This window comes from Schistocerca serialis, chromosome 12, assembly GCF_023864345.2.
Source record: "Schistocerca serialis cubense isolate TAMUIC-IGC-003099 chromosome 12, iqSchSeri2.2, whole genome shotgun sequence".
Lineage (NCBI taxonomy): Eukaryota > Metazoa > Arthropoda > Insecta > Orthoptera > Acrididae > Schistocerca > Schistocerca serialis.
In genome coordinates this window covers 121,297,374-121,361,374 of record NC_064649.1, presented here as the reverse complement: position 1 = coordinate 121,361,374, position 64,001 = coordinate 121,297,374, and the positions used below count along the sequence as shown (strand labels likewise).

Genomic DNA, 64,001 nt, shown 5'->3' with positions numbered 1-64,001 from the left:
CAAATTTTGCAACCATGACTTGTGAAACTGCTGGTAACATTCACACTTGCCAACATCTGGCCTCTCTGGAATTCTTCAAGTCTCATGTACACTGTGCACAAAGTAGAACAGTTTTGCCATTACTGGCTGTTCCAAGGATCTTAATAATTCTGAGGGAATGTCACCCATTACAGATGCCGTGTTCTGACTTAGGTCTTTTAATACTCTGTCAAATTCTCCTCACACTGTTGTATCTTCTATCTCATATTCCCCTACTCTCTCTTCCATTTCTAGAATAGTGTTACACCTCTGATTCTTTGAAGAATCAAACTCCCATATGTAAAACAGCTTAAAATGTCTGATTGAATTATAAATGAGTTAATGTATTGAATGTTTGACATTAACCACATTAGTGATAAAAAGATTAGAAAAGTTTTGAAGTTATGCTTACAGTTTCTAAGGAAGTCAGTAAGTGCAATAATTATGAAACACAGAATGAACATAAAATAGGTAATTTGGGTTCCATTTCATGCATCTTAATGTTTATGACATATCTCCTGAACCGTTTTGTACAATAATACAATTTTACCGATAAATTAAGGGATATATGGAGACATTGTATGCAAAATGTATTGCAAATAGAGTTAGTACTAAAGAAGTAATAAAATGTCATACCTGATACTGCAATTTGACTGCATGAACAGTGAAAATACAGTAAGTGATACATGTTTTTTTTCCTTTGTGTGGAATGTCAGTGACAGAAAGTTTCATAAAGGTTTGAAATTACATGTAAAGTTTGTTGGAAGTTTCTAAGTGTTCACATTCTCAAATGCTGAACAAATAAACTCCAAGTATTTGCATGTCGCCAGTTACACTCCGTCAAGACAAACACCTCTTAATTAGTATATTATGACACTATTTTAAATTCAGACTATAACTATGCAAAATACTGAAAACCAAATTTGTATTGGTGCTAGAAGCCTGTAGATGGGCAACCAGCAGCTGGTATTAGGTGCCGTGATAGTCACTTCATAATGTATTCGGTCAGTGTAATAGTTCATAGCATTTTTCCATAAGTTTAATAAACACAATAGATACACGTAACAGAGACCTTAGTCATCAGTAATAAATTCTCCTTCACGATTTACAGCAGTCTGCCAATGCTGGGGTTACTTTCAATTCCATTACTGTAAAAATTACGTAGTTTTTGAGACGAAGAACTCGTCCAGCCATGTTTGGAGTACATTTTCATCTGGAAAGAAAGTTCCTTGAAGATTGTTTGACAGAGAATGGAAAAGGTGAAAATCTGAGGGCACAAGATGGGGTGAATTACTTGAGTGTGGAATAACTGGCCAACCCAACTCCTGTGTACTGTTTTCTTTTTGCCAGTGTAGCAGAATACACGTGGACATTATCGTGGAGTAGCATCATTTCAAGCAATCTTCCTGGTCATTGTTCTCCTGCGCCTGTAAGAAGTTTCAGTTGTTGACAGTAAATGTCAGCACTGCTGTTTACACCTCACTGAAGCAAGTTGTAGCACCCCACACCGTCACTGTTCCACCAGATCCATAACGTTATCTTTTGTAGGTGCATGCAGGTCTCTGTATGGGGAATTACTGCTTTGTTTGGGCTCAACCATTCCTTTCTTTTCCTTATGTTAGCATAAAGACACAATTTCCTATCACTAGTAACGATACAGGACAGGAATGATTGGTGGTGTTCATGAGCCAGTTTGTGATGAGAAAGCAGAGATGCACATATGGCCATCCATAGATTTCTGGGATTTTGCCTTAGAGCACGAAGTACCCATACACCTGATTTTTCAACCTTCCACATTACATACAAATGTCACACAATGGTGGAATGATCACAGTTCATTATACTTACCAGTTCTCGAATACACTGATGTGGATTAATATGTTTAAAAGATCATCAAACCTCGAAGGCCTTCCTGGACGTGGAGGGCCACTAACGACAAAATAATCTTTAAAATAACGCCGCCCGCGGTGACCGAGCGGTTCTAGGTGCTCCAGTCCAGAGCCACGCTGCTGCTACAATCGCAGGTTCGAATCCTGCTTCGGGCATGGGTGTCTGTAATGTCCCTAGGTTAGTTAGGTTTAAGTAGTTCTAAGTTCTAGGGGACTGATGATCTCAGATGTTAAGTCCCTTAGTGCTCAGAGCCATTTGAACCATTTTTTTAAAATGAGAAAACCATTTCTTGTTGTTCTCTGTCCAATGATATTATCCCCATAAACACAGAAATTGTTTCTGGCTGCCTCTGCTGCTGTCACCCCTCTATTGAACTCAAACAGAAGAATATGTCGATTTCTCCACTCCGCACACCATTTTATAATGTCCACACTCCACTCACTATGTCCAGATGACAACATGTGAACTCAAACAGTACAGTCAACTACAAATAAAAAATGACCCATAGCAGCCAGAATACCAACATGCAAAAGAAAAATGCTACGAACTTATGCACCAACTAAATACAAATTTCATGCATTATTCAAGGATTTCTACTAGGCCTTGTCTTGTTGCATTTTGATACTCTGCTGCCTTACTACACTACCGGCTATTAAAATTGCTACACCAAGAAGAAATACAGATGATAAACGGGTATCCATTGGAGAAAAATATTATACTAGAAATGACATGTGATTACATTTTCATGCAATTTGGGTGCATAGATACTGAGAAATCAGTACCCAGAACCACCACCTCTGGCCGTAATACCGGCCTTGATACACTTGGGCATTGAGTCAAACAGAGCTTGGATGGCGTGTACAGGTACAGTTGCCCATTCAGCTTCAACACGATACCACAGTTCATCAAGAGTAGTGACTGTCGTATTGTGACGAGCCAGTTGTTCGGTCATCATTGACCAGACGTTTTCAATTGGCGAGAGATTTGGAGAATGTGCTGGCCAGGGCAACGGTCGAACATTTTCTGTATCCAGAAAGGCCCGTACAGGACCTGCAACATGCGATCATGCATTATCCTACTGAAATGTAGGGTTTCACAGGGATCGAATGAAGGGTAGAGCCACGGGTCGTAACACATTTGAAATGTAACATCCATTGATCAAAGTGCCGTCAATACGAACAAGAGGTGACCGAGACGTGTAACCGATGGCACCCCATACCATCACGCCGGGTGATACGCCAGTATGGCGATGACGAATACACGCTTCCAATGTGCATTCACCGCGATGTCGCCCCAAACACGGATGCGACCATCATGATGCTGTAAACAGAACCTGGATTCATCCGAAAAAAAAAGACGTTTTGCTATTCGTGCACACAGGTTAGTCGTTGAGTACACCATCGCACGCAGTCCTGTCTGTGATGCCGCGTCAAGGGTAACCGCAGCCACGGTCTCTGAGCTGATAGTCTGTGCTGCTGCAAACGTTGTCGAACTGTTCTTGCAGATGGTTGTTGTCTTGCTAACGTCCCCATCTGTTGACCCAGGGATCGAGACGTGGCTGTATGATCCATTACAGCTATGCGGATAAGATGCCTGTCATCTCGACTGCTAGTGATACGAGGCCATTGGGATCAAGCACGGCGTTCCGTATTACCCTCCTGAACCCACCGATTCCATATTCTGATAACAGTCATTGGATCTCGACCAACGCGAGCAGCAATTTCGCGATACGATAAACCGCAATCGCGATAGGCTACAATCCGACCTTTATCAAAGTCGGAAATGTGATGGTCCGCATTTCTCCTCCTTACACGAGGCATCACAACAATGTTTCACCGGGCAATGCCGGTCAACTGCTGTTTGTGTATGAGAAATCGGTTGGAAACTTTCCTCATGTCGTAGGTGTCGCCACCGGCGCCAACTTTGTGTGAATGCTCTGAAAAGCTATTCATTTGCATATGACAGCATCTTCTTCCTGTCGGTTAAATTTCGAGTCTGTAGCACGTCATCTTCGTGGTGTAGCAATTTTAATGGCCAATAGTGGATATTACCTCTCAGTGGTACACACTCATCTTCTATTGTATTCCTTTCCTCTGTTTCAGTCAATCACTTCCTAATGCTTGAAACCCTCTACAATATCTAGCTCAGTTTATGTAATTCCCATCTCCTTAATTTCCTTCCCTTCTGCAAGTTCTTTGATTTCATTCTGCAGTTCAGAATCGATAACCGTCGAGTGTCCATGCTATGGTATAGCCACTGCCACAGTTAAAGCTGTTTTTCATCTCAAAATTAGAGAGAGTCTGTGTCCTGTAAAAGACAGCCTTAAGCTCAGTGTCCGTAGAATTCATAAACTTTGTTGTGAATATGGCAACAGTTACAGTGGTCAGTAATAGCAACAATTTCAGCACATCACATTAAATATCACGATTTCGACTAATCTGCTGTTGGCAAACCCAGTCTCATAAACAGACGTACGATGAAATTAAATGGAATGATCATTCCTATGCACACACATGCTCGATTCTGCCATCAAAGAAGCAGTTGAGATCAGCACCTATAATCTTGGTGCGTCGTAATGGGTGTTTCGTGCTGAAAGGCTACAGTAAAATAAGCAGAGTTACCAACTATGTAAGGGAATCAGAACCACTACCAGTGCTCTTCCATTAGAAATGTGGACATAATCTGTTGTAGCGTATGGAAATACTGTGATTGTGAATGTCTCCATGACATAATTCAGCCAACAAAATAAAGTATCACACCGCCTATAGATAATTCTTGACAACGGCAGTTGAGGAAGTTTTCAAAAATTTGAGATTACGTTCAGAGTTGGCACAGCAAGAAATCTCTGTGTAACATTTATTTAACAATACTAAGTGCTGTCTAAAATATCTGAGAATTTCGCTGTAAAAATCAGAAAACTATACTGATGTCCTAATATCCTCTGTCACCTTCAGAGTAGTCACCTCAGGCACATATGCAGTGATCCCAATGTTGTTCTCATTTTTGCAAGCACTGCTGGAAATCCACAGGTGACGGGTGTTCAGGACCAATTGTGATTCCACTTGAATGTCTTTAGTCGAGTGAAAACATCGCCCTTACAACAGGATTTTGATCTCTGATAACAGGTAGAAGTTGCACGGGGCTCGGTCTGGCAAATAGAGAGGGTGGGGGGGCTTTTGCCATGTTGTTCTCTGCCAGGAATTCCTTCGCAACAAGCGAGGTGTGTGCGGGTACAGTGTCATCGTGCACCTACTAGTCTCTCTTTTTCAACAACTCTGGCTGTTAGTGTCGAATGTTTTCCCTTAGTCACCTGAGAACTTCACAGTAAAACTGCCCGTTCACAATCTGGTCAGGTGGAACAAACTCCTCGTGCACTGTTCTCCGAATGTCGGAAAATGATCGGCACTGACTTCACGTTGCCGCGAACCTGTTGAGCTTTTTTTGCTCTTGGAAAAGATGGCGTTTGCGCTGAAAGTGGTAAGAGCGCACGAAATAGTACGCAGTTGTATCAACAGATGGAGTGTAGTCTCACAGTCGTTTCTGTGCCATATAGAACACCTTCCAGATGGTCAATCCCTCTCCATTGTAGCCATAGCTCATCAGTTGATCTTCGGCAGACAAATGGCACGAGGCACTGTTGGCAGTTACTGAAATAACTGCTAGTATCAGATGAGCGGTTATCACAGTAACTGCTACTTCTCAATAACTGGTTATTTGTATCAGTTACGTTATTTTTTGACACCTGTATTTATTGCCATCTGTAATTTACTTGAACGAACCTCGTCGATGCGTAAAATATTGGTTTCGTTCTTAACCTGTTCATGCGTAATATATGGCTGGAAAAGCTGGCACTACCATAGTTGCGAAAACTCCCAATACTGTGAGATAAATTGCAATAAAATGATTTTCCACTACATATATACAGCGAAACATTGACACAAACGTTGCCATCTTGCCAAACTTTCCGTGAATCAAAATTTCTCACAAACGCGATCTTTGCTTTACAAACACGTCATACAGCACCGTACGTGGTCAAATATTTGGCAGTCAGTTTGACAAAATGTTTGATAGTTTAGGGGGCCTTTACAATCAGGTTGTGAACAATCCATAGATATCATTTAACAGCAAAGCGACTGGTTAATTTCAACTATATTATGTATGTTACTCGATTAATCTTAAAGCAGAGCACTTATTAATTCTTTGTACACATGTATATATCAAAAGTAGGCTCACCTATAGCTTCTTGTTACATCAAATGACAGAACATTAGTCTAGGACAAAAGTCCACCCCACTTAAGTAGTTGGAGACGCTATAGGGTATTGCATTATTCTCCAAATACTTCTGCGGCCAGTGTACTTGTTGAGATTCCTGAATTGTGTTCAACTGTTTCCAGCACCACATTTTCAAACACGTGTAATGACTGCAGGCCTACCTGCTCCTGCAGCATGTCCACAGCTCCTAGTCTCTCGGAAGCGTTGTGCACAGTGCATACGTGTAAACGTTCAATTACCAGAGTGCCCCTCTGAGTCCTATCACACACAAAATGAATCGCCATGTATCCCTCATTACTGTATTCCCTGTTACCACCAACACTTGTACAATACAACTGATGCTCCACAAACAGCTAACATAGGTGCATTCTAACTGGCTACTGCACTGTTGTATGCATTCTGTTTGCAACTCCGTGCCTCGAAAATGGAAACACAGTCCACCATGCGGAGTCTCTAATGACCTCGTTGTCGACGGGACGTTAAACACAAACCACCACCACCACCACCACCACCACCACCACCATGCGGAATCATGTCAGTAGTGACCGGTAACCACAAGGTTAGAATTATCCAGAAAATGGTTCACTTGCAGACCTGTGTTTACTGGAACTGTTATGCTTCTAGTACCCCATGTACTTTCAGCTGTATGCATTTATACCTTCAATTGTGATAGACCCTGTATACGATTCCATATGAGCCCTAATTTCTCGTATCTTCCTTGTCCTTAGGTAAAATGTACATTGGTGGCAGTAGAATTATTCTGAATTAACTTCAAGTGTCTGTCCTTTAAATTTACTCAATACTGTTTCACAAGAAGTTCATCAGCTTACCTCCAGCAGTTCCTATTTGCGTTATAAGGCACCTCCATAATTCTTACATATTGGTTGAACCTAATGGTAATATGTCTAGCAAACCACCTATGTATTGCTTTGATGTCCCCAACGACGTGGGGATCCCAGACACTTGAGCAGTACACAAGAATGAGTTGTACTACAGTTCTATATGAAGTCTCCTAAAATTCTCCCAGTAACGAAAGTTGACCATTCATCTTCCCAAACACAATCATTACGTGCTCATTCCATTTTATGTTGCTTTGCAATGCTACACCTAGATATGTAACTGATATGACTGAAGCAGCATAGTGATTTAGAAAACTGCCTCTATCAGTGAATCACATCAAAAGACCCTGTATTTTTTGATCGCAGAATCCATTTCTTATCAAAAATGGGAAAAGACAGTAGGTGCAAAAGGACACTATTTTCAGTGTGTTATCTTAAATCATTCTATTAAAATAAACATGTGAGCTGTCTAGTATAAAACTAGCCACCAACCAATGGCTGCAGAATTTGGCGTTCATTGCAGATAGCTTGGTTTTTCACTATGCACTACATTCTTTTCGGCTCTGAAACATGGTCACTGAAAGCTGTTTCTTTAAATGTGTGTGTTTATGGTAGGCTTATTTATTGTTAAGTGGCTCTCTGTCTTGAGTGTGTCACAGTAAGTGTCAGTGGTTACATGATTGTAATTAAAGTTCAGAATGATTTTCTTATGGAAAATTAAAGATATTACTATAAAAGATTGTCATTCATTATTGTATTTTATACCTTATTCGGCTGTAACATCAGTTTCTTTACGTTTTGTAGATTTTAACTGTAACATCGAAATTGTACAAAATTAATAATGCTTTATTTTGGAAGTTATTGTTAAAATTCTATATAAAGCAATGCCCCCCCCCCATGAACCATGGACCTTGCCATTGGTGGGGAGGCTTGCGTGCCTCAGCGATACAGATAGCCGTACCGTAGGTACAACCACAACGGAGGGGTATCTGTTGAGAGGCCAGACAAACGTGTGGTTCCTGAAGAGGGGCAGCAGCCTTTTCAGTAGTTGCAAGGGCAACAGTCTGGATGATTGACTGATCTGGCCTTGTAACAATAACCAAAACGGCCTTGCTGTGCTGGTACTGCGAACGGCTGAAAGCAAGGGGAAACTACGGCCGTAATTTTTCCCGAGGGCATGCAGCTTTACTGTATGATTAAATGATGATGGCGTCCTCTTGGGTAAAATATTCCGGAGGTAAAATAGTCCCCCATTCGGATCTCCGGGCGGGGACTACTCAAGAGGATGTCGTTATCAGGAGAAAGAAAACTGGCGTTCTACGGATCGGAGTGTGGAATGTCAGATCCCTTAATCGGGCAGGTAGGTTAGAAAATTTAAAAAGGGAAATGGATAGGTTAAAGTTAGATATTGTGGGAATTAGTGAAGTTCGGTGGCAGAAGGAACAAGACTTCTGGTCAGGTGACTACAGGGTTATAAACACAAAGTCAAATAGGGGTAATGCAGGAGTAGGTTTAATAATGAATAGGAAAATAGGAATTCGGGTAAGCTACTACAAACAGCATAGTGAACGCATTATTGTGGCCGAGATAGATACGAAGCCCACACCTACTACAGTAGTACAAGTTTATATGCCAACTAGCTCTGCAGATGACGAAGAAATTGAAGAAATGTATGATGAAATAAAAGAAATTATTCAGATAGTGAAGGGAGACGAAAATTTAATAGTCATGGGTGACTGGAATTCGAGTGTAGGAAAAGGGAGAGAAGGAAACGTAGTAGGTGAATATGGATTGGGGGTAAAAAATGAAAGAGGAAGGCGCCTGGTAGAATTTTGCACAGAGCACAACATAATCATAGCTAACACTTGGTTTAAGAATCATGATAGAAGGTTGTATACATGGAAGAACCCTGGAGATACTAAAAGGTATCAGATAGATTATATAATGGTAAGACAGATTTAGGAACCAGGTTTTAAATTGTAAGACATTTCCAGGGGCAGATGTGGACTCTGAGCACAATCTATTGGTTATGACGTGTAGATTAAAACTGAAGAAACTGCAAAAAGGTGGGAATTTAAGGAGATGGGACCTGGATAAACTAAAAGAACCAGAGGTTGTACAGAGATTCAGGGAGAGCATAAGGGAGCAATTGACAGGAATGGGGGAAAGAAATACAGTAGAAGAAGAATGGGTAGCTCTGAGGGATGAAGTAGTGAAGGCAGCAGACGATCAAATAGGTAAAAAGAAGAGGGTTAGTAGAAATCCTTGGGTAACAGAAGAAATATTGAATTTAATTGATGAAAGGAGAAAATATAAAAATGCAGTAAATGAAGCAGGCAAAAAGGAATACAAACGTCTCAAAAATGAGATCGACAGGAAGTGCAAAATGGCTAAGCAGGGATGGCTAGAGGACAAACGTAAGGATGTAGAGGCTTGTCTCACTAGGGGTAAGATAGATACTGCCTACAGGAAAATTAAAGAGACCTTTGGAGATAAGAGAACCACATGTACGAATATCAAGAGCTCAGATGGAAACCCAGTTCTAAGCAAAGAAGGGAAAGCAGAAAGGTGGAAGGAGTATATAGAGGGTCTATACAAGGGCGATGCACTTGAGGACAATATTATGGAAATGGAAGAGGATGTAGATGAAGATGAAATGGGAGATACGATACTGCGTGAAGAGTTTGACAGAGCACTGAAGGACGTGAGTCGAAACAAGGCCTCCGGAGTAGACAACATTCCATTGGAACTACTGACGGCCTTGGGAGAGCCAGTCCTGACAAAACTCTACCATCTGGTGAGCAAGAAGTATGAAACAGGCGAAATACCCTCAGACTTCAAGAAGAATATAATAATTCCAATCCCAAAGAAAGCAGGTGTTGACAGATGTGAAAATTACCGAACAATCAGTTTAATAAGTCACAGCTGCAAAGTACTAACATGAATTCTTTACAAACGAATGGAAAAACTAGTAGAAGCTGACCTCGGGGAAGATCAGTTTGGATTCCGTAGAAATACTGGAACACGTGAGGCAATACTGACCTTACGACTTATCTTAGAAGAAAGATTAAGGAAAGGCAAACCTACGTTTCTAGCATTTGTAGACTTAGAGAAAGCTTTTGACAATGTTGACTGGAATACTCTCTTTCAAATTCTAAAGGTGGCAGCGGTAAAATACAGGGAGCGAAAGACTATTTACAACTTGTACAGAAACCAGATGGCAGTTATAAGTGTTGAGGGACATGAAAGGGAAGCAGTGGTTGGGAAGGGAGTAAGACAGGGTTGTAGCCTCTCCTCGATGTTATTCAATCTCTATATTGAGCAAGCAGTAAAGGAAACAAAAGAAAAATTCGGAGTAGGTATTAAAATCCATGGAGAAGAAATAAAAACTTTGAGGTTCGCCGATGACATTGTAATTCTGTCAGAGACAGCAAAGGACTTGGAAGAGCAGTTGAACGGAATGGATGGTGTCTTGAAGGGAGGATATAAGATGAACATCAACAAAAGCAAAACGAGGGTAATGGAATGTAGTCGAGTTAAGTCGGGTGATGCTGAGGGTATTAGATTAGGAAATGACACATTTGAAGTAGTAAAGGAGTTTTGCTATTTGGGGAGCAAAATAACTGATGATGGACGAAGTAGAGAGGATATAAAATGTAGACTGGCAATGGCAAGGAAAGCGTTTCTGAAGAAGAGAAATTTGTTAACATCGAGTATAGATTTAAGTGTCAGGAAGTTATTTCTGAAAGTATTTGTATGGAGTGTAGCCATGTATGGAAGTGAAACATGGACGGTAAATAGTTTGGACAAGAATAGAATAGCAGCTTTCGAAATATGGTGCTACAGAAGAATGCTGAAGATTAGATGGGTAGATCACATAACTAATGAGGAAGTATTGAATAGGATTGGGGAGAAGAGAAATTTGTGGCACAACTTGACCAGAAGAAGGGATCGGTTGGTAGGACATGTTCTGAGGCATCAAGGGATCACCAATTTAGTATTGGAGGGCAGCGTGGAGGGTAAAAATCATAGGGGGAGACCAAGAGATGAATACACTAAGCAGATTCAGAAGGATGTAGGTTGCAGTAGGTACTGGGAGATGAAGAAGCTTGCACACGATAGAGTAGCATGGAGAGCTGCATCAAACCAGTCTCAGGACTGAAGACCACAACATAAAGCGATGCTGCGGCAAGTCAGTTTTGAAGTTACTTTTGGAAGTCAAAGAGATCAGTGAAGTCTGTGAGTGATTTGTTTACATGACGAGTGTGCAGTTCTGATGTCAATGTGAATAAATTTTGTGAAGCACGAACATTTAGCATTCATTCATCAATGGACCAGGCAGAAGAAACTTGAGTAACATTCACATGACTTGTTACAAGCTGTAAATATCTACAGTTTCCTGTGGCAAAAAAGCTGAAGCAAATAATCTTCATTCGTGTGATAAAGTGACCTATTTTATTTGTTATAGTTAAAAATGAACCATCTGACTGGGCACTCCAAGAAACCACTGTTGTAGACAGATGATTGTTCTATCACCTGGTCACAACACTTACTTCTACCCGCATGGCCATTTTATTAAATATCACAAGCACCATTTTTTTTCTCCTTTCTGGGCATCGTGTGTTCAGTTCAGTTTTGTAACACTATTGGCTACAGAAATATATGACCTCCTGATAACAGTTGTTGAGTTTTTGTGAGCCATAGTTTGACCAACTGCTGGCTGATTCAGTGGCAGTGACCCCCTGCAGATGCTCTGTTGCTGGGCTGAGGGACTTATACTGTTTCCTGAAGGTGACATAAGGAAAAATGTGGGAAGTTAAACATCGTTGTAGTATCCCGTGATATGAGAGTTGAGACACATGTTACATGATATATCTTAACTGTAGCATTACAGCTGTGTTGGAACTGTAGAGTTTGAAGTTGTTTTTCCGATTCTCTAATTGAAAGTGAACTGATTATACAATTCCTGATGAGCACATAATAATATGAGAGTACTGGTGTGAAACCCATCTGCCACTGCAAGATCAGACATGAAGACACATTTTAACAGTGGAGCTTACTAGGTTGTAATTAGGGTATATTGCAGTTTAGTTTTTTTGATACAAGACCATGTGGGCTTGAATGAAATATTTTTCAATAATCAGATACTATTAAGAAATTTATTAGTAATGAAGTGTGTATTTTTCAGTTCTAGAGTCTTCCAGAGATAAGCTCAAAAAGGGACTTCAGACTTTTTCTCAAAAAGGTTTACTCCCGTTCCTTAAATTAGCTTACAGCTATCTTACCTTTATCTCAACTCTGCCATAATGTTCTGCGAGTACTTTCAGGTTTTACAAATACGAGTAGTTTGATAAGTCTGGAACCTTTTTTATGCCTTCATGATTACTAAGCTTGATTATTCCATGGATTGTATACAGAGTTTCAATAATATCCAGCATACAGTTTATTGTTGACAGCTGTCTGAATGGTCAATGTGTCAAATTTGATTGAAAATGGAGGAAACCAAGTTTCATGACGTTAATAAACATTTAAATTTGATGGGTGTGGACTGCCACACAAATCAAAACAGAATTGGATGAAGCTCACATGGACTCTGCACCATCATGGAAAACCATTTACTTTTCGATTAATGAATTTAAACAGGATCAGACAAGCATCGAAGATAAAGTACACTATGGCGTTCGATACAGTTCCGCACTGTCGCCTGATAAAGTAAGAGCCTGCGGAATTTCAGACCAGCTGTGTGGCTGGATTGAAGAGTTTTTAGCAAACAGAACACAGCATGTTGTTATCAATGGAGAGACATCTACAGACAAAGTAACCTCTGGCGTGCCACAGGGGAGTGTTATGGGACCATTGCTTTTCACAATATATATAAATGATCTAGTAGATAGTGTCGGAAGTTCCATGCGGCTTTCGCGGATGATGCTGTAGTATACAGAGAAGTTGCAGCATTAGAAAATTGTAGCGAAATGCAGGAAGATCTGCAGCAGATAGGCACTTCGTGCAGGGAGTGGCAACTGACCCTTAACATAGACAAATGTAATGTATTGCGAATACACAGAAAGAAGGATCCTTTATTGTACGATTATATGATAGCGGAACAAACACTGGTAGCAGTTACTTCTGTAAAATATCTGGCAGTGTGCGTGCGGAACGATTTGAAGTGGAATGATCATATAAAATTAATTGTTGGTAAGGCGGGTGCCAGGTTGAGATTCATTGGGAGAGTCCTTAGAAAATGTAGTCCATCAACAAAGGAGGTGGCTTACAAAACACTCGTTCGACCTATACTTGAGTATTGCTCATCAGTGTGGGATCCGTACCAGATCGGGTTGACGGAGGAGATAGAGAAGATCCAAAGAAGAGCGGCGCATTTCGTCACACGGTTATTTGGTAAGTGTGATAGCGTTACGGAGATGTTTAGCAAACTCAAGTGGCAGACTCTGCAAGAGAGGTGCTCTGCATCGCGATGTAGCTTGCTCGCCAGGTTTCGAGAGGGTGCGTTTCTGGATGAGGTATCGAGTATATTGTTTCCCCCTACTTACACCTCCCGAGGAGATCATGAATGTAAAATTAGAGAGACTCGAGCGCGCATGGAGGTTTTCAGACAGTCGTTCTTCCCGCGAACCATATGCGACTGGAACAGAAAAGGGAGGTAATGACACTGGCACGTAAAGTGCCCTCCGCCACACATCGTTGGGTGGCTTGCGGAGTTAAATGTAGATGTAGATATGGCCATTCAACTGAGGTCACCACAGAGGAAACTATCGATAAAATATATGAGATGTTAATGTAAGAGCGCCAAACAAAAATTCTTGAGATTTCTGAGACTGTAGTCAACTCAACTGAATGTGTGTGTCGGCTGAGAAGAAGTATTCATCAAATGAAGCAGTGATATTTGGAGTCAGTGAGTATTTTGTGGAGGCTGGCAGAACCTGCACTACTGGCCATTAAAATTGCTACACCAAGAAGAAATTCAGATGATAAACGGGTATTCATTGGACAAATATATTATACTAGAACTGATATGCGATTACATTTTCACGCAATTTGGGTGCATAGATACTGAGAAATCAGTACCCAGAACAACCACCTCAGGGGGTAATAATGGCCATGATACGCCTGGGCATTGAGTCAAACAGAGCTTGCATGGCGTGTACAGGTACAGCTGCCCATTCAGCTTCAACACAATACCACAGTTCATCAAGAGTAGTGACTGGCATATTGTGACGAGCCTGTTGTTCGGCCGCCATTGACTAGACGTTTTCAATTGGTGAGAGATCTGGAGAATGTGCTGGCTAGGGCAGCAGTCTAACATTTTCTGTATCCAGAAAGGCCCGTACAGGACCTGCAATATGCGGTCGTGCATTATACTGCTGAAATGTAGGGTTTCGCAGGGATCGAATGAAGGGTAGAGCCACAGGTCATAACACATCTGAAATGTAACGTCCACTGTTCAAAGCGCCGTCAATGCGCACAAGAGGTGACCGAGACGTGTAACCAATGGCACCCCATACCATCACACCAGGTGATACGCCAGTATGGCGATGACAAATACACGCTTCCAATGTGTGATCACTGCGATGTCGCCAAACACGGATGTGACCATCATGATGCTGTAAACAGAACCTGGTTTCATCTGAAAAAATGACGTTTTGCCATTCGTGCACCCAGGTTCGTTGACGAGTACACCCGCAGGTGCTCCTGTCTGTGAAGCAGCGTCAAGGGTAACCGCAGCCACAGTCCCCGAGCTGATAGTCTGTGCTGCTGCAAACATTGTTGAACTGTTCGTGCAGATGGTTGTTGTCTCGCAAACGTCCCCATCTGTTGACTCAGGGATCGAGACGTGGATGTACGATCCGTTACAGCCATCCGAATAAGATGCCCGTCATCTCGACTGCTAGTGATACGAGGCCGTTGGGATCCAGCACAGCGTTCCGTATTACCCTCCTGAACCCACCGATTCCATATTTTGCTAAGAGTCATTGGATGTCGACCAACGCGAGCAGCAACTTCGCGATACGATAAACCGCAATCGCGATAGGTTACAATCCGACCTTTATCAAAGTCAGAATCGTCATGGTACGCATTTCTCCTCCTTACACGAGGCATCACAACAACGTTTCACCAGGCAACGCCAGTCAACTGCTGTTTGTGTATGAGAAATCGGTTGGAAACTTTCCTCATGTCAGCACGTTGTAGGTGTCGCCACTGGTGCCAACCTTGTGTGAATGCTCTGAAAAGCTAATCATTTGTGTATCACAGCATCTTCTTCCTGTGAGTTGAATTTCGCGTCTGTAGCACGTCATCTTTGTGGTGTAGCAATTTGAATGGCCAGTAGTGTATTTTTCCAGTGGTATGAAAAAGCTGGAGGATTTGCAAGACCAAGTATACATCCCTCAAAGGAGACTATGCCGAGAAGTAAGGTGAGTTATTAATGAAACAAACATTTTTTCCTTTTTTTTACCAGACTTATTAAACCAACCTAATACAATGGGTACAAATGAAAGACTTTAGGAGTTTTGTATTGTTTATTTTAAAAGTATTAAAAAGATGGAGAAAGTGTTTCTCGTTTATTCCACAGAAGTTTACCAGACTGCACATTTCATGATAGTACTGCAATCATCAGCTGCCATCTGTCCTCATCTTGGGCCCTGTTAGAGGGGTCTCTCTCAAATCATTCCTGGCCATCTGTTGGCCCCTGCACCCACCAACACAGTAGCCAAGGTACACAAGCTCTGAGTGCCGCGCAGTGGAGCAGCGTTCTCCCCTCCACACGCCTGGTTTCGGTGTCAGCAGAGGATGCCAGCTGCAGTTGCACCAGTGCTGCGTGTTCACTCCTCACAGCAGTGTGCAGAGTATGCTGCTTGTCCCGGCATCCACCTCAGCTCCGCTCTCCACTGGTGACATTGCTGCGTTCACGTGTCCCTTCATTGCTACGTAGCACGGGGCAGTCCACCTGTCCTATCACGTCTGCACTCACTCACTATAAACAGTGTCCACAGTTTGCTGAGTCACTCCTTGCTGCCTGCATCAACTTCCTTCCATTCTCCTCTCCAGACAGCCTCCTGGAGAAAAGAGAGAAATTCTTATTCTTTACTACATACACATACACAAAAAAAATCAAAATTAAGGAAACCACCACATACACAGATCTGACCAGTTCTGAATAAGCATCTTTAATGAAAAAAAAAAAAGGATTATTCTAAAACTATCTCCATTTTTATTACAGTAATGTTGAAGCAGTTCTGTTATTCACTTCAAACACACTTTCTGCTATCTTCAACTTTTGTAGTCCTGTCTTCCTCAGTTGCGTGTATTATCACGGTATATTGATAATTTTTACTTATGGACGTAAAAAATATATATATATATATTGGTTGCGAAAGCATGAATTGTGTGTGTGTATGTTTGTGTTTGTTTGTGTGTCTATCAACATGCCAGCGCTTTCGTTTGGTAAGTTACATCATCTTTGCGATACTTCAATAATTACACTTGAAAGTTTGGCAATAACATTCAATCTTTGGCAAAAACATTTGACAGTCGGCAACAGAAACCAAAACATTGCATTAAAACAAGCGTTCAGTTCATAGTGCTGTGGAATGTGGGGAAAAAAACCGCAAATTGGCATTCATAAGAAGAACAACACCAAAAATGCAACAGGAGCGTAATATGTAAGAAATTGTCCACGCAACCTGTAAGTACAGTTCAAAACATTACTACTTAACAGGAAATACACCAGAAATGTTTATAACCTATAGGTACAGTGACAAAATGTAAATTAAATAGCTAACATATGTACATATTCCAGGCCACTGATGATGCCTTGCAGAAAATAAAGGCGAAATGTGATTTCCATTGAGTTCTTTCCACGTAGGGATTTGATTCTGATGGAGGAACACCGGTCACTGTGTGTAATCCAACTTAACTTTGTTTCAGCTTGCATTTTAAAACTGATTTACTCACAACACAGCCACTTGAACCAGCAAACACACAAAGTTTTGCTCACAATTGATATGAATTTCCACTTTACTACACCACTGCAGTGGACATACATGTGCCTTATGCAATACTTTTGAAACGACCCTAATTTATTCTGTTACATCACTAAATGGAGTAGCACTTTTTAACAATATCAGTGTCTTTGACAATGCCTTTTGGACTACAAATGTAGTTCCTTCTTTTGGTTCTACAGTTTCATCTATGAGCCTCTTTGTGCCAACTTGGTGTCCAGTCGGAAAAAGTGGCCAATGTGCTATTTGTCAGGAAAAGTGGCCAAGGTATTCAACCAAATACGAGTGAGTTGCTTGTTTTAATAAATTAATTTATATTGTTGAAAACTGTCTCTGTTCTGATATATTTGACGTGATATAAAAACCCGATTGAAAATCGTCTGCTGCAACCACCTGATATTTATACAGATACTATGGCACTAAGACGCCTAGAAAAGATGTCCAGCAAACAGAACACAAACATCTGATCTCATGATGGCACTCGCTACATTACCCCTTTAAGTAGGGAATAGTGGTCACTATGTTAAATCTATAGAAGAATGCATATAGGGCCACATTCCACATTAAGTGGAGTTTTAGAGATGGCAACCCCCACTCTAGATATGGCCTCCACTCTATCATTTCCACTTTTAGTAGATCCGAAGAAGTCTCCGATTTATATGTACAGTTTCCGCTCGATATCTCTTGGTTCCATTTCGACAACCAATTGTAGATTGGAGTTCTAAATTTGCATGCAGTGCCAATTTTTTGTAACTTTTACAAATGGTATTCTTCATATACTTCCGTACTTATTAAAAGAAATAGCAGAAAACTAATTGTGTGACAGAGCATACCTGCAATCGGTCATAAATCATAATTTTATGAATGGATTTAGCCAAGAATTGATAGTATGACACAGCCATGCTGCTGTCTTGTGTTTATAACAGCATCTGTCCTCCTCCATCAAGATATACGAGGTGTGATTTGAAAGTTTTACGAATGGGCTTGTAATTGTACAATGGTGGTACTTAGATGCTACTGTGACGTATATTCTTCAAAATAGTCCCCTTCTGACTGAACACACCAACTCCAACATTGTTTCCACTTTTGGAAACATTCCTGGAAATTTTTTTCCTGAAGAGCGTTAAGAACACTCTCCGTACTTGCCTAGATGTCTCCAATCGAGTCACATCGCTTCTCTTTCAGTGAAAATTTCAGTTTAGGAAACAGGTAGAAGTATGTATCTGCAAATTTGATGGAAACATTTTGAGTGTCAATGTTGGATATTTTTGGGAGATGTCTCAACTGTATGTCCATTAATTATAAGCATCACGAGCTACACAGTTTAATTTTTGACCCAGGCCTGCTTAGGGCTGCAAAACATTACTCAAAGTTATTACCTTTCACACACAGTGCACATACTTTAATGTGACATTAATGAGTAGAGAGATAGTAAAATCAGTGAAAATTGCTTTTATGCCGACAAAAATGCAATTACCTCTCATCACTGGAAAAATGTCTTTCCGCATTTGCTCCTAACTGATCAAGAATTGCAGACTGACGCATAAACCCCTTCTTCCCTCTATCCTATGCTAGGACACAAAATGAGGACTGAGGCAGGCACAACGAATCGTGACTGTCTGCAGGTCAGGATTTACAGTATGGCAACATCACAAATACGAAACTTCAAATACTTCTGGCACACAGTTTTAATCTGCCAGGAAGGTTCATATCAGCGCACACTCCTCTGCAGAGTGAAAAACTCATTCTGGAAACATCCCCCAGGCTGTGGCTAAGTCATGTCTCCGCAATATAGTTTCTTCCAGGAGTGCTAGTTCTGAAAGGTTCGCAGAAGAGCTTCTATGAAGTTTGGAAGGTAGGAGACGAGATACTGGCAGAATTGAAGCTGTGAAGATGGGTCACGAGTTGTGCTTGGGTAGCTCAGTTGGTAGAGCACTTGCCCGCGAAAGGCAAAGTTCCCAAGTTCGAGTCTCAGTCTGGCACACAGTTTTAATCTGCCAGATTTGAAGAGCCATTGTATAGAGCAACAAATTGAAGTATGTGGTGTTGAGATTACTGTAAATGACTTCACAGCTGTAGTGTTAGCACTGTATAGATCTCCCTCAGGGAATTTGAATGTATTTCTTAAGCACTTAGATTCTTTATTATCCATACTGTACTCAAAGTCCAAGAACTTGTTAATTACAGGTGACTTTAATGTTGATTTCCTAATGAGAGCAATAGTAAAGCTGATTTAGTACATTTAATGGAGTCTTATAATCTGAATGGCAATAGTTGATTTCCCAACTAGGGTTACTGTTAATAGTAAAAGTCTGATAGATAATATATTTATAGATAAGTCTAAATGGAATGAGATCACTGTACATCCAATCCTTGGCCTTTCTGATCATGGTGATCAATTGCTTAGGCTCAATTACATCAGTATGTGCAACAGTTCTGAGCATTCTTGGAAATCTTTTAGGATAATAAACGAACACGGCCTTAAAAAATTCAATGATAGCCTAAAAGAGATAGACTGGAGCCCAGTTTATAGGGGAACAGATGTAAACAAAAAGTACAATTCATTTTTAAATGAATTCATGTCTGTATTTGAGTCCATCTTTCCCAAAAAAAAGTAGTTAGAAATAGTCATATAGGCAATGTCAAGAAGTCTTGGATCACTACAGGGATAATCACATCTTTAGAACAAAGAGGATGTTATACAGTTCTCTCAGGACTTTTAATGATCCAAAGAAACGACAACACTACCAACTTTACTGTAGCGTTCTCAAGAAGGTTAGAAATAAATCTAAAAGTATGTGCATAAAATCAGAAATAGAAAGCTCAGAAAATAAAATTAAAACTATATGGAATGTAATAAAGAGGGAAACTGGCAGGACAACAGGGAACATGTCTCAGGAAGAGATTAAAACAGGGGACAGTATCATAAAGAAACCCGAGTTGGTTCCAAAAATATTTAATAACCACTTTGAGAGCAGCAGAGAAGACAGGCTGTAATGGTTCTATGGAAGAATCATTGTCCCCCCTACAGAAAGCTATTAGCAACAGAATCCCACAGTTATCTTTACCTCCAGTTACTGTAAGTGAAGTCATAAGAGTAATTAGATCATTAAAAAATAAAAATTCTGCTGGTGTGGACAATATTTCTAGTAAAATACTGAAACACTGTTATAAATTTGTTAGTCCAGTCTTACGCAACATATACAATACATCCCTGCAAGAAGGGATTGTCCCTGACAGACTAAAGTTGGCTGTAGTGATTCCTCTCTTTAAAAAAGGTGATAAAAGCATTGTTACAAACTATTTCCCAATATCCCTATTAACTACCTTCTCGAAAATTCTAGAAAAACTCATGCACAGGAGGATTGTAGACCATCTCAAGTTCCACAGTATCTTAAGCAAAAATCAGTTTGGTTTTCGTGCCGGTCTTTGTACTGAACAGGCAATATTCTCTTTCAGCAACCAAGTTTTGGAAGCCATTAACAAAAAAATGTCTCCAGTGGGTATTTTTTGTGATTTTACGAAAGCCTTTGACTGTGTAAACCACCAAATTCTTTTGAAAAAGGCAGAATACTATGGTTTAGGCGGTACTGTTTGCTTGTGGCTACAATCATATCTACAGGATCGGAAGCAGACTGTAATGCTAAATGGCTCTTCTGAAGGACCTGCCTCATCTGAGTGGGGCACGATAACGTGTGGTGTGCCTCAAGGCTCTGCTTTGGGCCCACTGCTTTTCCTCATCTTTATTAATGATCTTCCTCTTTGTTCTGAGACAAACAGTAAATTTACCCTGTTTGCCGATGATACCACAATTCTAATTGACGATTTGATCGATCATGATCTTGAACAAACTACAAATACTGTTTTTAATGACATCTTAAATTGTTTCTCCTCAAATGGTCTCTCACTCAATGCAGATAAAACTCATTATATGAGGTTCCATACATCACAAAGTAATCTCGCTGAAATTAACAGAAAATGTAGATATCAACCAATACAGAAAGTTGAAGATACAAAATTCCTGGGTGCTTACATAGACAGTAAATGTAATTGGTCAGTTCACATTCTTCATCTATGTAAAAAAAAACTTAGCTCGGCAACATTTGCATTACGGGTAATTTCTTCAGTGGCTGAAGTTGACACCATTAAGATTGCCTACTTTGGCTACTTCCACTCATTGATGTCATATGCTATCATATTCTGGGGGAACCAACCACTTGCGAAAAAAGTTTTCACCATCCAAAAAAAAGCAATCAGAATAATGTGAGGGGTCCATCAAAGACACTCTTGCAGGCACTTGTTTCGGAAGATAGGTATCCTAACAACTGCCTCACAGTATATTTTTTCCTTGCTGACCTTTGTGTGCAAAAATTATTCTATCTACCAAGACAACAGTAAATTCCATGGCTATAACATCAGAAACAAAAACAATCTACATTTCGAAATGAAACGTCTCACTCTGGTACAAAAAGGAGCTTACTACTCCAGCATAAAGCTGTTCAATGCTCTACCACTACATATCAAATGTGTTCGTACGGAACTGCCAAAATTTAAACAAGTTCTCAAAGATTACCTGACAGAAATCTTTTTATACTGTGGATGAATATCTGAAAGAAAATGTATACCATCACTAAAGTTACTGTGTCTAGAAGTAGTTCAATTGATTTTATTGTGCATTTGAGCATTAGCACACTTTTTGCAACAACAAATTGGCTGTACCTGTATTTACTCTTCTAGGCCTAGTATCTGATTTAACTTTGTGCTCTTATCTTTAACCTTTATTCGAAACTCCTTTTTCTGTTAAATGGTTGTTATGTTATCTAGCTGACATTGTATCTATTACTGTATTTATAGTATGTCTTACTTAAACTATGTACAATTTGGCATTGAATTGCCTTTGTATTTATTGTAAGTTTAAATTAAAACCTGTACAATTTGACACGTTCCATATCCTTGTGATTGACTCACTAACTGGATCTACAGAACAAGAAATAAATAAATAAATACAAAGTTTCAAATACATTGTTGCCTTCCTTGAATCATCTACTGCAGCATGCTACAGCATTCCCTGTCCTGTTAATGAATGACACTTTTGCTCCTCATGTTAACCTCCTCTTTATGCAACCTGACTCCATTTATAGGCATCTCAATGTCAGCAGCAGCAGAGACAATGAACAACAATAAAAGCTAGTTTAATTATACTGGAATCCTACAAATTATGTGTGCGAGATGATCGCTGAACACAGTAAATGGGGGAAAGAACAACATTTGATAGCAAACTGTCATTTTATTACAACAGATCAGTTAATGTTTAACTCCCGCACACTCTACATCAACCAATATTGTTTACTACGAGACACTTTGGACTAATGTCACCTGTTATATGCGATAAAGATGAATATGCAATAGTTTAAATCTACATCTGCTATAATAAAACTATGGATTTTGTGATCAAATCCTGCTCTTTTCTCCATTGTCTAAAAACTACTATGCATAAATAGGTTTACAGAGAACTGTACTGCACAGGAGAAAAGAAAGACGTGTGCATTGGCTGGAAACTATACACACCATTATGTCCACCTACCGAGTCTACAGCCCATGTAACTTGTAAAATGTCAAATCAGAAACATTTTTAGCCATCTATATTTACAATTTTATTTTATTTTTTCAACCAGTTTTGGCATTACACTACACCATCTTCAGGCCCATGAACAGTTTTTAGAAGGAATCCCACCTCCTGTACAATCGAAACAGGGGCCAGCACACAGTCCCTGGTAACTCTAGATTTCTTTTCAACAACACAGTCCTTTTGTTTACCACTTGCAAAGTACAAATCGGTCAGGAGGCTTGAAGATAGTATAGTGTAATGGTAATACTGGTTGTTGTTGTTGTTGGCAGAAACAAAATAAAATGGAATTGGAAACATAGATGGCTTAATGCACATCTCGATTTGACATTTTATATTAAAAAACTGAAGTCCCACAACCATCCTGTATAAAGATGAAATTACAGATACTCTACATATAACAACTTCTTGCAACATGCGAGGGTAATCTCAAAAGTAAGATCGCCTATTTTTTTGTAAGTTTGTAGACCTGTTTATTTCTACAATGGTTTTAATCAGTTTACAGCTTGAACATTTAGCTATTTTTCAACATAATCGCCAATTCTATCTATGCGTTTTTGTAGACACTGTGGCAGTTTTTGTATGCCCATGTCATACTAGCTCGCCGCCATGCGGTTCAGAAAGTTATGAACAGGTGTGATTGTTGCTTGCTCTCAGGTGTAAAGTGGTATGCCCAGGTTTTGTCACAAGTGACAATTGAGCCCAGAAAGTTGTCCTGTTCGGATGCAAGGCAGTGAAGAAATGCGCGGGAAGCATCAACTCGTTGCCGCATGTGGTCCTCAGACAGCACGTGTGGCACCCATCTTGTGCACACCTTCCGGTAAAATTCTGTGATCGGTGCTTCGGGAAACCTCAGGAACCAATGTGCAGAGATCATTCAGGTTGATCCGCTGATCTTCACGCATGCTTTGTTCAACCTTCAAATTATTAAAAACTGTGGTAAAAAAATGAGATACTTAACTATAAAATTTGAGTTTTTTTCTAAACATGAAGTTTAAAATGTAACAGCACATTCATTTTTTCATAAATTAAATAATTTTTAAGAGTTTCATACACCTGTAAGTATGGTTTGTATGCTGTACAAAATTTATCGAAGAATCTCTCTTACTTATTGTAATCTCCCCACGGAAAATTACCCTCTACCACACAATAATTAATAATGGTCAACCAAATCATCCACATGTATTTACGTTTGAAAAGTATCTGATCAGATTTTCTAGTAATACATGCGCCGACAGCTCGTCGACGCCAAGGTATTTATCTAGTACGTTTATTCTTTGGAACAACAGAGGTACAGAAATGTATGCTCCATGGTTATTATAGTGGGAGAAAGGAACAGCTTCGGAAGTATCGGTTGGAAGATTGTCGGATTGCTAAAAGAGATTTATTTACTCGTCTTCGCGCTAAAGCGAGCTAGGAAAGTTTGTGCCGCTAGTGTGATAGGTAAAAGCAAATTACAGGAGACTTGGAACCAACAGAAAACGGAACATGTACGGAAATGGATTCAATATACAATTTTCCTCAGAAATAAGGTTTGTGACCATTTTATTCTAGAGTGAATGACGAATGAGTTCTCTGTCTGAACCATTGATGATTGTCTGGGCCCTGTAATTAATTGGGAAGTTTCAGCTGTGACGAAGAGAGCCTGCAATCTCTGAGTTTTTATAAATCGTCCAAAAAGGCTTCGTCCACATCTGAAATTTTAGATCTGTCGTAAACTGAACGAATTGTTCAAACGATCGATTTTCCCAACTGAATGCAGCGCTTAATAATAATAATAAATGTAAAGATCTTTTCCAGCAAGCCAGCCGCTGAACATTAAGACGAAGGGCTCCACCAGAGATTCTACTAGGCTGATTTCACGTAATTAATATATTTAAACTGTACACAGATAAAGGACAGAGAGAGAGAGAGAGAGAGAGAGAGAGAGAGAGAGAGAGAGAGAGTGGAATTCGAGAAATTATTCAGAATCCTCCATTAGCATAATTGTTTGTCTGTCTTTTCACGGATCAGCCTAATAAGAAAACACGAAGCCCTGACTTTATTGTACCGATTTATGTGTGAGAGTGAAAGAGTAATAAAGGCGACAGATACACCTCTGTACAGACAAAACATTACACCAAGTTAGCGGCAAGCTGCATTCACATAGACTTTCATCATTTATAGTGTAGAATTCATTATATTATGAAGAAATGAGTACCTATAGCAACTAACACAGCCAATAGAAGCTAAAAAAAATGATTAACTTTCACAAGTAAAAAAAAAAAATTATTTTTTTGAACTTCTACTGCTATGATTGTGAATCCTTAGTTCTTCCTGGTCATGCTGACAAAGTTTTATGAATTTATTTGTAAAAGTTTAGACAGTGGAAATTAAAATGTCCTGTGGTGTGTCTCCTGCTCAAAGATGGCCCGTTTGACATCGTACCCCCCTTAATGGCACATCGACCTCGGTCTCTGATTGCAAATATGAAAGGTGCACTGCTCGTAAACAACCTGCACTGATACCTAGTCCGTACTGAATAAGTACAGTCCAGCACGACATGTGCCTTACCTGCGTTGTTTACTGTCAGACACAACCATCCCATTACTAATACTGTACACATTATTTTGCCTATCCCTGTATCTGAGGAAACAGAGTGTCAAACAGTACAGGCTTGGACACACACACACACACACACACACACACACACACACACACACACACACACACACACACACACACACAGGACTGGGCAACAAAGACGATTGCTTGTTTTGTGCTTACCTGGTTGTTGCTGGTGGATCAGATGGCAGCAGACTCCTTTTGATGAAATGTTCAGCCTGGTTACGCACCACATTTACAGAGCCCTGTGAGGCCAACACAGGGACTAAGCGGGCCTTTATGCAGCAGACTGTGTCATGCCAGAGACTGACACAGGAGTGCGTAACTGCTAGTACAGCTGCAGCTGCCACAGTCCCCACGGTCAACTGCGTATCGCATTCTTCCTTCAGGGTGGGCATCCCATACTGATCGGCAATATCCAACAGCTGTGATACCTGATGCTGGCATCCAGTGTGTCGTGCTTGAACACTGCTGCAGGACGGCGCAAGGCACCCTCTAACGTGTGTCACCCACTACCAGTGTCACCGTGGCACTGTTCCCAACGTTCAGAGAACCCAAGTTCACGGATGATGTCTGCAGAACTTGTTCCACTGTGGATGACCCTGAAATACGCAAGCACTTAGCAAGTCTTTGTCCAGGTGAACACACAAGGGGAGGGGGGGACTTATTCTTCAAGAATTTCCAGGTTCAAAAAACACTTTCTGGATAAAACACACTTTTTCCTGAGTGAAAATACACCTTTTCCATTTCAAGTGACAGAATATGTTCCTTCAGAAGTGTACAAATTTTCCATCCTTTGAATGGTGAGGGCTTTATACACTGGCATGGAACTTCCCGGCACTTTAGGAAGCTGAACACAGCAAAAACACCTGATTTGTAGAGATCTATGAGGCGTAGCAACACATACACTGTGTATTTTCCAATTACGTAAGTATAAACATGAATTCCACCCAATACAGTGCGGTAGCTTCTGAAGCAACGCAATAGAGATTGTGATGCGCACTGTGGCATGTTGTTTGGAGGGGACTTATGGAGTTACTGTACTTAGGGCAACTATTTTATCATATCCTATCCAGATAAGGAATGCCTCCAAGTACCCTAATATTTTGCTATGTGGTGACATTAGCATACTTTTCTTCATTTGTGCTAGCATTTCCAATCAGGTTCACATCCACACAGCACTGCAAAAAGTTAGTAACAATAATACAAATTTCTTGCAAAAAGAAGTTGTTTGTACATGCCAGAACAAACGACAATTAGTTGTTCAAATGGCTCTGAGCACTATGGGACTTAACATCTGTGGTCATCAGTCCCCTAGAACTTAAACCTAACTAACCTAAGGACATCACACACATCCATGCCCGAGGCAGGATTCAAACCTGCGACCGTAGCGGTCACGCGGTTCCAGACTGAAGTGCCTAGAACTGCACGGCCACACCGGCCGGCAATTAGTTGTTCACAACTTTTCCAAATGGTATAAAAAATTAACAATGTTATCTGTGAAGCAAAGTAACTATATAACTGCCAGTTTATATTCTACCTCAGGGAGTAAATATAACACTGTGTGGAGAGTTACAATGACAAAACACAGTGTGATGCCATTGTATAATTTAACAAAGAATGCTGTCCTTTACATTAGTGACGTAAACACCAACTAAGAATTAACGTCAAGCCAAGAGGAATACCAGATACGTGTCCAAACATGTCTCGTAATTGAAAAAGTGTCATGGAATGCATATTCGTAAAATTCTGCTACAGCTTTCGATATATCTGAAATAAAACATTTTATCCAATACTACTGACCCATCTTGCCTGCTTAGTCATATTCAAGTGAACATTTACGTATGTTCATACATATGTGGCAGTAACACATCTTACATTATGTCATGTAACTATATGTGACATGGCAATATCGCAGAAAAAGACAGGCAGATAGAAACAATACTCAACTGAATTTGGCACCATCCAATCCATGTTCTTGCTCTTATTTCAAGCATTAACTTTATGGTAACAGGATGATACATGACAAGCAGCAAGTCATTAAATGCTCGAAACAAAAATCCACTACTGTAATCAATTAACTTTTCTTAATAACGACAATACATTTTTCCTCTGGTAGCAAGTCAACAGCCACATCAGATGTTCCTCTGTTAGGTATAAGAGAAGAATAGTAACCATCAACAGTTGAGACAACAGGGCGACTTTCTCAGATTTCAGAAATTCTGGTACAAGCCAGTTGGCGGCCATGCCTTTTCTGCAGTCTTCTATTCAAACAGGGAGACAACAGTTTGTGTGTCACCAACTGCTAACTCGTTTGAGTCTTCGCAAGAACTGTGCCTTATATGAATACAGAAAACTGCAATCAATCACTTACTTGGAACAGTTATTTACTCCACAAACTGTTTTTTGAACCTTTTCAGGCTTCTCTTCAGATGGTGCACTGGAGGTGGCATGACTAGCCCGAGCTAAAAGAGGACTCTTAGGATACTGAGCTTATGTTTAGTTCAACTTCCTTTAATTTTTTACAAGTTTCATTTATTTTCTGAGGTATGTCATGAGGAAAACTACACTGCCATCTAGATAATGTCAGCAATGCGATTGTCCGGGAAGCTATCTCAGTAAGACAGAACCCAAAAAATTATTCTTCTCAAATTTGATTAGTTCCGAGTTATAAGATTCATAAAAACTGAAAACTAATCATTTTATTGGTTTTCTTATTCCATTTCATTTGCATATAGAAGAATATTTTACTGCTGAGTGCTGCAGGGATTTCTAAAAAAACTACTTACTTGCAGTTTTTGATTCAATCTCATTTCCAAGTCATCAAGGCTTTTGATATAATTTTCCACAGATATTGCTTACCAACTGCAGAATATAATGAAAGACACCAGACAATTACAGTACCAGCAGTACATGGGCTCCATGAAAATGATGCAAAAGAGTTTTCTGAAGACATTTCTCTGTAAAAGTGGGCAAAAAAAGGGCCACTTTATACCATTATTAGAAAAACTGTAAAATCTGCCCTGAATTTGTAACCTACTGGAGAGCAGAAGGTGAATGAAAGTTTTTGGTCGAAGACCTGGTAGTGGTAAGTTATTACTCGCAAAGTTTCAGGTGTATTCTACAATTACTTCCACAGTATTAAAAAACTAAACTTCATACTTCTCTGAGCATAATTTTTTTCGGACAACTTAGCTTCAAATTACCCATATGCAAACCAACCAGAAAATCTTTTTTTATTATTTTGCTTAAGAGCACCAAAACTGGGTTAACAGAAACGTCTGATTTCACCTGTCTGCTTTGACCAATGACGTCACAAATATGGCGGAAATGACTTCTCAACAACTCCCATATCGCGACTATGACGTCATAACAAACATGACAACAAATACAAAAATAGAATAAAAAACCATCAAATACATATTCCTCCAAAAATATAATGAAACTAATGGGACAAGCAAGGGAAGCTGGGGATTTTTGGGTGGGGACAAACTAAAAATAAACACACGCCACTAAACCAAACGACAGAAACGATAAAATAAAATGCCCACAACCTTCCCAAAATCGACTAAAAACAATATCGACTGGAATCAAGCACTTCCCTTGACCTATATAGGTCAGCAGCAACTACCGATACAACACTAAGTCTCAAAACTTTCACCACCACCACACTTAATCCTACCACACACACACACAAACTAGAAAATCAAAATTGGAATCTAACACTTCCCTTGACCTGTTATCCTTATGACATCTCCACATATAGCCGGCCCTGATCCGAGACACTGGAACTTTAGTAAGCCTCATTTCTTCATGACACACTGAACACTTCACAACTTCAGCCAACAGGCCGAATAGCTGAAGAAATTTTATTAGAGACAACACAATGTCCCCCATCATTGCCGACAACCGAAAACTGTTGACCTTGTCAGTCATAGCCACCACTACCAAAGACATAAACAAAGCTATTTACCAAAATTCACACGACAAACAAAAAAAAACTACAATAACGTCGACATAACATAACCAAAACTGTTAACACTGAAAAATATTCTGCTGAAAGCACAGTCGCCGCTGAAATGTTACCACGCAAATGAACCCAATACGCCACATAACACACTAACCATAAACACACCACCAGGGAGAACCGCCGATCACAACAATACGCCACCTGTAAACACCCCACACAAGCAAATTAAACCAAAAACATCACCTAACACACAACACACAAACACACCACCAGAGAGCACCACTGATCATATCAAAATGACACCTACAAACACACCACTCTCACGAACTAAACTCTCTGCCGTTGTGACATCACACACAACAGCCTTATGTCATGGGTCAAAGCCGACGGGTGGAATCTGACGCTATGGTTAACCCCCAAAACTTGTACAAGGTAACCCAGTTTTTTATTAAGAAAATACTGCTGGAGGAATGTCTCAAAGTTGCCAAAAACTAATGGGTGCACTGCTGATAGCTACAGCATACAGTCAAACAAATGAATATCTCTGTAAATATAATGTGGACCAAAGTAATACTTTACCAACATTCATTGTGAACATACGCAAAAATTCACACAGAATCTGATCATGTGGCAACATTTTCAAATGTACATCACTTGGCACAGAACAGTCCAGTGGCAAACATTGTAGACTTGGAAATAGACACACATAGCACTGAGCAATACAGACAAGTGATATGTCTCACGCTTACCTGGTTCTTGTCGGAGGATCGGATGGCAGCCATTTAGGCATTATACCCATCTCAAACTAAACGGGCCTTTATGCGGGAGGCGGATCTGACAGAGGAGTGCGTAACCACAAGAACAGCTGTGGCTGCTGCAGTCACCATCGCCAACTGTCACTCACACTCTTCCTTCAGGACTGACACACCATACTTGTCGGCAGCAACCAATAGCTTGGAAACTGTGCTTGGCGGCGGGGGAGGGGGGGCTGGAGTATATAGATGTAAGACAGCAGCTGGTGCAGCACCGGGCCCTCGACATCAGGAGTTGTCTGCTGGCTGCTGCTTGCTCTCCAGTGCGTTAAGCTGGAACACAACTGCAGCATCGCCCAGTGCGCCACCAGACACGCGTCACCTACTACCAGCGTCGTCACGGTGCTGTCCCCAGTGTCTGACGGGGAGCCAACGTTCACAGATGAAGTCTTCCGAACGCCTTCCATTGGAGATGATTCTGAAACATGGCATCACTGAACAAACCTTTGTCCTTGCACTACACTGTATACTTGTATGAGCTACTGGCAGAGCTATATCAACCATTGGTAAACACCGTCAAGAGTATGTCGAAAGCAATAATATGATATCCTTGATGTGTCAAATTGATGCCACAGGCAAATAGCTGTAAATATCTGATAAATTAAGAATTGCTTATTGTTTCGGTAAATTTCATTTGCACAGCAACCCCCAGAATTTAATTCTGCAGTTATCTACCCAGGAAGTCATTCAAAATCGAAATCTAGTAAAATACAAAGCCAGAAGGAACTATAGTAGTACTTTATTCAAAGTTAACCTCCTGATTTCTCTATGTCATCAAGAAAACAATGTCTTTTACAACTGAAATCTGTATTATTTTGTACACAATCACTAGTCCCGCTTCTTGCTGTGCTGGAATTTGTTCACATAGGATATGAACCATCTGCTACAAAAGCCTGGGGTATCTTTCTACGAATCGTTACTTCGGGCTAGTAGGAGTAATCTGACTACAATTCATAAAGTACTTTTGACAGAGTCCAACAGCACAACACCCAAACATTTGTAGGATTATGTGTTAAGAGTTGGTCACAGAGAATATGGCTTCCCTTCAACTAACATATGTGCTACCATTTTGTGTTTGATGTCATGCCACCAGTGTTGCAGATGGTATGAATAACTATAATTCTCATTGGTATAAATTCTCAAATACAAGGTCTAATATTGACTAAATTCTCAGCTCCATTTCTTACTCAATGTCTTGAATACCCATAATGTACGGACAGGCTGTTCTTAAAATGAGAAGTTTTAACACTATTCATCAATTGAAAATTGCCTTGGATCGACCAACGGCAATTTTAGGTACATTCATGTTGAAAGAGGAATTTCAAGTAACTGAAAAATCTGATAATCAAAAAAGCATTGGTAATAGACAATATTCCTGCCAAGGTTCTCAAAATGGGAGGAATAGAAATTGAAGACCAGAGTAAGATTGTATGTGTAACATACGTGAAAAGGTTTCAATAACCTACAGGTTCTGAAAAAAGCTTATAGTGCCCATTTATATAAAAAAAAGAATGTCTTAAAATATGAACATTATGGAACAATTGCATTAGTTGTGAAACCATCACAAAATAATAACCTCCACTGTCTGCTGTTTGAGGAGGGATGTCAGCTTCAAAATTAGTAACAGAGGAATGTATGGAAAGAAATTTAATGCCACAGCTTTCATAGAAATTCAGAAACCTTTTGACAATATGAAACGCAAAATAAAGTAGAGATACTGAAGAAAGTAGGAACGAAGCACAGAGACCCTTAAGTTAGATGGAAGCTTCATGAAAATGAGACTGATGTTACTGGTGGGTGCTCAACACAGATACATGAACATATTCAGAAAGGAGCCCACCTAGCCTGTGCTTACCAGTAACTATTTTGATCCATAAAGAGCGGAAGCTCAAAGTGAGAGAACAGAAGCAGGTACAATAATATGGAAGAAAAGATAAGATATGCACACGACAGACTTTCTACCTGAAAGTGAGCCATATCTCGAATCCATGTTAAATAAGTGGTTACAGTTATGGGGACAGATTATAACTTGAAAAGAAAGGAGTCGAGGTGTTTATTTGTGACAAAATATTTGAAACCAGTATGAGTAGGGACACACATGTGGAAAGTTACTGCAATGAAGTTGACTTATTTACTTATTTAGAAAGCAACATCACTGGAGGGAGAAGCAAAGATAAAATAAGAACAAGAACTGCTAAAAAAGCAGCCTTCAATGAAAGGACAATGTGAACCTCCAAAACTAACAGCTAGCAAGTCACAAAAAATATTCCAAAAGCAGGTGTGTTTCATTGTATGAGCACGAGACCTAGATCCTGGGAACAGAGGAAAGGAAAAGAATGAATTGTTTTAAAGGGCAGTGTTACAAGCTCGGTCTCAAAATCAAATGTAATGACAAGGTGACATAACACAATTCTTAAATCAGCGGGGAAGGCATTTATGGTCCATTGTGAATCAGTTTAGATTGTCAGTCATCCAAGGTGACATGAGAGGCTTCTATCAATAGAAATGAACCAGAGGAAGACTACAAACAAAGCTAAAGGATCAAACTATTTTACTTCATCATTACAAGAAACTAAAATTTCTCCGCATATGTGATTTCAACCTTTGCGGGCCCACACACACACACACACACGCACACACACACACACACACACAAACCAACAAAAAGATACTCAACCAACCCAACCTCCCCCCTCACCTGAAAATAAAAAACCCACATACAAAAGCCAAATGCAACACAAAAAAATTCTCAATCACACACTACAACTCAACAAAACAAAATAGATCCTCCACAACTAAAACACAAAGCAAAACATTCTCCCCCCCTCTCACAAACACTAACACGAAATAAACCACCCGACTCACCCTGAGCCGCAGCAACCCACCCACCCTAACCAACCACTTTTGGCCTATACATTTTACTAACAGCCCTAAAAAAAAGAACCGAAAAACACAATAGCCCTCAGGGACACTCTTCCGCCACCAGTACGCATCTAAATGAGTACTGAAGGTTGGAAGAACTGACTTAAAAGACCGCCCGCCCCCCCCCCCCCCCATAGTATTTGTGCAAGCCCCCATCTCATAATTTTTAAACTAAGCTATGGTTAATGATTAAATGATTGCATCCCCTCTCACCCAACACCCAATATGAAGAAAATGCATCTGAAACTACTGTGGAACCCCATGCTATATACTCCTCAATTAATGCCACTAATTCCGCCTTAGACCTCCCTTCAATAACCGTAAAAACACATTCTGAATACCCAGCCCGGTATCAGGAGTTGCTGTCTACTATATAGGTCAAGGGAAGTGTCCGATTCCACAGGATATTGTGTTTAGTGAAGTTTGCGGAGTTTTATGTTGCTGTTTTTTTTTTGTCATTTTCTGTGGTTTGGTATGGTGGTGTGTGTCTAAATGCATTTATATTTACTTTGCGCCCACCCAAAAGCCCCCAATTTCCCACTCTTGTCCCGTTAGTTTCATATGGTTTCTTGTGGAACGTGTGTGTGTTGGTTTTTTATGTATTTTCGTGTTTGTGATCATGTTTACGTAATGATGTCATAGACGCCATATTGGAGTCTTAGTGTATGGTCGTTTCCACCATATTTGTGATGTCATTGGTCAAAGCAGACGGGTGGAATCTGACGCTTCTGTATTTCTGCGAGGGAAATTGGGGGTTTTTGGGTGGGGACAAACTAAACATAAACACACACCACTAAACCAAACGACAAAAATGATAGGCCTAAAATAAAATGACCACAACCATCCAAAAAAACAAAACAATATCCACTGGAATCGAACACTTCCCTTGACCTGTTATTCTTACGACATCTCCACATATAGCCGTCCCTGATCCGAGACATCGGAACTTTAGTAAGCCTCATTTCATTACGACACACTGAACACTTCATGACTCCAGCCAACAGGCCGAGTAGTTAAAGAAATTTTATTAGAGAGAACGCATTTTCCCCCATCATTGCTGACAACCGAAAACTGTTGACCTTGTCAGTCATATCCACAACTACCAAAGACATATACAAAGCGATTTACCAAAATTCACATACGATAAACAGAAAAAAACGAACTACAATAACGTCGCCATAACAAAACCAAAATCGTTAACTCATCAAAAATATTCCGCTGAAAGCAGTCACCACCGATACCACACACGTGCGATGCTACCACGCAAATGAACCCCATACGCCACATAACACGCTAACCATAAACACACCACCAGAGAGCATCAATGATCATATCAAAATGACACCTACCAACATGCCACTCTCACAAACTAAACTCTCCGCCATCGTGATGTCACACACAACAGTCTTATGTCAAGTGTCAAAGCCAACGGGTGGAATCGGACGCTCCGGTAACCCCCTAAAACTTGTCTAAGGTAACCCAGTTTTTTATTAAGAAAATACTGCTGGAGGTATGTCTCAAAGTTGCCAAAAACTAATGGGTGCACTGCTGATAGCTACAGCATACAGTCAAACAAATGAATATCTCTGTAAATATAATGTGGACCAAAGTAATACTTCACCAACATTCATTGTGAACATACGCAAAAATTCACACAGAATCTGATCATGTGGCAACATTTTCCAAAAGTACATCACTTGGCACAGAACAGTTCAGTGGCAGACACTGTAGACTTAGAAATAGACACACATAGCACTGAGCAATACAGACGAGTGATATGTCTCATGCTTACCTGGTTCCTGTTGGAGGATCAGATGACAGCCATTTAAGCATTATACCCATCTCAAACTAAACGGGCCTTTATGTGGGAGGATTGCATAACCGCTACAACATCTGTGGCTGCTGCAGTCACCATCGCCATCTGTCTCTCACACTCTTCCTTCGGGACTGACACACCATACTTATCGGCAGCAACCAATAGCTGGGAAACTGTGCTTGGCGGTGGGGGAGAGGGGGATGGCTGGAGTGTACAGATGTACGACAGCAGCTGGTGCAGCACCGGGGCCTCCACATCGGGAGTTGTCTGCTGGCTGCTGCTTGCTCTCCAGTGCGTCAAGCTGGAACACAACTGCAGCATCGCCCAGTGCGTCACCAGACACGCGTCACCTACTACCAGCGTCATCACGGTGCTGTCCCCAACGTCTGACAGGGAGCCCACGTTCACAGATGAAGTCTTCCGAACACCTTCCATTGGAGACGATTCTGAAACATGGCATCACTGAACAAGCCTTTGTCCTTTCACTACACTATATTCTTGTATAAACTACTGGCAGAGCTACGCCTATATCAACCGTTGGTAAACACCGTCAAGATTATGTCTGTACTTGAGTACAACTTAAACTGGAGTACACATATTGAGTTCCTATCAAATAAACTAAGCAGCTTTGCATTTGCAATGCAAATACTAGCAAATTCTACTGACATGAGTACATGAAAAATAGCATATCATAGTTATTTTGAATCTGTCATTAGGTATGGTATCATTTTTTGGGGTATCTCGAATACTGAAACTGCAAAAGAAAGTTATAACATACATGTGTAGTGCACAACAAAGAGAATCTTGTCACCCATTATTTCGGAACCTACAAATCCAAACAGTTCCCTCCATATACATTTATGAAATTATAATCTTTGTACACAGCAGACAAAAATTATTTGAGGAAAATCATTTTAACCATACTTACAACACTAGAAATAAAAATAATTTTATGTGGGGTCAAGGTGGTTGGTAGAGGTAGCACCTTTGCTTGGGGTTGACTCAGTACTGGTCCTCACCACCCCAGGGATGAGCTGAGGAGGTATGCAAGACCTTTGCCTGTGAGGAAGCTACGTCCAAGACCGTCCGTGCGTGGTGAAGAGCCACATCCTACACGAGGTGACCCTGTTAACGCAGAACACGGCGGATCTATAGGAGAAAACCTCGAAAAAATCTCACATTCCAAATCCTCAATGTGTCTGTACTCGAGTCGAGCGGCAGTGAGGTCAGCGTCTGTCCATCTAGTAGGTGCGGCTGTATTATATGCTCCAGGAACTGACAATCCCTGGTTCTAAACACCCAGTGGAAACACTGGACCAAAACTTACAAGCTATCATGATTCATGAGAGTAATGACAGAATTACCCCAGGTGGTAACCAATCCACTCGTTGACAGACGACAACTGGGTTTTCGGATTCTGGGGAACCCGGGCCATCACGATCAGAGTTCTCAAGCAAACTTCGTCCCAAGGTTCCCATGTACATTGGTACCTTTAACATTCAGACCCTAATTCAACCTGGAAAATTACACAACTTAGTAACAGAGCTAGACCAACAAAAAATTAAGATCTTAGCGTTACAAGAAACTAGATTCACGGATGAAAATACAATAGACTATGGAAACTATCGCATCTTCAAGAGCAAGACTGACAAACGAATTGCCAATGGTACGCCACTCCTGGGCATGGCATTTGCGGTGCACAGAAATATATTAGGCTCAATTAGAGAGGTCTCTTCCATAAATAATCGCCTCATGACCATGCGTATCCAGTGCGCCAACAAGAAATACACATTGATAAATGTTCATGCACCCACAAACATAGACAACAAAAAACGCCAACTACAAACTGAAAAATTCTGGACTAAACTTGAAGATGTCATGGCCAAAATTCCCCGGGATGATATCAAAACCTTAATGGGAGATTTCAATGCACAAATTGGCAGACAGAAAGAACACCAAAAAACTGTAGGAAAATATCCAGCACACAGATTCACCAACAGAAACGGACTGAGATTTATTGAACTATGCCAACAAAATAATCTAAAAATAATGTCTACATCTTTGAGAAAAAAACCTAGAAAACAAAAGACCTGGAGGTCCCCCATACAAGAGATCGGCGAATATCAGATTGACCACATTGCCATCTCCTATTTCGTACAGAAAGAGATCCATGATGTCCAAGTCCGCAGAGGGGCGAACATTGACTCGGACCACTACTTAACACGCATTAAAGTGAAATTCACCCCAAAAAAATTCTATCCGAAGAAAACACACATGATGAAATTTGACACACGAACAATCAAAGAAACCAATCTGAAGGAGGAGTGGGAAAAGGAACCAGCTGACTCTTGGGAAAAATTTCGAACAAAAATTACAAAGAAGGCAAAAGAACTGATCCCATTGAAAAAGAACACAAAACACCCCTGGTGGGACTCCGGATGTGAAAAAGCACTGGAAGAAAGAAAGAAAGCCTTTCTGAAGTATAACAGTAAAAAATCCCCAGAAAATCTAGATCATTTCCACAACACCAGAAGACAAGTGGCAAAAACAATCAGACAAGTCAAGAGGAAGTACCTCAAGGAACAGTGTGAGTCTATTGAAGAAAATTTCCGTAACTATAATGTACGAGACTTCTATACGACCTTTGCTGGGAGAATCAATGGATACGGCTCACGAAATCTATGTTTCAGAAAACCAGATGGAAAACTAGCGCTCACAAATCGGGAAAATTGTGAGGAGCTGGCGAGATACTTTTCCGGACTCCTCAATTGCCCTGAACCTTCAAGATTCCCTCAAGAAACTGCTGTCAACACAAATCCAGAATCCCCACCACCTACACTAGAGGAGATCCAAAGACATATTCATAGACTGAAAAACAACAAGGCATCCGGAGAAGATAATATCACTGCAGAACTACTTAAAAATCTTGGACCAAATTCCCTCAAAGAACTCACTCAAATCATCACAGACATTTGGCAGACAGAAAAACTACCAGAAGATTGGAAATGCGCCCTAGTTCATCCACTGCATAAAAAGGGAGACATGGCAGATATAAATAACTATCGAGGAATCTCCCTTCTCCAAGTCACTTATAAAATCCTCTCAGCTTTTCTTCAACGAACACAAGAACAACTCGAACACAGTATTGGTGAATCCCAAGCTGGCTTTCGCCCTCACCGATCCTGTGTAGAACAAATTTTCAATTTGAAGACAACACTAAAATACAAAGCAGTCAGAAACAGTCCGATCATTTGTTCCTTTGTTGATTTTGCAAAGGCTTATGATTCAATCGATAGGCAATCTCTCTTTATTATCCTTGAGGAGCTAGGACTCGATCCGAAAACCCTAAACCTTATCAAAGAAACGCTCACAAACACAACTTCTAAGATAAAATTCCTGGGTGAAATATCAGAGCCCTTCCTGATCAAAACCGGCGTCAGACAAGGTGACGGCTTGTCTCCACTCCTCTTCAACCTTGTCTTAGACAAAGTCATCCGAGAATGGGAAAAAGAACTGAAGAATCAAAATTACTGGAAGCCTATACAACTAGAAAGATCGAAAGATGGTATTAAAATTTCATGCTTGGCATTTGCAGATGACGTGGCCATTCTAGCAGAAAACGAGACCACAGCAATTAAACAGATAGACATTCTCAAAGAATGCGCCGAAAAAGTTGGGCTACAAATTTCCTTCCAAAAAACCAAATTCATCTGCTCAAAATTTGAAACTCAAAAACTGACTACAAAATATGGACAAATTGAGAGAGTTCCATTCTTAAAATACTTAGGCGAGGTCCTAGAACCCACAGGGGGAGAGAAAACTGCACAAAAAGTTCGACTGCAAAAACTGAAAAGAGCATACTGGAAAACCCACAACATCTACAATAAAAAGTGTCTCTCCATTCACTCAAAAATACGACACTACAATACAGTAATCAAGCCCGAAGCACTATATGCCAGCGAAACACTCACACTCCATAGAAAAGGCGACCTGGAAGGCATCCTGAAAGAGGAACGCAAAATTATCAGAAAGATTCTTGGCCCAAAAAGAACTGAAGATGGATACAGGTTACAGTCTCGGAAAACTACAGAAAAATTATCTAACCTCGCCGCAGACATCCGGAAAAGAAGACTAAAATTTTACGGTCATATCCACAGACTCCCAACAGCCAGACTCTCCCACAAAATTTTAATATACATTGAAAAATTGAAAACCATACCCTGGATAAAAGAAACCTAAACAGATCTAGCAAATGCACAAATAAATTCTTCAGAAGTTATAAACAGAAATGTATACAGGCAAAAAATCAATAGTTGGAAAGTACAACCCGAGAATGAAGTTTGCAACAGACAGGGGACAAAATGGACAGAGGAAAGAAAGAGAATTCATGGGGAAAGAATGAGAGAAGTTTGGAGAATTAAAAAATTGAATCGAAAAAGCTTTGCATGATCCGTATGGGTCCAATCGCACATAATAATAATAAAATAATTTTATGTTACCCACACACCATTTGAAATTATATGCACCAACTCCACAGTATATGGGGATGACAATATATAACAAGCTAATGGGCGAAAATATATTTAATATGAAGCCAGAGAGTCTAAAAATAAGGCTACAGCCGATTCTGTGGGATAAATGTTACTATTCAGTAGAAGAATTCATAGAGGACGACATGATAATTTGAGCAAGGGATAATTGTTATTCTTTAATTGCATGTGTAACAAAATTGTATTATTATTATGATACCATTTGTTAAAATCAGTTGTTGCAATTAATTGTTAGTTTTTTATTGTATGTGTATTTTTTATATTGTATTATTGTTATGGTACCATTTGTTAAAATCAGGTTGTGTATGTACATGGTAAAACTTTACCAAAATTATGACGTGTCTCCTGTACCTAAATCAAATGATTTAGATTATGTACGTTATGAGACTAATAAACCACAATTCACAGAAATAATATGATATACTTGATGTGTCAAATTGATGTCACAGGCAAATAGCTGTTAACATCTGATAAACTAAGAGTTGCTTATTGTGAGACATTAACTTTTCCCGGCGAACTGAATGTCCTAATAACTTGCGGGTTTGCTGCTGGGTGATGTCGTCGACCACCACCAATATTTCGACAGGAGCACACCTTGCCATTCTGAAGGCACAAATGCAAGGAGAAAGAAATATGCAAGGGAATTTAATACCTCAGTTCACAGAGGAGAAACAAGGAAGATGCCACACATAGAACAAGTTTCAACACAAACAAAGATAACCAACATCAGCAATGCCACAACATAGCAGACAATCTGAGAAGCACACCGGTACTAGAGTGTGAAAACCAGATGTACCCGGAGACGACAAAACCAGGAGAAAACGAAGGGAGAAAAAAACATGAAGATAATGTTATGGAATGTAGAAGGATTGAAAAACGCAGCATGCATAGCTCCAACAGACTTTCTCGAAGGTTATGACGTAGCAATATTCACAGAAACTTTTCTCACAGAGTATTGGCAACACCCGAAATTCTATAGCATAAATATGGTGGTAAAGCAAGGAGAAAGGGGCGACCTCAAGGGAGAATAACAGTGCTACTGAAACCGTGGATAACACCAAATATAGCGACAACAGAACTAAATCACTCCATTCTAATAGAAGTAAAACATCACAATACTAGCAACCTACTTCCAGCCAAGCGAATCGGCCATAGACATAATTGATGAAGTAGGCCAACAAATAAGACGGAGCAAGAAATACATACCTTCACTTATCGCAGGGGATCTAAACTGTCAGTTGGATGTCCAGAATCACAAAACAAAATTAATAATCAAATCACTACAAGGAGGAGGCCTCATCCTGCTAAACGACACAAATGTCCCTACGTACTTCTGCCATAATTGCAAAAGTGCTATTGATATCGCCCTCATAAGAGCAAACATAAAAGGGGACATAAACCCACTTTGGAATGCAAACCACACGCCTATAAGAAAACACATCCCGATGAACATAGCCATACAGAGTGATTGGAAGGCAAGAGAGAACCGAGAGAAGAGACCACTCCTGAGGAGACTGGATCCAAGGAAAGTGGAAGAATACCACGACCAGATAGAACAAATTGAGTCCTTAATCGACAACTCAAATGTAGAGGCAGCAGGGCTTGAACTGGAGAAACTCTTAAAACAAGCAACTACCCCCAGGAAAGTGAAAAGTGCTAAACCATGGTTCGATCAAGGATGTTATCAGCAAAGAAAAGAAGTACTCCAAGCTTTACACCGACTAAAACTGGACACAAATAATCACTCACTACTACAAACATACGCTGAGAAAAGACGATCCTACAAAACACTAACAAGGGAGAAGAGAATGGCATACAGGGAAGAAGACTAGCTGAAGAAGCCAGGAGAGAGCCGTTCACTGCAATCTGCCCTCGAAAGCAGGCACAAATACTATATAAGCATGGAAGAATGGATGAGACATTTCCAAGACAATCTGAACAAAGATGGTAGAGAAGGAATACAGGTAGCAAGTCAAGAGCTCACACCGCAAGAGATGCCAGCCTAGTCCCCACTCACTCCAAATGAGGTCCGAAACATCACTGAATCAACAAAAAGGAAGAAAGCAGTGGGACCGGACATGCTTTACAATGAATACCTTAAAGACACAGCCCATCTGCTAGCACCAACCTGGACAAAACTTTATAACAAATGCATTGAAACAGCAAAAATCCCAGGCCAGTGGAGAAAATCAATACTAAGGGTGATGGAAGGGCGACCCAAAGGACACAAACAAACACAGAGGAATAGCCTTGGAAAACAACATTTTCAAGGTATTCACAAAACTAATCACAGGAAGAATAAGACACTTTGGAAGACCACCTCCCAGAATCTCAATTCGGCTTCAGGGGAAAAAATCCACCATCACAGCAGTGGAGCTGCTTTTAAAAAACATATGGGAAACCATCGATAAGAAGCAAAAATAGGAAATACGGAAGCGTCCGATCCCACCCGTCTGCTTTGACCCATGACGTCACAAATATGGCGGAAACAAAAACAAACACACACACACACACACACACACACACACACACACTTTCCACAAGAAGCCTAATGACACTAACGCGTCAAGCGCGGGAAATGGGGTGTTTTGGGTGGGGGGGCAAACTAAATATAAACAAATTTAGACGCCTTGCGTAGCTACAACGTGTAAGTGAAGACAGCCATGCATGAATACCCACCCACCTCCCCAGGGGTCGTAACACCTGCAACCCATAGAAGATAAAGATGCTTCAGTAGCTGATTAGTGTTTTTTGTCTTAAAAAAAAAAAATATCTCACGGGATAGAACGAACAGATCAGAAAGATAAATATAATAAACTAAAACAGAAATTCGAGGAAACATAATTAAAATAAGTAATAAGTGTTTTTAAATTTTAAAAAATCTCACGAGATAGAACGAACAGACCAGAAAAGTAAATAAAATAAGAAACAGAACTGGAGACAGCCACACTCAAACCAAACTCCGCGGCGTCATGACGTCACACAAGACACCATCCTTGCGTCACGGGTCAAAGCCGACGCGTGCGATCGGACGCTTCTGTCTTATGCTGTATCCATAGACTTAACAAAGGCCTTTGACCTCCTTGATCAATTATTAGTAACAAGGGTGCTCGACGAAACACTGGGAAGAGACAGCGTCTGGACGAGGATCATAAACTCCATAAATGAATGGAACGAGATAAGGATCTCTGACAACCTCGACCTGTCTGAACCAATCAGGCAAACAAACGGAGTACTCCAAGGAGACCCACTAAGGCCACTTCTGTTCATTCTGACAGCAAAGGACATTATGGAAATCGCTCAAGACAAAGATGTCTAAGCATACGCCTATGCAGACGACATTGTGATAGGCTCAAAAAACTTAAAGAAACTACAGGAGACTATAGAAGACGTGGATAAATGGTGCACAAAACAAGTTCGTAATCAACACCGACAAGACGGAAATGATGGTATTCAGACCAGGCGGAAAAATCCCAAAAACGACAAGAATTGCATTACAAGGAAAACAAATATCTATCACAAAAGATTACAAATATCTAGGGATAACACTCCAGCCGTCCGCAAAGTGCTTCACTAAACACACAACAGAGAAAGCGACACAAGCCATCAGATCGATAAACGAAATAAGTTCCATCAGAACACTAAATCTAGACACAGCTATGGCACTCTTCAAATCAAAAAGAATACCGATACTAGCTTATCGGATAGAAGTCATATGGTTACACCTAAATGAAAAGAACTTAGAAACATTGAAAAGAGTAAAAGCAATCTATATCAAAAGAGCATTAGGGGTAGCAAAAACCTCAAGATCAAGATTAGTCTACCTTCTCGCCCGAGAATCTTTCCTCATAGAGGATCTAAGGGCAAGGTTCTTACTTCCCAACACATCAGCATCGGAGAACCTACTAAGATCATTACTCGAGAAAAGAGAGTTAGTACCAACGGAATTCTTTGAATCCGGAGCCATGATCGACCGCACTTTGACAGCAGCAAATTTTGAGATGAGACACGTACTTACAAGACTCGCAGTACACGGATTCCACCATGAAATTTGTGCAAATACAACATGCCACGAACCGTCAAGGTCAAACCTTTGCAAGTGTACACTATGTGGACAGTCTTGTGAGATATACCATGTAGAAATGTGCAACACGAGGACCAGATCAATTAGAGACTATGCAATAAATAGTTCAAATGATAATCTGTTATAATACCTGCACTGAATGTAATCTACTACTAAGAAGTATGCAGACACTCAATACATCCTCTTAATTCGCTCTCAAATGATTGTAATCTAATGGATAATTATAATGGCTATTTTGCTTCAATAAATCGTTTAATATATTCAGAACAAACCTCACGACAAAAAGAACACCAATCAAGCACCGTTCGCTCACTCACAATCACGTCATGATCACAGAAACTGTGAGTTTGAGAGATTTGATAACAAAAATCAACAATTCCACGAGGTATAGTGGTACACCAACATTTGCTTTACCAAAGACCTTCATTCGAAGATATAACATAGCCCCCCTTTCTCACAGACATTATTTGTTTCCGTTTGCCTGTAATAATGTCTATGAATGTGCAAATACTGGCGTTAAACATCGGGTCAACTGAAGAAGAAGAAGAAGAAGAAGCAGAAGAAGAAGAAGAATAATACGAAGAGGAAGCCTAACACACACATCATTGTAGTGGGCAGGAAATCGCGTATCTGTTACAAATCACAGTGATTGAGAAGTCACAGATATCACAATTAGAACTTAACAAAATCTAACTGCGATTTCAGTCACAATTAACAGTGGCAAGTAGTACTTCACATTCAATGCCGTGATCCATCTGTTGGCCGAATTTCGTACTGCTTCCTGCGATTTCAGTGACAAGTCGCGGCTAGAAGTCGCAAGTAGCAACTAAAACGCGCAGGTAACAGTGCCATCTTTTGGCCAAAGTTCGTACTACGCCTTTTCTCTGCGATTTGCTGTCGAGTCCAACTTCGATTACTGTGACAAATCGCAAGTAGAAGTCGCAAGTAGCAAATAAAAAGCGCAATTAACATTCTTTGCTGAGTGCCATCTGTTGACCGACGTTCGTACTTCGTTATAAGACTGTGCCTCACGAGATCGATGTACTGTGTCTGCATATTATATGACGACATGCAGATTCAGCACCAGTTATGGGTGGTCAAAGACAGCTGTGACTCTGAACGTATTATATCAATGAGAACAAACATTGCCTTTTTCTACAGAAAATATGATTTAGGGACAAGTAACCTAAAATATGTGTTTGATTCTGCTTCCAATATGACAGTTGTGGTTAATACTCCACACAATATGCGATTTGTGCTTTTACCAGTGGGGGGGATGTCTAAGGGGGTTAGTAGAATTATATATGTTACTAGCTTGGACCGTGGCATTATGCATGGTTAAACAGCTATTGATAATGGAATGTAGTCTAATTAAGTCGAGTGATGCTGAGGGAATTAGATTAGGAAATAAGGCACTTAAAGTAGTAAAGGAGTTTTGCTATTTGGGGAGCAAAATAACTGATGATGGTCGAAGTAGAGAGGATATAAAATGTAGGCTGGCAATGGCAAGGAAAGCGTTTCTGAAGAAGAGAAATTTGTTAACATCCAGTATTGATTTAAGTGTCAGGAAGTCATTTCTGAAAGTATTCGTATGGAGTGTAGCCATGTATGGAAGTGAAACATGGACGATAAATAGTTTGGACAAGAAGAGAATAGAAGCTTTCGAAATGTGGTGCTACAGAAGAATGCTGAAGATTAAATGGGTAGATCACATAACTAATGAGGAAGGATTGAATAGGATTGGGGAGAAGAGAAGTTTGTGGCACAACTTGACCGGAAGAAGGGATCGGTTGGTAGGACATGTTCTGAGGCATCAAGGGATCACCAATTTAGTATTGGAGGGCAGCGTGGAGGGTAAAAATCGTAGAGGGAGATCAAGAGATGAATACACTAAGCAGATTCAGAAGGATGTAGGTTGCAGTAGGTACTGGGAGATGAAGAAGCTTGCACAGGATAGAGTAGCATGGAGAGCTGCATCAAACCAGTCTCAGGACTGAAGACCACAACAACAACAAACAGCTATTTATAAATAGATGTTAATGCCGAAACTCACTATTCACGCGTATGCACTATCAGAAAAGCCATCCCTTGTTATATCTTTAAAAGTACATTATAGGTAAAGCTTATTTACAAAATCATCTACATACAGGTATACAAGGGGAATTCAAAAAGTAGAGCACATTTGTGAAAAGCTGTACTTATTCTGATGATATAAAACTGAAACATATTAATAGTAAGACTTATTAAAAACTTTCAGTGTTCAGCTCCACAAATTTAAATCATATTTAAAGTTTTACTACAGTGCGTGGGAAATAAACATCCCAGGTTGGGATGCATCAACTAAAACCAGAGGAGGGGATGGTCTGATGCAGAGGGGTGGGGGGGGGGGGGATCCCCCCCATACCCCTGCAAATCGCACACTGACTCCACATGCCTACAGGTCTTTGCATTGATAACACAGCAGAACTCAGACATCTGTATAAGTGTAATGAAACGAAGACTATAGTATTGAGTCATATGAATACCTCACTTTTGTTCCGACACAGTTCAAGACTCTGGAGAAAAATTTTGCACCTGGTGTTCTACATGGCTACTGTATACACAAGAACTTTTTGCTGACACTACAACCACCTTCATAAGTAAGCTTTTCCTGGGTTACCTTCAAGTACTGCACTTAAACTATTCCTGATTTAACTGGAAGATCTGTACTTCCCACTTTCATATCAACAGCCTAAAAATGCATACTCTAGACCTTGGGCTCTGTTACAGGTCAGTGTCAAACCAAGATTGTGGGGAAAGGGTGGGGGGGCGGCATGTCTCTCTCCAACAAGTCTTTACCAATAATTAAATGGCCGAAAACTTACCGTATAGGACAGCTGAACTTGTGGAAAATGAGTTTTTCATTATTCACTCACTGTATTTATCATTTATCATTCGTTTAAAATCGCATAAGAACTTCAATTAAACAAAGTTCAATCACTCATTCTCCACGCTTATTTTATAACTATGATACTTTTAAACTACAAATCCCCTAAGAGCTGTCTTGAATCTTCACAATTTTCTCTCAAGAGCCTCGATGTGGACAGATACGTACAGCAACCAGTAATCAGAGTCGGAACTGCGTCTGCAAAATCACAAGCATTACTAAACATTTTTGCTGTCACTAACTACAAGCAATGTAATTGACAGAGTATTATTACTAATATTTGCTGTAATGAAAGACACTCAGTGGAGGACGTTTGACATTTGCAAGAACGATCTCATTTAAGTAATTAAGTTCATTGAAACCCTTAGAAACTAACCTCTCGTCTGACGAAGACAGTCTCAAGATGCAGTGGCAATTTCTCCAGATCGGTTGGCAATGATATTTTGAATTATCGCTTTACTGAGTGACTGAAATGTATTTGGGTAGCTGTGAACGTAACAATACGTTAGAATTCGTTTTCTAAACACGAACTATTATGGTACTGTATGGCTACTTAGATATTAATTACACTATTGAAATTTTCACAATCGTTTCTTTAATACAAAAGTAAAGCCAACGGAAGAACAAATGTAAAACATACTAACGACAGTTTTCTTGAGATGCAATATTCTGGGTGAACAAGTGTAACTTTTTCATACTGTGATAAGTCGCAGAAATTGCAGAAGTAGCAGAAATCACAAAAGTAGCAGAAATCGCAGAAGTAGCTGTGGTAGAGTGCAGAGGGATACAACCTGGATTTCTTAACTGCGAGAAATCACAGTAAAGAATAACGGATACTGAAAAGTAGCATTCACAGAAATCACTGATATCGGAAAATCGCAGTTTAGCCCATCACTGCATCATTGCGGTCTAGAACCACTCGCAAGTGACGTCACGCTTGTCGACTGATCAAGATTCGTGGTCGAATCGAGGTGAAATTTTTCGGACCACACTGAAGTGATTGTTAACACGTCGGTGCGTGTCTGCTGAATGATCTTGATAAGAGTGTGATCCGCTTATATGTGACTGTAATGTGAAAGAGATGTGGCTGTTATCACATGTACGCTGTAGTGGAGAAATGGAAATGTATGTACAAGTAAATAAATCTTATGGATTCTCACCTTATCGGATTTTACGTTTCTTGACCATGCTGTGACTGATCCGTTTATTCCATCGAGGACCAAATATATAGCATAAAAGGTGTAAGTCCCGTATACACCTAAACAATAAATGCTGTACTTCCGTAACACATTCCATAAACCATCATGTATAACCGTAGAGAGAAGCTAAACATTGCCATTGCTTACGAGAAATAGCATTTGTTGTCGATTACACAGCTCATACTAGGGAAAAAAACAAACAGTTAATAACTGTGTTGCGCTAAGGCCATTAATTTTTATTTCCTGGGATATGTAAGATTTCTGTACAGTTATTATGAAATATTGGTTTACCAAGAACTGTTACTTGTGTTAAAAAATAAATGTTTTCTAGTTATGCCTCACAGGAAGTTAATGTCTTTCGCAGTCTTCTCAGTTAATTATTAAACAACTTTTCAGAAGAAGCAGCCTTTGATATACATTTAAGTGGTGGTTGTTTGGCTACACACAGGACAGCTACTAATCTTTCTATGGTCATACAAATGAACTTTTATCAAGCAAAAACGGCTCTATAGGATCATGAAAGAAACCCCCAAGTGCACCATAAAATACTTTAAGAAAACTTCTTCCCATGTTCATTCTACCACAGTCAAATTAGTAAGAATACTTGTGGATTGTGTCTGAATAATGAACTGCAGTTTCCTCACACAAAAACTATATATAGATTTAAGAAGAATGGGTAAATGACTTGACTGCACAAGCTACAAGGTAGTTTGCTACAGAGTTCACAGCTCTGTCAGCAGGAAGAAAGATGAGTAAATGACAAGCTGTGTTACAAAGAATGTTATTTTAAACCTTTCACATTATTTCCACTTTCCTGGCAATTTAACTATGCACACTTCACAGCTGAGTGAAATATTTCATTTTGTAAATGAATCTCGTTCATGTCGACTATCTTTTCAGATGGCGGTGACTATCCAGTTTTTGAAAATTTTACTAAAAAAGCAAAGAAGGGAAAGCAGGTGGAAGGTGTATGTAGAGGGTCTATACAGGGGCGATGTTATTGAGGACAATATTATAGAAATGGAAGAGAATGTAGATGCAGATGAAATTGGAGACATGATACTGCATGAAGAGTTTGACAGAGCACTGAAAGACCTAAGTCGAAACAAGGCCCCAGAAGTAGACGACATTCCATTAGAACTACTGACAGCCTTGGGAGAGCCAGGCATAACAAAACTCTACCATCTGGTGAGCAAGGTATGAGACAGGCGACATACTCTCAGACTTCAAGAAGAATATAATAATTCCAATCCCAAAGAAAACAGGTGTTGACAGATGTGAAAACTACCGAACTATCAGTTTAATAAGCCACGGCTGCAAAATACTAACACGAATTCTTTACAGACAAATCGAAAATCTGGTAGAAGTGGACCTCAGGGAAGATCAGTTTGGATTCTTGTTGGAACATGTGAGGCAATACTGACCCTACGACTTATCTTAGAAAATAGATTAAGGAATGGCAAAGGTACTTTTCTAGCATTTGTAGACTTAGAGAAAGCTTTTGACAACATTGACTGGAATACTCTCTTTCAAATTCTGAACGTGGCAGGGGTAAAATACAGGGAGCGAAAGGCTATTTACAGAAACCAGATGGCAGTTATAAAATCAATGGGCATGAAAGGGAAGCAGTGGTTGGGAAGGGAGTGAGACGGAGTTGTAGCCTATCCCCAATGTTATTCAATCTGTATATTAAGCAAGCAGTAAAGGAAACAAAAGAAAAATTCGGAGTAGGAATTAAAATCCATGGAGAAGAAATAAAAACTTTGAGGTTCGCTGATGACATTATAATTCTGCTAGAGACAGCAAGGGACCTGGAAGAGCAGCTGAACGGAATGGACAGTGTCTTGAAAGGAGGATATTAGATGAACATCAACAAAAGGAAAACGAGAATAATGGAGTATAGTTGAATTAAATCGGATGATGCTGAGGGAATTAGATTAGGAAATGAGATGCTTAAAGTAGTAAATGAGTTTTGCTATTTGGGGAGCAAAATAACTGATGATGGTCGAAGTAGAGAGGATATAAAATGTAGACTGGTAATGGGAAGGAAAGCATTTCTGAAGAAGAGAAATTTGTTAACATTGAGTATAGATGTAAGTGTCAGGAAGTCGTTTCTGAAAGTATTTGTATAGAGTTTAGCCATGTATGGAAGTGAAACATGGACGATAAATAGTTTAGACAAGAAGAGAATATAAGCTTTCGAAATGTGGTGCTACAGAAGAAAGGTGGATATTAGATGGGTAGATCACATAACTAATGAGGAGGTATTGAATAAAATTGGAGAGAAGATAAATTTGTGGCCCAACTTGAGTAGAAGGAGGGATCGGTTGGTAGGGCATATTCTGAGACATCAAGGGATCACCAGTTTAGTACTGGAGGGCAGCGCGGAGGGTAAAAATCGTAGAGGGAGACCAAGAGATGAATACACTAAACTGATTCAGAACGATGTAGTTTGCATATTCTGAGGCATCATGGGATCACCAATTTAGTATTACAGGGCATCGTATAAGGAAAAAATCGTAGAGGGAGAGCAAGAGATGAAAACACTAAACTGATTCAGAACGATGTAGGTACTGGGAGATGAAGAAGCTTGCACAGGATAGAGTAGCATGGAGAGCTGCATCAAACCAGTCTCTGGACTGAGGACCACAACAACAACAACAACAACTAAAAATTCACAAACAACAAAACACTATGAAGGTTTTCATAAAGCATTCTCGTAACCATTCTTACTGTGAGAGCATATAAAAACTTGTTCTGCACCCTTCCAGTAGCACAGTATCTCTGCAATTTGCACCACACAATGAAAAGTCAGGTAGACTTGATTCAGACGTTCAGATGATGAGAGCTGTAAGGTATTTATTGTGCTACATTGCTTTGATTAAGAAATTGTCTTCAGAAAACACTTGTTTTACTATTGCTTTGCACTTGGTATCTGGTAAATAATGATAAAATAGGATACACTACTGCCTGACAAGGTGACCACATTTAAAAAGACTACAGTAACAGCTATGTTACATATTAACTGTGATTAGGAAGACAGGCTATTGTTTCCTTACAGATAACAGTGAAAGAAAATCGTTTCTGCTGTTATCTGGAAAGTAAGGAGCAGTCTGACTTACTATTGAGATAAAACCGTGTGTTATTTAAACTTGTTGTTGATGCTGTGATACATACAGGTTCTGCATTTTCCAGTAACACTTCAAATGAAAATAAATGAGACATTGGTAACAAATGCACGTACTGCTGGAAACTTCTTAAATAGGTACAGTACTTTGTTTCTGTTATTGACAGCTTGAGGTTAGCAGGTTCAGTTAACAGTGCAATTGAACATCTGAGACCACTCCCTGCAAATACCGTCAGTAAAATGGAAATGACACTCACTTCTCCCTAAGAAGTAGCATCCATCATAAAATCCTTAAACTCAAAGTATTCCAGTGAAGTTATTCAAAGAATGTTCATGTGAGTTGAGTTGTACCTCATGTTATTTGTGTAATCAATCTCTTATCTGTGGAACATTTCCAGACTGGCTAAAATATGCTTAAGTTAAGCCTCTTTACAAGAAGGGGGTTAAAGAGATACTGTCAAATTTTTGATCATTTTTACTTTTGCTGGCTTCTCCAAAAATATTTGAAAAAGGTTGTGTCTAAGCATCTTAAGCATCCAGCTGCAAAAAACGTATCCAAGTCACAGTTTGGGTTCCTTATGCTTACTAATATACGGAAGGGTATTTACACATATGGTGGGAATAATCCAACAAATTAGAGTCTACTGGCATTTTCTGTGACCTGTCAAAAGCCTTTGAATCTGAATCACAGCTTTCTCTCAAGAGAATTAGAATATTGTAATGTCACTGGCAGTGCTGCAAAATGGTTAGAGTCTGATATAATTAACAGGAAACAAAGGCTGTCATTGCAAATACATGCAGAGTAAGCACATAGTCTTCATCTGATTTGCAAGTAATTACATGTGGTGCTCCTCAAGGTTCCATCTTGAATCTGTTGTTTATTCCTGTCTGCAGTAATGACCTCTCGTCTGTTAAAATGACGGATGTTTCGTTTTGCTTTGTTGGCACATGACACAAACATTGCAATAAATAGCTAGTCAAGTACAGATTTAGAAATGGCTACTAATCAAATTTTCACTGACATTAATAAATGGTTTGAAAGGAATTCACTGTCATTAAACTTTGAAAAGACTCACTATATGCAGGTAAGAACCTGTAAGAGATTTGTTTCCAGATGTGTATACTGTATGAATACATGCAAATAGAAGCGGTTGACAGTGTTAAAGTTCTGGGGTTACAACTTAATAATAAATTCAGTTAGGAAGAGGGTACGCTGAAGCACCTAAACAAGTTTGTATTTGCAATGTGAATGATGTCAGATGTAGGAGATATAAATAGAAAAAACTTACATACTTTGTTTGCTTTCATATTTTGAGATACCTCATCAAACTGAGCAAAAGGTTTTAGACTGCAGAAGCATGTAATAAGATTAGATTAGATTTACTCTCATTCCAATTGATGCATAGTGAGGAGGCCCTCCAGGATGTAGAACATGTCAGAAAAACAGTAATACATGACAAATGTTTGCAACTGAAGCAAATAAGTGGCTGTACCTTCCACAGGTTGAAACTGAAATGATCGTCATTTTTTTAAATGAACACTATGTGAAAGAATCGTTATGCAAATACTTATTTACTAAGATCACATTAATGCACTGAATTTAAAATTTAAAAAAATGTTTTTTATTTATAAGATAATAAACATGTAATATAACTACTACAATACTTATTTGTAGTGAACACATTACTGCACTGAAATGGTGCAGAAGTTAGATTCTACTTATATAAACAAACAAACAAAAAGCAGTTGGTTCAACTGAGAAATTCACCAATGGAGTAGAAGGAGTTGGCCACCAATAAATCCATTAGGCATCTCTTAAACTGAAATTAATTGGTAGTTAAGCTTTTTATGGCTGCTGGCAAGGTATTGAAATTGTGTGTTCCTGAACGAAGCACACAATTTTGTGCAAGAGTAAGTGACTTTAAATCCTTGTGATGATTATTCTTATTTCTATTATTGATTCCATGAACTGAGCTGTTAGTTTGAAAAAGTAATATATTTTTAATGACAAATTTAATTAAGGAATAAATATATTGGGAAGCAGTAATTAGTATCCCTAGTTCCCTAAACAGGCTTCTGGAGCATGTTCTTGAGTTCACACCACATATAACTCTCTCTGCACTTTTTTGTGCCCAGAAAACTTCAGCTCGGCTTGATGGATTACCCCAAAAAATAATCCCATTTGACATTATGGAATGATAGTAAGCATAGTATGCCAGCTTTTTCATTTTTATATCCCATATGTCTGACAATTCACATTGCAAATAGAGATTTGTTAAAACGCTTCAGCAGTTCTGTGGTGTGCTCCTCCCAGTCGAATTTATTATTAAGCTGTAATCCCAAGAATTTAACACTGTCCACTTCGTCTATCTGCTTGTCATTGTATCTCAGGCATATATTTGTGGGACACCTCTTACAAGTTCTTAACTGCATGTAGTGTGTTTTTTCAAAGTTTAGTGAGAAGGAATTGGCTAGGAACAGGTGATTAATGTCCACAAATATTTTATCAGCTGATCTTTCTAAGACTACACTTGATTTGCTATTTATTGCAATGTTTGCATCATCTGCAAACAAAACAAACTTGGCATCTGGTAATTTTACTGATGAAAGGTCACTGACATACACAAGAAAAAGTAAGGGCCGTAAGATGGAACCTTGTGGGACCCCACATGTAATTAGTTCCCAGTTGGATGATGCCTGGCAGCTTAATACATGTCTGTTTCCTAATAACACCCTTTGTTTCCTGCCAGAGATAAGATTTGAACCATTTTGCAGCATTTTCTGTAGCACTATTATAATCCAAATTACTTAAAAAGATATTGTGATTGCTGGCCAGAGTGGCTGAGTGGTTCTAGGCACTACAGCTTGGAACCACACGAGTGCTACAATCACAGGTTCGAATCCTGCCTTGGTCATGGATGTGTGTGATGTCATTAGGTTCGTTAGGTTTAAGTAGTTCTAAGTTCTAGGGGACTGATGACCTCAGCAGTTAAGTCTCATAGTGCTCAGAGCCATTTGATATTGTGATTTACACAGTCAAATAAATGCCTTTGACAGATCACAATATACCAGTTGCTTCATTTATGGCGTAAATTCCAGTTAATCTGGTACAAACCTGATCAAGGAAGTGTGTATTCTAACCAATGCTTTTCAGTATATGTATCACTTAAAGAAATTTGTTGCAAATAATGTGTGTGTATTTCCAAACAATAGCTCTGCACATAGTAAAATACTAGGAGCAATATGACCTAAAAGTGGTTACCTTGGTCCAAAGAGGGGTGCAGTATACAGGAACACACATTTTCAATCACTTGACCAGCAACCATTAAAAACTTTGTTTCAGAAACAGCGCAGTTTAAACTGTTTGACAGATTTTTAGGCAGGCAGCTGCTACTCTATAGACGAATATCTTAACAGGGACTGTTAGACCAGGCAATCAACTGTTACTGTATAGATGAATATCTTAACAGGGACTGTTAGACCAGCTTAAGTAGAACTGTCTTAGATTTGCTTTTACAGCAACTGGTCACAACAGTCAAGATTAAGTGTTTTGTGTATGATAAATTTGTTTAAAGTGCATAACTGTTTCATTCTGTAAATATTGGCAGTTCCAGTTTACTGTAATGTATTCACATATCTTGACAGTCTCCTTACAAATGATAAGGTAAGTGTTATATTCAGATGTTCTTTGTTTTTTATGTTATCCTTTGACATATTCCACATCCATCAGAACTGTCCCATTTTTGTGTCTATAGAATGAGAACTGAATCTGTGTAGTAAAATCCACCGAAGAATGTTAAACATGGCTTCAGTTATCAGCATAGACGTGTAGCCATTTCAGTTGCTAAGATGAGCACTTAAAGATACCACTGGTATTTATTTTCGATTTATTATGTTGATTGTAACTGTGTACACCCAATTCAATCGATAAGTAATTCCTATGGCCATAATTTATATGTAAAATATTGTCAGCGTAGAACAATTGTCATATCCAATAGCTCAGTGAGTGATACTTTTATGTCAGGTCTTTCGTTCCGCTGTTGAATCTTCGAATTATGTGTAATGAAGTGGCGAGAGCTACAGAGAATGACATAACGTACAGCCAAGTATTTGAAATTCATGTTGAATTATCAGAGCTTGATGACACTGACAAGTTAAAAACCTTTGTTGTGTTTGCACGCCATTACTTTAATATTTCCATTCCCCTCAAAAGATTAGTAATATAGATCACAATAAGGACTGTACACAAAATTCCTGTTGCACAGGAACCACATCACTTTAATACTTTCGCTGCTGCTCATGCTGATAAGCATCAAAACAAGCCGTGAGTCAGTGTGGCTGACGCTTATAAGCATCCGAGCTCACTGTCGGATTACTCAGTCTACTTGCAGCGTCAAAGCTAGCATCAAAGCGTGTAAACTTTTGTTTTGTGTGGTCAGTTATCGGACGTATATTGTTCGTAATGGCGGCTAATGAACCGACATCTGGACCTCCCAGTGTGAAAAGGAGCAGGAAAAGTGTTAAATTGACAGAGGAACAGTTACTTAGTGTACTAGACAACAGTGATTTTCTGTGTAGTGAGGACAAGGCATACCACGGAGATTGTCATTTAGAGGCTGCAGAAGAATTGCAGAGTGATGATAGCGTGGAAGCACAGCTTTCGAATCTGTTTCGTGACAGTTCCGAATCTGACGATACGGATCACGACTGATTGTGGGGAAATCGACGACGAAAAAGAGCCCGACCTATCACATGGGGATAATCCAGGTGAGTCCTGGCATAAAGAACCACGTAATATGCAGTATCACCCATTTATGTAGAAAGAAGTTTTGCAAAATCATCCTGCTGGCAATTCTCCTATGGATTTCTTCAGATTATTGGTAACAGACGAACTGTTGCAACTTGTAGTTGACGAAACGAACGATAACGCAGTCAATATATTGCTGAGCGAAAATACAAAAAAGGGGTCTAGGATCTGTAAGTGGAAACATCTAAGTATAGGAGAATTAATAGTTTTGCTGGGTATTTCGTTACACATGGGTAACGTTAAATACCCGCCATTACAAGACTACTGGAAGAAAGAACCGCTGTTTGAGAATAGAGGAATAGCGATGAGTATAAGCAGAGACCGGTATTTGATCATATTACGCTCTCTACAGGTTGCAAGAAATCCACTTCCAGGAAACCCGAAACCAGACGATCGTTTATATAAGATATGACGTATATTGGATTATTTTAACATGAGAATGTCTCAAGTGTATTACCTGGGAAGAGATTTATCAATAGATGAATCAATGATTCCTTGGAGAAGATTGTCATTTAGACAATACATAAAAAGCAAACGTAATAAATATGGCATTAAGATGTGCCGGGCGATCAAAAAGTCAATATAAATTTGAAAACTTAATAAACCACGGAATAATGCATCTAGCAATATGGGGAGGTTCTAATAAAACCCCATGTCATTCCAAGCATGTGTGTCAATTTGTACCTCTCTATCTACATTATTCCGTGATTTATTCATTTTTCAAATTTATACTGACTTTTTGATCACCCGGAACATGCTCAACAATTCAAAATAAGTGCGCTGTGTACACGGGAAGTAGTGGAGACATGGGGGGAAAAGGTCACGCTGAAAATGTCGTTTTGCATTTGATGCCAGAAAAGCTGCATGTTGGTCATTACATTTACTTGGACATATATTATTTTATATTATTATAACAGTTTTGATTTAGCTACAACTCTGTTGAACCTAAAAACACTTTCCACAGGTACTCTGAAATTAAATAGGAAATATACCCCCGAAGAAGGTGTATCGGCAAAACTGGGGAGAGGAGAGACAATTGCACGGTATTTTAATGGAGTTATGATTGGAAAATGGAAGGATCGACGAGAGGTTTCCTACATTTCCACCGAACATCTAAATGTTATCGAGCAAGTGACGAATGTGCGCCAGCAAATAGTCACGAAACATTTGCCTATTATTAGGTACAATGCGAGTATGTCTGGGACTGATAAACAAGATCAGATGTTATCGTATTATTTATGTGAACGAAAGACTATCCGCTGACCCGAAGAAACTATTCTTTCATGTCATTGACATACTAGTTTTCAATTCTGTGCATCTGTACAACAAACACTCAGGAAATAAAGTGATGTTGTATGATTAAAAAAAAATGGCTCTGAGCACTGTGGGACTCAACTGCTGTGGTCATAAGTCCCCTAGAACTTAGAACTACTTAAACCTAACTAACCTAAGGACATCACACACATCCATGCCCGAGGCAGGATTCGAACCTGCGACCGTAGCGGTCGTGCGGTTCCAGACTGTAGCGCCTTTAACCGCTCGGCCACTCTGGCCGGCTGTATGATTACAGAATGAACACTATAAAGGGCTTCCTTCCACCAATGGATGTTCCACGAAATGTGAGCAAGAAACATCACAAACACACGTTGTGCAAAAGCGGGAAGCTACTGCAGGGGAGAAGCAAGTTCTGAGGAAGCAGTGTAAGAAGTACGCGGAACAAGGCAAGTGCACTGATACACCATACGAGTGTACAACCTCCCCAGACAAACTTTGATACTGTTTTAACTGCTGTATAATTTCCCACAAAGAGCAAAAACGTGATAATATCAGGGAAATTTCGATGATCAAAGGCAACTTCTTTTATTTCTTTTGACACTGCAAGGTTGCTTTTTATGATGTGAATGGGTAGAACTTTTTTTCACCAGTAGTCAGAAAATGCGGTTTTCTTTTGTGTTAAGTCGACTTATTTCTTATTGCGATATAAAGTGTTCACTTCAGTTTTTTGAGAAAGAATTTGTTGTGTTAAATTTGTTTCAATGGCCCTGCAATTGAAGTGATGGGGGACACGAGAAAAGCCTCCACATAGTGTGTGTTTCGCTTACTAATTTCTACACATCTAGGCGTTCCCTGGGCGTCTATGATGAATGTAGACGGCTAATTCTCTCATACCAGGAGCAGACATGCTACTAAATTGACGACCGCTATCAGAGTCAATCTTAAAAATGCGCAGTTGAAGTAATTATAATTTCAAATGAATCCAGTTTCCTTTTTCCTTTTTTTGCTTCTTAAGAATTTGCATTTTGGAATCCAAATTTTTCCTGAATGCAGTGGATTTGTCGCTTGTTTGAATTGTATTTTTTGTTAAATTGTCAACAAATCACGAACATTTGAATGACACCTGTGACCCACTATAGGTGTCAGACACCAAACAGACTTTCAAACATGACCACAAAACAGTTGAAGCCTATTTGAAGCAATGCATCTAAGGTTTCATCATTAAGTCAGCATAGAACGTGATACTGCAGATCTTACAAGATCTTGACATCAGCCTGTAGCTCAGGTGTGCTTAGGAGCGTCGGCTCCGAGCGGTGCCTGCCGTTTCAGAGTGTTACCGGCCCGCACTCGCACGGTACCGGGCCGCACTGGAGAGTTGGGCGCCTGCACCGATGCCGCAGTGAAAGTGTTAAACATACATACTGTAAATAGTGGTTTTGCCTTCTATAATACTTCACTCCCCGTCTTACTCCCTTCTCAAGTACTGCACACTTTTTATATTTTTACGTGTTACTGTTTCAACAATGTGCAAATTCTAGCCTTTGTATTTTATCCTTGCTACCTTCAGAATTTCCAAGTATATAGTCCAACCAACAGTGTCAAAAGCTTTCTCTGTATCCACTTGTAAGATTTTTCATAGGATCAATACTACCTCATGTGTTGCCACTTTTTTCCAGATACCAAATCGATGTTTCCTGAGGTCAGTTGGCACCTACCGGTTTTTCCACTCTTCTGTAGTTAATTTGTGTCAAACTACAACCATGGCTTGCCATACTGATAGTTCTGTAATATTCAAAACTTTCAGTGACTGACTTTTTTGGAATAGGAATTGTTACTTCCTTCTGAAACGTGAAGGTATTTCGCTTGTCTCTTATCTTGGATACCACATGGAATACTTTGACTTGGTTGTCTGAAGGATCTCCACAAATGTGAGGGAATGTCTACTGCAGGTGCCTTGTTTGGGTGCAGGTCTTTCATCACCATGCGAAATTATTCTCTTAGTCTATCTCCCACTTAGTCTTCATCTGTCTCCTATAATATTCTATTCAAGTTAATTTCTCTCATTATTGTAATCAGATGAAGTAAGAGCTCATATTCCAATTCTACTACTTTGCGTGAATTTTATATACAATCTGTAATGTACCTTAGGATAAAGGTAAGATAAACAATCCCTATTCTTTCTGCTACAATAAATATATTCAGAAAGATGATGTACAATCTGAATGCCTTGACACAAAGTGTATTTTTTGGAAAATAGTCCATAAACGAAGGTAGTTACTTACCAGTCCTTTGTGCATTTAATAAAGTTTTTTCTGCTCTGGTCATATAACACTAAGGTTTTTGGTTAGTCTATTAAACTTTGCTGTTACACAAACTGGATTCACGACCAAGGCACTTCTAATGAGGTATTTGTCATATCTTTACAGTAGGATGAAACTGGCTGAAATCTCCAGAAAGGATATGGAAAGAACTTAATCCAATGAAAGTGACTATTTATGGCACCCTTTATACTTTTCACTAGTTTGAAAATGATTTTTCTTAACCTTCCTGAAATAAGGTTGTGATACATAAGGAATATCAGTCACATATAGTATGTATGTGGATTTTTAGTGTTTGTAACAGATGCCTCTTTAAGAAATTTATTAAATCTATAAGGAAAACTTAGCAGCAGAGTGCAAAACTACACGACATTCGAGGCTGAGATGTTCCTTTGTTGCATGTGAAGCATACCTTGAAGAATATACTTTGCTCCTGCTAAACTAAATCCAATTAAAAGTTTCAAGGTTTTTACTGAGGCATCACCATTATTTAGCACTACTACCGAATGCAGCCTGTTTTGTCAACTTTGGTGAATAATCGTAAGTAGAAACCTTACTAAATTATATGAAGCTGGTATCTGTACAGATACCACTGGAGATCTTGCAGCTTTCGAAGAATGGAATTGTAATGAATTCAGGCCTTTAGCTGCTTACAGGTTTTGATGATTAGATATCTTCTGTACACAATTTCTAATATGTTATTGCCTCATTTCACCATGAAATGAATATCTTATACACACAAATCAGGTCACCAAGCTATAGGGTTATTATACAGAAACTAAAAATATTAAAATCAATCTATTTTATTGGGCATTTACTTATGATTACACCTTACCACAATCAATGTTAAAAATATTACATGAACATAAACCCATCTTCCACACAGCAAATAATAAGCTTAAATGGATAATTCAAAATTTAGCTTATTTGACACAGAATAACCTTCAAAAACTGAAATTGTATCAAGTGTCATCAGTGAAGCACTAAACATTTTTAAGTGTTGACACATGAACTGCAATCCAACGTAATGGGTTACAAATATTCAGTGTAAGAATGGAAAACATTTGTCCAACCACAGTTTTACTTGACTTGGCTCATACTGGAAGGAAATCCTAGGTTTACCACCTGACAGTGGATCAGTACTGTGTCTATGGCAATATCTTCCACAATCACCAACTGAGGAACTGTTTACAGTTTGTACAGAAAACTTGAAAACCGTTTTTCATATCAATCAGAACACTCATTTCTAAAGCAGCTCCTTTAACAGTCTCAAAGATAGCTGAAAGAGTCTCTCTTTGCTTCTCCAGCGAATCAGCACACACACACACATTCTAACGAAAGCTTGTAAAGGGAATACGAATTCAGGTGCACGATGGAATGACATTGTATAGCCAATGAGTTGGCTCTAGATACGTTTATTGATGATAATTTAACTGAGACACACATAACAGGTCGAATGAATACTACATTTTACACCACTGAAAAAAATTTATAGTCACACATATTGGATCTTGTAATCTGCAAATAAAGCATTGTTTGACGAGCCTAAATTACAGAATATGGTTGATGAGTGGCACAAGGAATCAAGCAACCACTTGATTTATTACAGACATGGTACAGATGTCAATAGAGGAGTGAAAGCATTACTTTACTCTATCAGAGCTGTTAGCAAAGAGATCTTCTGCAGAAGTATGGGGATAGTTGTTTGTTATTTGCAACATACAAAATAACAACAACATATGATATGCCTTTATTTTTTATAGCTATAAGGGGCTATTTGGTTTTTTTCGTTCAAGATGAAAATGCAAGATCCATTCATGAAGTGCTAGCCATTTTCAAGGATTGGAACAAAGATTGGAATCTCATCTACATGGTTACTGATTTCTCATAGTCGGAGATAAATGCAAATGATCGTATGTCATTGTTGACCGGGAGGCCCCATTTGGGGAGTTGGGCCGCCAACGCAACTGAACAAGGATTTCCTCAGACAATAGTTTACTTGTGACTTTTCCGTCAGAAACAGGCTTGAGGAAGATGGCTGAATATATACAAAATGACATGAAGAGATTTCTGGGCATGCGGCAAGAAATTTCAGAATCACAAACAGAGAATTTACAGATCATACAGAAGAGATAATGAGGCTTCTCAGAGAAACGAAAATGCATCACCATATGTTTAACAGCAGTGGCTATCGGTACATGAAAAGGGGGTGGAAAGTTATGAGGATAAGGGCAATTTTGACACCATTGACATTGCAAATGGAGTTGAAGCCATGAACAAGATTGTAAACATTTTTTTCTAAAGTGGAATACAGACAGGACCTTGAAGAGGGTTACTGAGGATATAAGAAATCAGTTTCTTCCAAGCTTAATCAGAAAGTACTGTCTGCAGAATTCTGCCACTAAATTATAACAAATGTTCCACTGTTTTTGCATTAAAAAAGTAAGTTTGTGAAACATGTCATGCAGTGATATGCATCAGCGAAAGTTGAGTTAACTGCAAGATTAGTGAATGTGAGATTGGACAGTTTGTTTTGTATGGAGAGTACAATGTTTAGAGACTGTGATTATGTTGTCAGGTTTGCTTTACCAAACTGCATGTGTGAAGATTTTCAGATATATAAATACCCATGCAAGCATTTCTGTGCTATCTTTCTTTATTTTCTAACCAGAGTGGGGTTTTCATAAAATACCAGAAAGCTACATGAATAGCCCATAAATCTGTCTTCATGAGATGTACAGGTTTGGCTTCAGAAGTGTCTCTGCAGTAATTTCACATGAAGACAGTAGCAACGAGGATACAGTTGAGGAAACAAATATAGAGCATCACATTGATACCTTAACCATTTCTTTGCAGCAATTTGAAGTGAGGGAGTTGTATAAACAGGTTTATAATCTCACATACAACTATATCAACAGTGAAATATTACGGAAATCACTCAGCAACTGTATCCAAGATTTGTGGTTAGCAAACCCTGAAGTTTGTGGCTCCCCACAGCTGTGCCATCAAATTCCCAACAATAACATTAAGTAAGATGCCATTAATTTTACAGGACCAGGCATAAAGATCCCTCTCACTGTAATGTTCATATATTTGTGCCTTAATGGACAATTAACTACTAAGTAATAGATCATGTGGAGGTCATAGCATTCGATTTGAAGGGTCAAAAAATAAGAACTATCTAAAATACAAATAAGCGAGATCTTTATGCCAAGTTCTGTAAATAAACTTTGTCACACATGTGACTTTTTAAGTAGCAATAGTGAAAAATATTTCTCTGTGGAAAGTCAATAAGGTAGTTGTATTGACCCCGATTTGTATTGCCTTTACTCAAGTAACGATGTATACTTCTCATTACAAGAAATTCTTGGATTGCTGAGAAACTGTTCAAAAATTACAATCAAGTTGCCAACATTTATGTGTCACAACAAAAGGCAATTTGGTACACACGTGGAACACTATATAGATTGTTTTCCTTCAGCAATACAATCAATCTTCCAAGTTATCCCTGGAATAGAACAATCTTGATGCAATCTAGTGTGAATTTTCCCATGGATTGACTGCCCAGAAATCCATCATAACTGAACCTAACAAATAAATTAACAACATTAAGACCAAGTAATTGAGTTATGCAACATGAAGGTAGCTGATACACATGAAGTTTTCCAGACACAATTCCAAAATTGAATACTCACTTCTTTTGGTGCCCGATAACATTGCTTACCAGCTGCAATGCCCAGAACTACTTTAACAGAATCTAATAAACATTACTGGTATTCCAGTAACAGCATTTGCTTCTGTGTGTGGTATCTGCAGTAACTCTGCAAAGTTATTAAGAACATTAGAACCAAAGAGATAGATATCCAATATGTATGTAACTGACATACATTAAGCTTCCAAAGCAATTAAAAAACTGAATTCTTCCATCATTTGGTCCCCAGTGACATTCATGACCAGATACCATATCGGGGAAACACTATACTCTTCTGTCAGAGTGATATTGGGCAATATCGCATGTTCGTTAACAGCCAGTCTTTATCCTTTTCTCTGTTTCACGTGAATCACTATACATGTATTGAAGCAAGGGAGAGCAAGTTCATTCTTTTTTGGAGAAACAAATGCAAAATCTTTCCTACATCAGTCATATGACAGCTAAATGGCACTTGAAGATATGTCTTATCTCCTTTTCCAGGCTTTTCAACTCTCAACATTGTCCCATATTTGAATTAACCTACCTTTAAAGTTAAAATCTTTCACTTCATATTTTAAAAATTTGCGAGTTACACATAATCATCTTGTCTAATTTATCAGAAAAATATTTTATCTGATGAACAATGAAACATCCATGATGAAATGTAACAATATTATGAAAAGGATTGTAGTTGCTGCTCAGTCGGAACGTTATCTTTCGGATAACAAGGCCCTTTTCAAAAGTGTGTATACACACACACACACACACACGCACACACAGACACACACACACACATACACAAGTGTAGCAATTATTCTTTTTATAATATTCTATCTACTGCTACATCGAAATTTAAATCTGCAACAAAGATGAAAATCAGAGACCAATATAAAGACCTCATAACACTCCATCTCGGGGATCAGAAATGACTAAGCTTATTTGTATTTTACATAGACAAATAGCTATCTAAAATACAAATAAATTGTCATTTCTTACCCTTCAAATGGAAAGTCATAAAGTGTTTAGGACAGATCATGAATGGTTTTTGGCATCTTTCTTCCCTATTGTTTGGAACTTGATGGCAATGCTAATGGGAGACCAACCAACTTCAGGGTTTGCTACGAGGGGTGCCTATAAAATACGGTTCCCAATTTTTTTTTCACGGCGTAAAACATGTTTATTTCATGAATGCGTACATTTTTGCAAAGTTTAGAATTTAACCTATTTTTCTACATAGTC

General features: G+C 39.4%; 1 long non-coding RNA gene across 2 annotated transcripts; it reads right to left on the bottom strand.

Annotated features, from left to right (window-relative positions):
* Positions 1–15,534: 15,534 nt before the first annotated feature.
* Positions 15,535–43,829, bottom strand: LOC126428184 (uncharacterized). Of its 2 annotated transcripts, XR_007576789.1 has the most exons (6): positions 43,692–43,810; positions 36,150–36,301; positions 34,762–35,231; positions 29,985–30,465; positions 25,428–25,867; positions 15,535–16,090 (listed from the first exon to the last, which is right to left on the bottom strand). It is a non-coding gene; the product is annotated as an uncharacterized LOC126428184 (long non-coding RNA). The 2 variants fall into 2 exon arrangements; XR_007576790.1 differs by lacking the exon at positions 36,150–36,301 and having other exon boundaries at positions 43,692–43,829.
* Positions 43,830–64,001: the final 20,172 nt, after the last annotated feature.